Source organism: Ixodes scapularis, unplaced genomic scaffold (assembly GCF_016920785.2).
Source record: "Ixodes scapularis isolate PalLabHiFi unplaced genomic scaffold, ASM1692078v2 PGA_scaffold39__5_contigs__length_11793443, whole genome shotgun sequence".
NCBI classification, from domain to species: domain Eukaryota; kingdom Metazoa; phylum Arthropoda; class Arachnida; order Ixodida; family Ixodidae; genus Ixodes; species Ixodes scapularis.
Window position 1 is genome coordinate 7,117,756 of NW_024609867.1, and position 72,089 is coordinate 7,189,844.

General features: G+C 46.3%; 1 long non-coding RNA gene and 2 pseudogenes across 1 annotated transcript; 2 read left to right on the forward strand and 1 right to left on the reverse strand.

Moving 5' to 3' along the window:
* Positions 1–9,754: 9,754 nt before the first annotated feature.
* Positions 9,755–18,187, reverse strand: LOC120842015. The gene is made up of 3 exons (XR_005715867.3): positions 18,058–18,187; positions 14,337–14,565; positions 9,755–10,756 (listed from the first exon to the last, which is right to left on the reverse strand). It is a non-coding gene; the product is annotated as an uncharacterized LOC120842015 (long non-coding RNA).
* Positions 18,188–20,198: 2,011 nt separating this feature from the next.
* On the forward strand, positions 20,199–28,911 carry LOC120842014 (annotated as a pseudogene).
* Positions 28,912–37,534: 8,623 nt separating this feature from the next.
* Positions 37,535–38,026, forward strand: LOC120842025 (annotated as a pseudogene).
* Positions 38,027–72,089: the final 34,063 nt, after the last annotated feature.

Consider the following 72,089-nt stretch of genomic DNA (forward strand, 5'->3'; position numbering starts at 1 on the left):
GGGCCGTATTGGCATCACGAGCTGCAAGGAGATGACGAAACCGCTGATCATCTGTGAACGTCTCCGCCTTTCTTTCCGAGTTCCTCCTCTCGACGGGAAAACGCAGCGCATACGCTCTTGCGACAGATCGCAGGAGTTGCTATTTGCACATCATTAACCGAGGGGTCACATTATGCTGCAGTGACCGTTTCTCTGCGTCACGCATTTCTGTTAGTTACGTGTTAACCCCTCCTCCCTTCTCCTACCTCCGTCCTGCTGCGTTCACACCACTTACCTCCGACAAAAGGTAAGAGACCGCCTTTACCACCCTCTTCCCGGCCAGGCGAGAAGCGCTTCCCCTGTTCCCTTCTCAGACGCAGCAGACACTAGCGCTCTCGCATAAAGAATGCGTTGCTACAAGGTAAAGTTCGCCGCGAGAGAGCAGCAACGAGGGAAATGTTACCTCCCAGAGGGTGCACGTGTTTGTACGCTGCAATTGGCTGTAGAAAGGCGCAAACGAGAGCGGTAATTGGTTTCCTCGCATGACACGTTATTCTTTGCGCATACGTGGCCGAGAACCCGCCCGGTACCGAGAGCGTTTTCCCGGCGACGCTTTTCGCCGGTCATAACGGTCTTGCTTCGCACAAGTCGAATGTTCGAAGGAGGCGTCCCAGCGCCGGAGCGTTCTTTATTGTTTTTTTCGGCTCAGCCTTTTTTTACGAAGTCAGCGAGAGCGCTGCATTGACTTCAGTCGAAGATTCAAGTCGTGTGCACCGTATGCAGGTAGGAAAATGTTGTGCCCGTGCGACACTTGGCTTCGGTTATTACGTCCCTGGGAAGGCGACCCCCGTCTTCTCTAGCCAAAAGGGGTGGCGGACATGTTTGCATGTTTGAAGGCGTCGAACGTTCGATGAAATTATTGTGTGGCGAGAACGCACACGAGGTTTAGACCATCGAAGTTCATAAACAACAAGGAGTAGAATGACTGTCGCTTGCACTAACGGATATTTAAAAGATTGACAGATGCTAACCAGTGGCGTAGCCAGGAGCTTTTCCAGGTGTATGTGTGTGCGGGTGGAGGAAGGGGGAGAGCGGCGGCCCAGCGATCCTGGAGCCGTGCGGCCGGGCGACAAGACGCCGTGTGAATCGAGGGTCGCGTACGTTTAGTACGGGAGGGGGTAGGAGGTTTTCTCTTTTGGTGGCCGTTGGTGTGTCGCGTCTGACGTTAAATTGAGGATCTGATAAAATATTTATTAATCTCATAATATTTTGTTTCGCAGAGCAGGGGTCGATTAGGGATTCATTAGCGGCACCGGCTAACTTGCGTGATTAATTTTTAACGTTTTTGATATTTACAAAAGTCAGTGTTAAACACTGATTTTTAATTTCAAGGTATTTCTGTTGCATGTAATTTAACGAGGTTCAATCAATATTTTGGTAAAACGTCACTATACCTTGAAATATCAAATATAAATGTATGAGCTAATTATTCGTGCGCTTGACAAACAATAATAGCAGTATATTACGGAATAAGGTCATTAAGCTGTTACCGGCAGCGATCAATTATAACGTCTTGGGACCTTGTTTTCGTGTGATCAGGCATTTATAAAATGTTTGTCACTCAGTAGACGAGGTAAATGGCTCAAGTTTGCATTATTTGAAGTTGATTGGATATATTCCTCTCTTCCTGCGTCAACGCTATAGGGTGATTTCGTCGAGGGTACTGGATGCCTGATAATCTTGGGCTCATCTCGTGACAGTTCCTAACACTGTTTACTGCTGGTAAGCGTAGTCCGATATTTTCTTTTGATTTTCTTGTTCCCATTTGTCACTTAAAATGGTACTCTTGATTTTTATGCTTACTTTCTTTGTGTGCTGTTCGTTCATTTCCGCGAGAAAATTTATTGTATACTTTGAGCAAATAAATTAGAGTAAGACATACACGGCGCTTGCGTATGTTCTTTTTCTGTGTTTTCGTCCTTGTGTGATGTTCTTCTCATGGTCTAAATGAAACATAAATTCAATTTTAATCTGGCAAATGACTCCAGCAAAAAATATTTACATATTTGCCGAAGTTCGGCATTTCGGCAGTTAGAAATTATTCGTGCGCTTCGGAAACATTAATAGTATTATATTACGGAATAAGGTCATTACGTTATTTCCGGCAGGTGGTAGGGAGACTAGCAGTTACATTGCTGTCGTGGCATTTTTTTGCGTGTGATCAAGAATTTCTAAAAGTCTGATCATTCAGTAGGCGTGTCAGATGGCTCAAGTTTGCATTACTTGAAGTTGATTGAATATATTTATTTCGTCTTGCGTCAGCATTGTAGGGTGATTTCGTCGAGGGTACGGAACGCCTGCTACCTTGGACTCATCACGCGACAGTTCTTAACACTGTTTACTGCAGGTAAGCGTAGTCAGATATTTTATTTTGATTTTTTGTTCACATTTAGCCACTTTAAATGAGGCTCTTGATTTTTATACTTTCTTTGTGTGCGCGGTATTCGTTCATTTTGCAGAGAAAATTGAGGGTGTAGTTCGAGTAAATGAATTAGATTAAGACACACAAGGCGCTTGAGTGTGTCTTTTTCGGTGTTTTTTTTGTGTCTTTGTCCTTTTGTACTGCTCTTCTCATGCCTAAATATACCATGCATTGAATTTTAATCTGGCAAATCTCTTCGGCAAAACTATGTACATGCTTGCCGAAGTTCGGCAGTTAGAATTGGCGATCGTGGGAGCTGGCTATGGCGCTAAGTAGCTACTGCGGCGAAGCGCTCTGTTGTGTATCTTTTTCCCCTGTTCTTGTCTTAAAGCGCAACCATGTTTTCTCATGTACAATACCAACTCGCCGAACAATCAGCCCTTGTCAATACTACCCTGCTACAGTAGTTTTAGCCCTTTGACTGAGATTTGTTAGACACCTAAATAAATCGGGGTGACAAATTTAAACATGACCGGTGAATACAAAGTGCTTGCTAACCTACGATTACCACCCGCCATATGATAATTTTAGTCAATGTTGTTAGTCAACAGTTAAACTGGTCCCGTCTGGTAAGTATGGTTGATGCTTTTCAATGCTGAAATCAGTGGCCCATCAAATGCTCCAAATGCGTCTGAGAAAAATCTAATATTTCTTCACAGTTTCTTTAAATTTGGGATGATAGGTTTCAATTTCATATCACATGATTTCCACATTTTGTTTTGGTTCCAGGCATACAGTGAAATCTACCCGGTGGCTGTCAGCTCAAGCATAATTAATCCTGACGTGCTTAGCTATGTGGCAGTGAAGAATACTTCGAAGCCGCGTCGTCTGATGATGCAGTCCTGGTTGTCTTCTGCGTCTATTTCATCTTTACCTTTGAGTACCATCACTAGTTCAGTCGCAGATTCATTGCACTAGAGTTCTTGATTGCTCTGAAACACTCAAATGTGGAGTCACTTGCACCACGTACCTTTCTATCCTAAAGAAAAAAAAAAACCCAAAATAATTTGCTTTTTTAATGCTTTCTTATGCATATTTAGAATTTGTTTTTATGACTTCCTCAAGGAAGTTTATTTTTTTTATAAATTTCCTCAAGGAAGTTTATAAAATGGAAGTTTATAAGAAAGGGTTGATAGTCCAGCAGTGTGTTTCTTTCTCTCTTCGTCGCTTTTCCTAACGTTCAGCTGGTAATCAGTCAGCATGGATAACCAACCGGCTCAGCTACAGGCCATCACCACTGCTTCTTGCGTTGTGCAGCAACGGCATACTTAATTTATTTTAGTATACTTCATACTCGGTGCCTGAAAGCATTTGAGGGTGGTGATTAATTGTTTACAGTGATTTGCGCTTGCGAGGTTTAAAAACATATGGTTTTTGAAGGCTTGCAGGGTTTAAATACAAGATGGTCAAAAATCATTTTCGCCATTCATTTGAATTGGGTTAGATCCCTTTGGCACTCGCGGTAGTTTGTTGCGGCTCACTAGCAGCAGGAGATACGAGCCCTTTCTTCTTTCAACATTAGAAAAGCAAATTCCGGAGTCTGCTTTCCTCCACTCCAGCATGCATTCCACTACTGTCGATATGACAGGCATATGACAGTGCTGTCCTTGAGTTGGAACGCACTAGTCGTTGCTAGTCATGTCTTGGTTTGTATTGCTTTTTGCAATATGTATGATACTGAATCTATGTTATATTACAATGCATTTATTTTGATTCTGGCTTGTATAGGGCTCAACCATTTGTGTTCACTCCGATGAAGCTTCGCTATTCCAAGCAGTGTTCCAAGCATTCGTTGATATTTGCTGGATAGACACTGATTGATTATGCATTTTTTTATAATTTTCTTGACTGCCGCGAACTTGAGCCCCGAAAGGGCTGCTCCAAGCGACTTTATTTCGCTTAGTGGTTTCATCTTAGAACTTTTATAAGATGTCTTGTCATGCCATTGATTTTTATGCCATTTTGTTTGTGACAACCACAATAAAACATTGTCATTTCCTTTCAGAAATAGTACGGTATTCATCTATTATAAAGCCACCCCTTGAAGCATGTACTATCACATTCACAAAAGGCCATAGTACCTTACTTTAAAGGGTAAAAGTGGTTCCATAAAGTCTACATTTAACCTGTATTGAGGTGGTGAATTGGGCCAGTTGGTTGATGTTATACATGATGGAGAAAACAGCTCAGAAAGTGCGGACTACGAAGAACAAACACGACAGGACAGCACTGTCCTGTCATGTTTGTTCTTCGTAGTGCGCGTTTTCTGAGTTTTTCACATCGTTTACATTTAACCCGAAATCGGATCATAGTTCCCTTCATTAGGGAGTAAGGGTTGAAACTAGGGGCGTGCACTATTGCCCCCAATACTTTGCAACTGTTCCCTTTATATGGAGCTAAAACCAGCTCCTATAGCGGGTGCTGTTTCCTCCAAAAGGAGGTAAAAGCAGCCCCCTCAACTATCTCGTCTTACCCATCTGAAATGGGTTGAAGTTTCCCACTAAAGGGGGCAAAAGCTGACCTTCAAAGGATTAACTTTTAACCCCAAAAGGAACTAAGCTTTCCTCCAAAAGGAGGAAATTTTGCACCCTAGCCCAGGGGTAAGTTTGCACCCTCGTTGTAAAAGGTAACGTTACCTCCAAAAGGGGTTCCCCTGTGTGAATGTCAGTTGCCGCCTTAAGGAGGATAGTACAGTACCCCTTTTGGGCGAACTCACGTAACGCTAAACGACAAGATGCGGAAAAAGGAAACATAGAGCGGCCCTCACCGGCAGAGATGTTTGACGTAGAGCGGGTGACATCACTGGACCTACCAGTTAATGTTGTGCAGATATAAGTTAAGTTGAACATCCTCCCTCCTCTTTCCACTTTAGCAGAGCAAACCCTGGAGAAGACACGACCTTCTCTCCAGCGTTTGCTCTGCTAAAGCGGAAAGAGTTGGGAGGAGCTTCCAGTTTATTCTTAAGCGCTCACCAACTGTAGCGAATGCCGCCGCAGGAGGTGGCCGCCATTGAAGTGTAAACGCTACCTGTGATTTGAGGCGGACCTCCTCCTCAATCTAGGCTCTTCATACGTATCGCGTTACTAAGTCCCTTGCGCGTCGCTCTGCCCTTCCCGAAGGCCAGGTGATACTAACGCGGCACCAGTTTGGCTCCGATAGCTTCAAGCGACCGCTGAAATCCATCTGAAGTTGAAACAGACTATATGACATGTCCGTCACTCCACTGTAGGCTTGTTTTTCTCGTCAGGGCGTGCTGTAGCGTCCACGTCATGCGATCGCAAAAGTGGTGTCTCTGCTAGCACCCGGGGGACTCCACCATTTAACACGAAGCGGAGTCCTAACATTCTATCATGCACGATACGAGGGTTTAACCTAGCGTCTGGCAGCGTCTCTTGGCGTCTGCAGACGGGCACAAGCATAGGGTTTGAAACATGAAGGTAAGAACTACAGTAGGTGACATACCGGCTCCAGCCAGCCAAAAGAGAAAATCCCGAGTGAAGCCGGAAGAAGCCGCGTCGGTGGGAAAGCTCCCAATATTGCCCAAGGGTGTTCTTTCCGTCCAATAGCATCTTTTAGCTTTGTTTGGTTTTGGACATCTTTGGGGGCCGTGTCCGTCCTAACCGGAACTCCCCTCCGGCTTCACCTCCGGTGGTGTGATGTCACTTCCAGAAGCTTTCTAGCATCATGGTTTGAAAGGACGCAACGGGATGCAAAACTAGAACGCGACTTCGAGATATCCGATTTTGCTCACCTGGGGAGCTGCTCAAACCTCGTAAGCTTAACACAACGGGTTTATACTCAAATTCTTCCTGCCTCTCGCGCAGGACTACATGTTCTTCGAGAGTACTCCCACAAGCAAGGGCGACGCGCCTGGAATGTTGGATTAGAAACGCCTGGCGATGCATCCTCCTCTACATGTCGCCCCAGCATTCTGAAGACAAAATTCGAGCGTCTACATCGCGGGCATCCAGTTTGATAAAGAAATATATATATATTAAATATTTGAAGGTTGATACAACGTTTTTTGTACTTTTATTACATACCGCTAAGAATTAATCCCTGATGTTAACCCGGAAAACACGTGTTAGTGTTCATATCCGCGCAATGGCTGTCGAAGAAAGTGGTGCCGAACTAGCAGCGTTCACCCCCTCAACTTGCAACCAGACCGAAAAAAAGGCCACGGGATATTGTGCCGATTCTATGCCGTCAATGTTCTTCACAGACGCGCACTGAGGTCGGCAAAGCGCAGGGAACGTGGTAAATAGCATACAATCGAGAGTTTTAGTAGACCGCTATCTGGAGCTACGCTTTGCTAGCGGGATTTTGAGTCGTCACCTCGAAGCATAGATTGAGCACGCGCCAGCCAGGCCTGCAAAAATGGCACACGAGCGACTAACTGTATGCTTGTCGAGGTATTGAAGGTCACGAGCCCAGATCGAGTCCTGTATGACTAGGCTTTTTATATAGTCACACTGGGGACTACCTGCAAGCGAAAACATCAACACTACAATACCTGTATGAGTACGTCATCTGGCTTTAACAGGATGCTGAACCGAAATCTGGATTCCACAATACACAGTAGCAGAATCCTGCAGCGGGACGCTACAAACACCAAAACATCACTCATACAGCAATATCTCGAACGGATGACCGCATTTTTCTAAAACAAGGAGGCGCATTTCACAGATATGTTAGACGTGGTTTCTCCGAGAACAGTCGAGAAGGAGATAAAACGTCCTCGCGTCGTCTCCGCCTCACCGCCTCGGGGTGGCAAAGCGAAGATAGGAGGAAACGGGATATGTTGACGTCACGTATCTTGTTGGCCTCATTCAATCTCGGTCTTTTTTTTTTTTTTTCTTCCAAAAACGCCGCCGTTCATTCGGGATATTGCCTTCCAAGTGGTGCTGTAGAAACTGTAGCGTCCCGCCTACCGCTCCTGCATTGTTTTCTGAAATTTAAAGTTTGGTTCACCATCCGTTTAACGAGGAAGAGACTAAAAGAAAAGTCGGTTTTATCTTCGAAATTTTGCCGCGAGAAAGGTTCTCGATCAGTGGCGTTGGGTTGCAGCATATTTAAGCTTTACTCAGTCTTGGGTAAGTTACTTTTACAAATTAATTTGTTACAGTCGCAGATAATTTATGGAAACCTAGTCAAGTTAAAGTTACAGCTATTTAAAAGTAAAAGTACCGCGTTACAGTTGCAGTTACTTCGTCATAGTAAGTTTCTTACCTCGAAAAAACTTTCGTTTTTTTTTTAAATTTTACTATCAAGACATTGATGACAACATATAATGCCTACAATTTATATTTATCTGAAACTCTCAAACACTCCTTTAACGTTTTGCGATATAAATGATTACCATCCCACGACTTTGTTGAATCAAAGCGTGTGTTTGATTCTATTCAAGATGGTGTAGCTAATAAATTATTTATTCATGTTGTAAGGCTGCACCAACTGCCTTTCAAATATCACTCAATTGTCCCCTTTTGATGCTGAACCCATCCTTGCTCAAGAGGCGCTCAATGGGTGCGCTGGACGGATGTGCAGTATTTAGGCGTAAAAAACTTTTCTAATAGTGTTAAAGTCGTTGAAGCTGGAGAGCGTTGTCAAGTATTCAGCCGTCTATTGTTCCGTCTTCATGCCTGACGGTTGTGTTCAGAAATAAAAGAGACCATAAAACGATTTCTCAACCTTTTCTTTCTAAGCTTTCCTCAACTCACAAACCGCGCAGCGTATCACACAGCTAGAGAAGACGGGAAGGAGGAACTCCCCTTTTGCTCGAACCCTTGTTTGCGTACCCGGACGCGTATAGACCTTTCCAACAAACCCCTTCTGCGAGCTGTCATCTTTTCTTACTGGACTGTTAAATGCCTTCTGAGCACGCGCAATAGCGCCTCTTGCGAAAAAATCGTACGCCGCGCCTGCGTAACAGTCCAGTGACTCAACATTTTTCGCCTGGGCGATAAGCGATGGAAAGGTCTATAAGCAAACCATATCCCGTACAGTGCCTGGCCACGCCCCCTTCGGCGCGACGCGAAAGCGGCCATTTCATTGGTTTTGAAAATGTCACGTGACATGACGTCACTTCCGCGCCGTTTGAACGCATCTGAGCTGTCTGAGCGCGTTTTCGTCTTGTCAAGATGGCGTCCGCCGCTGCGCTGGTGGGTGAGACGCGCGTTACGCTGCGCCGCTGTAAACACTTCGTTTCACGCGCGTGCCTAGATGACTCGAATGCTTTCAACTTAGCGATGTGAACTCGTTTTTCGGTAAGATGAACGCCCAGGACTGCACGCCGAGATGATGCCACCGCATACGCGCCGCTGCCGAAGTCGCCCCTACGAGTACGACCACTACGATCGTCGAAGTTCGCCGCTGCACCGATGACTCGAATGCTTTCAACTGAGCGATGTGAACTCGTTTTTCGGTAAGATGAACGCCCAGGACTGCACGCCGAGATAATGCCACCGCATACGCGCCGCTGCCGAAGTCGCCCCTACGAGTACGACCACTACGATCGTCGAAGTTCGCCGCTGCACCGATGACTCGAATGCTTTCAACTGAGCGATGTGAACTCGTTTTTCGGTAAGATGAACGCCCAGGACTGCACGCCGAGATAATGCCACCGCATACGCGCCGCTGCCGAAGTCGCCCCTACGAGTACGACCACTACGATCGTCGAAGTTCGCCGCTGCACCGATGACTCGAATGCTTTCAACTGAGCGATGTGAACTCATTTTTCGGTAAGATGAACGCCCAGGACTGCGCGCCGAGATAATGCCACCGCATACGCGCCGCTGCCGAAGTCGCCCCCTACGATCGTCGAAGTTCGCCGCTGCACCGTAGCACCAAACGCTAGCAACTAATGCTTTCACCTCGGCGATGTGAACTCGTTTTTTGGTAAGATGAACGCCCAGGACTGCATGCCGACATAATGCTACAGCATACGCGCCGCTGTCGAAATCGCCCCTACGAGTACGACCCATAACGATCCTTGGAGTTCGCCGCTGCACCGTAGCACCAAATGCTAGCAACTCTTGCGGAGGACGGCTCGCGGACGCAGTGCTTCTTGTACGTGGACATGTTCTCGTTCCGCAAACGCGCCTAATCGTGACACGGGTGCGCTGTGCGCCTGATGTCTACGCGCGTTCCAGTGCGAATTCGGAAAGCGATGGAGGTGTCGTTCTATCACCATCAAAGTACGCGGGCCCCTGAGAATGATTGACACCTTCAGTAAATGTACCACAGTAGGTTGTAGTTGCGCATCTCACTTTACTGCTTTCCATGTTCCTCATGAGAGTAGGCACACATAACATTGCTCTGATCACTCTTCCTACCCGTGAGGTTGAAGTTACTGTGGAGGAAAATGTCAGTTGTCCAGCACCACGAAGACTTCTACGGCGAGGGGGAACAAGCCATGAAGAGGGAATAAGAGCACATACCTCACACACAAGTGAAGCTTTTATTTCAAAACAGGAAACGCTTTCAAGATTAAATGTAGAACAGTACAGTATATAGTAGTGGTTTGAAGGTCCCCATGCTCCAGGCACGTTTTCACATATCAAACACTTTTCAAACTACAGGGTGCAATCGAGAAAAGTAAACCCTTACTTTTGGCCTGCATAGACAAACTATGTATCGCCGAATGCCGAAACTCCACGCGAATGTAACCTTGGCGATCTCAGCAAGATGCCAAAGTTTCAGAAAGTAGCGTCATCGAATTGAATATTTATGCATGATTACCGGAAATTTTCAATGTGAGAATGGAGGCTCGCAGAGCTCGCGATTACATGGAGATGAATGGGAGATGCTACTGGGACGCGACCCCATTTTCCTATTGAGATTTTCAGAAAATCCCTAGTAACTTTCAAATTCAATGACGTCACATTCTGAAACTTTGGCATCTTGCTCAGACTGCTAGGGTTACATTCTGGCGGAGTTTCAGCGTTCTGCTATGCATAGTCTTTTTATGCGGGCCGAAAAGGAGGGTTTACTTTTCTCGATCGGACCCTGTAGCGCAGCAGCATAATATTCTGCGCCTTACTAAGTGCGTCGAAGGGTAACCTCCTCAACTGGCCCATTATGGGGTGAGAGTATGTCCTCAGACATCTACGGGTTTTCAATGATTATGGAAGTAATCAAGTGGAAACTGCACTGCTTCAAATGTGAGCATAGCCCAGTCACGTCGGTCTTGTTCATTACACGGTCCAGCTCATCCCCACGGCATTGATTAATCTCTAGGTATGTCGGATTGTGTTCCTTCATGACGTCCAGCCACCGCAAGTGGGGCTCTTGTGCCTGCATAAAAGACATTGAAACCACCAAGTTACGTCTAGTCCAATTTGGACCTACGAGAAGTCCACGGCTGTAAGGCCATGCAGCAGCCACTGAGGACTCTCCTCTACATTTTTTTTCTTCATGGTTGCACTTCGCAGTATTCATGCATGGCTTCTTAAGATTACTGTTAAGTAGCACGACTGATTCCAGCCACTTAGAGCTGTTATTCTGCTAAGGCCACAGGCAAAATTAGTCCTGCCAATCGTAGACTGTGAGCAACAGGTGAGGTGAGCAATACCCATATGCTTCACATTAAAATTGGGCTTGTCTCGGCACATTTGGCCATGTTGAAACTGTCATGCCGTAGCCCTGATCGTCACATGTGTGCCAAGTCATTGAATAAACAGTTTTATTTCTCTACTATGCTAAGTTAAATTCAAAGGACCTCGGTTATTATCCCAGTTAACACTGCGCAAACTTTGTAGGAACAAACGGTCCTGCAGTCGTCCATTTCTGCTTCGTGCAGCCTTTCAGGTAAACAGCGAACTAAAAAAATTAATGTGCAATTCGCATCAGATAGAAATATGCACGGCTTTAAATGGCTTGGCTGCACTTTTGCCAAATAAAAGTGCACGCTTCGCAGCCCAGAACATTGCATAAGTGTCTCTGTCACAGGTGGCAACTGCACTTTGAGAAACTTGGCTTCCTTAGATGCCAACATCAAGTGACCCTCTGGCCCTTCTCGATATGGTTGTGGGCAGCTGTCAGCCAGCTCCACTCTGCCCGTGATAGTGGCCTGGGAGGCACCTTGTTGCGGGCCATGACTCCTGCAGCACTGCCCTCTCCACAATAGGGTTGTTGATCGTGAAGACCTGTAGTGCCTGGCAAAAAATATTATGCTGCCCACCATTGGAGCAACGAAGAACTGAACTACCATACCGAGTGTACCGAAACATGTCTTCCACACATAGAAATGTTATCAGGAGGCACAAAGACGAGGCAGAAAAGTGTGCGCGGTCATTGGTCGAAACAGTGAATAAAGGCATGTCATCGTGTCTCGGTGGTAAACAAAAGCCTGAGGTGCGTGAAGAGCTGACTGACTTGCTGCATATTCCTTCTCTATACACAGAGATATTATCCTTACATTTGCTCGAGACAACAGGCTGCCGACATCCATTTATGTACAAGATACCAACCTACAGGAATTGATATCTTGCATTTCTGTACCACAAACATGTTTCTTCCTGGAACATTTCACTTTTATTATCTCGGCTGCTCACACTGCTGGCAAGTGCGCCTTCACTGAGTGCATACAACAAAGACATGTGTTTTTTTTGTTTTTTTGTTTGAAGCAGCATTGAAATTATAGTAATAGTCTTCATTGGCTTAGGAAAGCCGTGGCACCATGGAAAGGCAACAGCCCGTACCATGAAGGCCCGCGGTGCCGCGTCTAATGAAAATGATTATGTGATGAGTATGTACAAGATCCGAGATAACTCTTATATGCTTCTCACATGACAACTTTATCAGCAGTGCGTCTTGGACAATGGCCTCCAAGGTTTGCAAGTTTGTAGCGTAGAGGGGCGTCCATGTCGATGGATGCCCCTCTACACAAACAGAAAGCTGCAAAATTTGTCCTTTAAAGGCCGATGCGCAACCTTGACGTTCTGCAGGGGCTATAATCCTTTTAGAGTCCTCCTCTCTTAAACTGCGAGGGGGAGCTGCATTGTGTGAAGGTCGAAGGTGGAGAGGATATAGGAAAGGAGGGGGTCCGAAAAAGTGCAAGCTGTACGTCGGCCTGCTGACGTACAGCTTGCACTTTCCACTTTTCCGAACGAGCTTTAAGCTCGTTCCTTTTTGCCGCAAGAAAAAAAAAAAGTCCTAGTACTGTAAGTTGATGATGAGATCATGATACATTGAAATACAAAACAATGGAGCGCGTAGCTTTCGGCACATGCTGCGCCAACTGGAGGTCGCCTAGGAACTCACACAAATGCTCAGTTGCAGTGAGGGCGCGTGTCCTGCTCCAATATGTTCGACCCTCGCTCGGCACATGCTGAAGTTTCGGTTCTAAGCCGGCATTGCGCAGCTGGAAGCCCTCGCTTAGCTCGTACCAATTAAGATTAAGGACCAAAGCGACACAGGGCAGTCGTGCCTCGGCTTGATTCTGGAGAATGAGCGGCGAGCTTTCCACTTTCAAGTCGATTCAAAACAAGCAGAAGAGAGCATAGGAATGAGGGTGCTGGGACAGAGGTGCGAAAAGGAAATGGGAGAGAACGTGAGGAACTGTTTGTTAGATGACGCCGCCCGCCCGAGGGTATCTGAGACGACTGTCAAGGGCCTCCACAGTCGTCCCAGCCACGCCTTGAAAGCCTATTTCTTGCATACCGTGAGTCCCGACGGGGAAGAAGAGCGATGCACAGGAGGAAGACGACGAAAAGAATAGAAAAAGAGAAAACACTAAAAGAGGACATGCATCGAGGAAGGCGAAGCTGCCTGCGTTTTGTACAGAATGCAGGCAGAAAGGGCACCCTGGCAAGCCTATCTTCAGAACAATTTGGTTCAGGCCACATGCGTTGTTGTCTCTCCACCTGTCTCGGTGGCTTATTTTTACAAAGTGTTTGGCACCCACTTTCGCGACTTTTCGGGGTTGGGGGTTGTGGAGGCGCCGCTTAGAAAACAGTGAATTTTACCAACCTACGAAATCAGGACATTTGACACTTTTCTCAATCTCTTGCAGGACGCGGGACAACGACTTCTAATGCGGGACGGGCGGTCACCCTAAGTAGCTGGAAGCGTAAACGAGAAACATTAGTTTATTTCTGCATCCAAAGCCCCCATGCAAAATAAAGTTCAAATAATGTAGTTGACCCAACTCAGTTGCTTCAACCTTGTAAGAAGTGGCACGCTAGCTTTATTCGTACAGAAGCGAAGAATGGTTTTGGCTAACTCGCCGTTTCTTGGCTAATGATGCTGAGTGTATCATTTCTGAGGCAAACTAACACCTTCACCATGACCGAATAGGGCATATTGCTATGAAATATAGCTAAAGTGGCCGTCATTTATCTGCAGTAAACAAGCCAAGAGAAATAAACACTGCGGGAGTGTTTCAACGCCCCGCACCCAAGCAGCGTGCTGCTGCTGTGGCTACCGGCTAGCTTGCTCACGCCGCACTAGCCAAGGACCGACAATAATGTCAACAGGGCCTCCGCTTCAAGTGCAATGCTGGCGCAGCGCCGAACCTTTGGATGTGCAAGCGAGAGTTGAGCACATTAGTGCATGAAGCCTCGCATCCACTGCGCATTTTTGTGATTTCGCCGGCAAACGCCTAGTGACACAGCATATACTGAAAGCCACGCGCTCCGTTGTTCGTATTTCAATGTATCAGGATAGCACAAACTACTAGTTAGAGCAAGACTTGGTTGTCAGAGATGGAACGGCATTGCGCACAGGTATGGTCATCTATCACATGAATCGAGAAATTAGTTGCGCTCTGCGGGGGCCAAACATTTTACTACTGTCGTTGAGGTTAGAGTGTAGTGTCTGGCAAGTAGAGAGAAGGGGACAAGTGGGTATGGCTCTCGCATTCTGTGCCACTTACGAATTGACTCCCCAAACAAGAGCAGATGGGTTTCGCTGAGAAGTTTGAAAGCTACCGAGTACCCCTCGACGCTCTGTTCACTGTCCATGAGGACAGCGCCAGCCATCATTGCTACTGTGGCGGTGCGCTCAGTTCTGTCGCAAGAGGATGTCCAGGGCCTGCCACATGATAGGGGTCACCACCACAACTGCCGAGCCGGTTTCCCAGCAGCTCACCGTGATGCCGGTCCCTGAAAATCATTGTGTAAAATGAGGCGAGGCTCGATCTAATCACTTTTTTCAAGCAACTGTAACATTAGAATTCGCCAATAATTTGTCCGTTACGACTGTACTATAGCTATTTGCAAGCTAGAAAAAAAGGTGGCGGCTTCCCGCAAGGGGTGTGATGTGCATAAATCTAAAATGGAAATCTTAGCTGGGGTCCTCTATAATGACACATTTCTAGTAGAAACTGCTAAAGACTGCACAGGAACAGCCCCTCTATTTCATGAGGCAACGCGGTAAAATGCGGTGGCCAGCCATGTGACACTAGAAATGGATCGTGGCACTGTAGCAACTTCTAGTACACTTGGAGCCACTGTACTAAGAGTCGACAGAACTGCTAAATTGCGCCGTCCCGAGGACAGATGGTTTAAGGCCTCAACGTCGTGACGGATTTTTGCTGGGCGTCTATGGGCCCACACACTTTTTTGGACATAATTAGAGTTTAAAAAAAAAAACAAAAAAAAAAAACCTTGAAGGTGCCTGAGTGTTTTACAGAATTAATGAAATAGCATCTCTCATTGCCCATCATTTTTGTTTTGATATGTGAAGTATTTTTTTACTGCAAAAATAACCTAATTTCGCCATTTTGACTTGTCTGGTAACAATGACTGTGGTCATCCGTCCCGTTTGCCCCTGCATAAACTTCTCGGCTACGAAGCAGCGACGCGATGACAGTAGTGGACATTCGTCTGTGCACTTTGCTTATGTATTCCTTTAGGCAGTGTCCCCATGGGTGATTCTTTGTGGCAGTTACGATGTTCCGCTCGAAATGTCTGTGGGAATAAAAGGGTGTGAATGCAATAGCAGCTTCATACTTTCGTGGTGCTACACTTTCTCAAGTTGAACATTGTGTTCTTTCGTTAATGTTCTCCCTTGAGAGGACATCCCACCACACTCATTCCAACATATGCCTGAGCTTATAATAAATGTGCCTGGAGATTTTTAGCTGGATGTCAGGTGACTAACAACTCAAGTTCATGATCGAGCACGTATGCAGGCAGGCATACGAGCAGAAGAATGTTAAGCATAGCTAAAAGATGAGGTTTCAGACGGTTACTATATCGCTATCAAGAAAAAAGCATCCCGCGCACTAAAAGGCATTTTTCACTCGTACAGGAATAAGACTAGTAATCGAAGTTTCCAGCTACTTTGTTTTTTAAGTATTGTTGCAATCGAAGTTCGTAGCAAGAATCGCTAATTTTTGTACCTGGCTGCTAGTCCTTGAATTCGCCGCTTTTATTTTTTTTTTCACGGTCTCCACTAGTTTTACTGGTTCTCTTGAACTATCGTAGCATGCGGCTGCCGCCAGTAAAACCGAACAGCGCCGTTCCTGTTTTCCTCACTCGCATCACACGACTTCGACGTACGCTTCGACAACATCCATGTTTGTTTACTTTTCGCGAAAAACGCAGCCCACCAAATGCTGGCAACATTGCCATTGCGCATGCAGAAGAACGAGTGATTCGGTTGTTTTACAGCGATAGCTGTTATGGGCTCTTCCCCCCCTTTGGAATGATGGCGTAGGGTGTAGGGCGTAGGGCATTCGGTATCCGTCGTCGATATTGAGGATTGCTCCAAAACATTTTGTTACATTTCGCCGCTGTCAGGAATCGACCCTGGGTCTGCTGCGTGTGAGGCAAGCGCTTTGCCCCTGCACTACTGGCTCCATGGCACACTGCATCAGTAAAGTGTGTGTGGTGAGCACACATGTGCATATGAGTCTCGTGCACCGCCCGGCTACCTCCGTTTTCCAGGGAACGCAGCGGAACACAATCGTCCATGCACGCGAGATGCGTTAAATGGAAGGCAGGTCATGCCTATCATCGACAGTACACGCTCATGACGAAAATACAAAGAAGTAGCTTGAAACAAAACAGCGCCGTAGCACAGACAAAGCTATGAGCTCAAGCCCCAAGCAAACAATAAAAAGAGAAGACCAAAATGGCTAGATGTCAAAACCCTAAGCGAAGTGCACATAAAGGCGCCCTAGTGAGGTGCTAGTGCAGCTGGTATTGGGTGTTTTCATTGGCATAATTTAGTCCACCATTTTATTGTTATTAGCTGTCGGGCGCGTGCCAAATAGAAGCATTTCGATGATGCCTAAGACTATCAAATCCGTAAAGCACAGAAACTTATACCTGCCATTGTGTTACCATTGAACAACGAAATGGCCGATTGACATCACGTGAAAACAACCAACGCCTATTTGGTGCGTTAACCTGCTTAGCCCGGTGGAAACTGTCCTACCCAAATGAGCCACGCCGCGATTCGCAAAAGCGTCAGAAATGAGTTGGAAAAATTTGCGAACTTGGAGTTGCTTGTGAAATAGCCACAGACGTGTACTTATGCAACGCACATTTGATAAATCTGTGTTCCGTCGAAGGGTAGCTTCACTACTCGTGGATCCAGATGAGCAAACGGCGCAAAGCATTCTGAATGCGAACCTGATCATTGAGGGTCTTGTGCTAGCTTGCACTAGCTCGCACTTCAGCATCAAAATCTTTAGTCGCGTGGCGGACAACGCATAAAGCCGAAGGTTGGGGGCCTAAATCCGGACTTCGTATTTGTAAACAGGTTAGTGCCCATGGTGCCACACAGTGGACCACCCCTCGCAACTCACTTTACATATCACAAAGTGTACTGAGCGTTCCCAAAAAGGGTACGTGCAAATGTAGTCATGCCACAGGGTTCACACAGATTATTCACTTAATCGGTCAACACAGGCGTATTAGAGGTGTTGACGCGGATGCGCCAACAAATAACGACGAGAAACAGTCGACTGAATAGCGCGGCGTCATTAACGTTATGCACATAGGGTAACGTTAATTCTTCACAGGAACTGCACCACACCAGAGATCGATTCATCGTAGCTGCGGGAGGGGAAAGAGCCTGATTGCGCTACAAGTGTCTATAGGGTGTTTTCATAAGACTTAAGTCTGTCATTTTGTTAATAGAAGTCGGCGTAATGAGATCTGGAAGCTTCTGCGCACTACGCATCTGAGGGCATGAAATGAATTCTTAGAATGATCGCCTTCGGCACAAGCCATAAAACTCATCACAACAAAATGGCGAACAAAAACACGTAGGTGAATACACCTCATACTCCGAAGATGTATTCAAACAAAAACTACGTCTTTGCCATTTGCTTGTGACTGTGAGAGTGCAGCGGGGGCGCGGCCGTGAGCAACAAGCTCGGACGTTTACAAAATATAGCGTCTACCTGTTAGTCAGGGAAGCATGTCGTTTTTGGCACGACACACGGCATCTCACACTGTTAAGATGCAAAAAAAGTTCTATCGAACCGAACAAGAGGTGTTCAATCCCGATTTGTATTGAGCTGACCAAACATGTTCGTGTCACACTGACGCGACTACGCCGATCAATAAGGACAAACATAAAGGCAGATTGAACAGCGACGTTAATGAACAGTCAAGAAAATCGGCTGTCATAGCCCATACCGATATTTCCAACGTGTTGAACCTCGGCAGCAGCGAACTTCGAGACTCCAAACTTCTCCTGCCATCTGCACTGCATCTGCCTCCGCCATTTGCCGCCATCCGCCATTCAGGGCGCCGCCGCGCCGCGTCGGCCGCGCCATCACGCGGCTGACGCGGCGATAAGACAATAACTCGAACAGAAAATTAAAAAAAAAGTTATAGGGAAATCGCTATCACTAATTAGGAATTATTTTGAGCATTTCTGTGACAAATTAAGAACGTTAATTATTAGGCTTCAAAGTTTTCTTACTTCCCACCCATCCAACCGACTCAATGAATGTTACTGGTGTAGGAAACGAAACCGAAACCAAGAGCGGCGTCAGAAAAGCCGGATGTCAATCAGCGTGGGGATTAGCCTACCACGCCTACCCTCTCCCTTTCTTTTCCTTGATCCTTTTCACCTTTCAACCCTTTTTTTTTTCCCCTGTTGCAACCTGTTGTTTCAAGCTCGACATCGAAGCCAGTGGTGTGTTGGTTGAATCATCGTGCTCTTGTTTGAATCGCCGTGCTTTCGTCCACGATTTGACTTTTGCTTGCCAGCGTGGAGTTCACCAAGGTGCGGGTCACGGTGGTGCGGGTACACGTGTTGTGTGGGTACACGTGTTGTGTGTCACTGAATGAACCATCGGCGACGTGTTCTGCGAGACATTTGTAAGCTGGTTGAATCACCGTTACTTTTCCTCTCCAGTATCCTGACCGCTGCGCACTCGTGCACGAGTTGAATGTGCTTTGCATCACTGTTTTTTCGTTCCCCAGAGTGGTGAGCGTCGTGCTTTCATGCGCGAAACGAAAGTGCGACTTGTCTTCTGTGTATCACTGCTACTGAACCGCTGAATTTTTTTAACGATGGACGAGCCTCCTTCGCCGTTCGAGCGGCTGGAGGTAGTGAAGGACGACCTCGCGTCGACGGAAAAGGAATCAGTGTTTCGCGCGAACCTGAACAACGAAGCGGCCGTCGACGAATGGCTGGAGGCCTACAGTCTCCAAACAAACACTTCTTGGATCGTCCAAAAGGTCCAGAAGGAGGGACAACGGTACGTTCATGTCATTCATGCTTTCCGCGATTGAGGACCGCATCGATGATAATTGGAATGCGGCTCTCAACTAACTATATATCCTGAGTCTTTGGCCGTCTCGGCATGCTATTTAGGTTTTCTAAATTCAGAACAGTTATTGAGAAAACAGCGAATGGAAAACACATTCGAAATTTCCCGCGCAGCCGGGTGCCGTGACGTCACGGAGAGGCAGACGTGCAGGTCGAGAAAAAATAGAGCATGCTGCGGATTTGTTTGAACCTGCGTAGTCAGGGTGAAAATGAAATGGCATTTGTTTCACACCACCAAACTTCGTGTAATCAGTTGTCAATAGTCGTGAAATGGAGCGCATAGCCAATGAATGGAAAGCGGAGAAACTTTCCACTGTCGCAGAGCTTTATACACCCCCCCAGGTTGAGCCCGACCCCCCCCCCCACCCCCCCCCCAGAATTTTTTGTGCAAAGTACAGACAAGGCTACACCCCCTCCCCCCCCAACAAACCCCCAGGTTGAGCCCGACCCCCCCCCCCCCCCCCCCCCAGAATTTTTTGTGCAAAGCACAGACAAGGCTACACCTCCCTCCCCCACACACCCTCTACAGCCGCCCAAAAACTTGTGACCCCCCCCCCCCCCCTTGTTGAAAATTCTGGATAAACCCCTGCCAATGTGTATTTAAGTGGTGTACTCACCATACCCAAATTTCATTAGTGTAGGCTCTCGGCACTTTCCCATGCCATAGAGATATAGCGTTTTTCTTTTCCAGGATTTTAATCCGGGAACCTACTCATGAAATTTGAGTATGATAAATGCACCTCCTAAAGAGACCTTGAGAAGTTTCACTGCTATCCAATCATTGGCCTATTTATACGATCAATTTTACGCCTGAAGAGCGCCCGCGGACACCATTCGAAAAAAACACTCCTCCCACGTGCGAGCCAAATCTGTGAGCTATTCGAGTGAGCCAAATGAACCTCTCCACTTTAAAGCAGCTTTCCTCCTCAAGAATTAACGCTACCCTATCTGCATAGGGTGCTCCCCCTTATTTTGCTGCATTTGTGGTATTTTCAGAATGGTCTTCCACAAGGTCTTGCGCTGCCAGCACCACCCTCGCAACAAGGTGTCCGAGCGCCGCAACGCTGTGTGCATGGCCAGACTCGACGTAAAGATAAAAAAGTTGAGCAAGGGCTCAAGACAGAACGACCCGTACCTGCGCAGGGACGTTCCCTTGGCTACTGTCATACGAATGGACACTCAACATTCGCATAATACACATTCAGCAGACGCTCTGCGCCTCCTTCGGGGCACACGTACCACGAGGCAGACGTTTGTGGGCTACTTTAGCGACGGGATGGCAGTCAGCGAGGCACGGAGGCTCCACGAGAGCAAACTCTGCATGGAGGAGAACGGTCCCGAGCTGCTGGCCAACGGCGCCCTCAACCCTCTGGCCAGAACCGTGCAACACTGGCACACTGTGTGGAGGAGCGCCTGCTTCGGTGGTGGCCCCATCGACGCTCTCTCCAAGCTGGAGGAGAAGGCACCCCTCTATGCTGCTCAAGGTATGCTACAAGTTATTACAGTGCCACGGCTTATTTTTGACATCACATGACCTACCAGTGTATCTTTCCACGTCACCTTGTGAAAAGAGAGGTATTGTTCATCTGTGAGCTTCAGCACTTGCCACTAGGCACATGCTATTAGAGAGCAACACCAGTTCACATTCACATTTCTCGGCTCTATGCACATCACATGTAGCTGTGGCAGTAACTACACATTTTTTTTTGCTGGGAATTTTAGGGGTACAGAGGTGAGTTGCATCGTAAAGCTCACTTGAGAAAAGTGATTAAAAAGAGCCGTGCCTCAATTTACTTAACAATTTCCAGGCACAAGTGTGACGGTCAGCCGGAGTGACACCAGCAGCTGTTGGGCAGTTCTGGTCGTGACCCCCATCATGCGGCGGGCCCAGGCACTGGAGGCAGCGAGGGACATTGTCTTTATAGACTCGACGTCCTCGTGTGACACCACCAAGTGCACCGTGACAGTGGTGCTGGTGGCGACAATGGCTGGCGCCGTCCCCTTAGCAGTCCTCCTGCACAACGAGCAAAGCACGGACGGGTACTCGGCAGCATTCAAGCTCCTCAGCGGGACCCATCCACTCTGCTTTGGGGGTCTATCCGTAAGTAGAAAATAATGTGGAAATTATAGCTTTTCTCCGTGGAAAAAAGCTGGTTGTCATTTACTGCACTTGTTTCTGCCTCAAGAACATTAGAACCCTAGTAAAAAGCTTCGGTGTCTGCAGATGCAACAAAATTTCCCCCTTATGTAAAAATTGGCGTTTCATAGTTTTTAATGTTTAATTTTCTCCAAATTCGAGTGTGTCGTTTCGGTGCCTCACTTTTAACTCCGAAATTCAGTGTTTTCGGTGTAAATTTTTGCGGTCAACCAGGAATTGTGGTTTATCAGGGCCCATGTTGTAAAAGCAAATGCATATTTTTCGCATTTCTAGAAAACACAACACAGCTTCATTCGCAACCCGGGATATAACAAACCAGTTTGCACTGTGCAAGAAATATGTGCAAAGCGTCAACATTCCGTTGACACGGATGCACATGTGTGCCAAGCATTCCACAAACTTCAGGAGGATACTGCTCCAGGCACAAATGCGAGCCAGCATTGCTGACAAAATTGTGCCGTGATGAAGCATGCAATAACTTTTGACGACACTGTTTCAGACAAAAAAATTAGAGGGACACTTGGCCTTAAGGGTGCGACGCGATAGCGCAAGGCCGGGTTGTCAGGGCAGGGGTGGAGGAGGGCGGGAGTGCAGAGGAGGCGGGGAAGGGAGGGCAGGGTGATGGGGCGGTTGGGGGACTGGAGGGGTTGTAGGGTGGTGGGGGAGGGAAGGTGTGGGGAGCTGCAGGGTCACACCACCCCCCACTGCTACTAAGAGAGGGCAGGGCATGGAAGTCAAGGGGATGGAGGTCAGGAGTCTGGGGAGTGGAGGGGTTGCAGGCGGGAGGGGAAGGAGAGGGGAGTAGTGGGGGAGAGAATGCGAGTTACGGGGGGTAAGGAGAGGGAAATCCCATCACTGATTCCCATTTAGCATCCGGGCCACGTGACCCGGGTTTTGAGGAACGGGGAAGGGCCCTCCCACGAGGTCACGCCAGGCGCCGTGACCCGGCTCACTCGACACAGGTCACTGACCGGTCACGCCAGTCCAGCCGGGCCACCTAGCATGACCCGGGTCACGCCAGGTGCCATGGCCTGGTTCATGTGACCCGTGTTCCGGGTCACGTGACCCACGAGGTCACGCTGGACGCTGCTGGACTACTACTACGCTGCCTTTTCCGCTAAACGGGAGCCTTACGCTAAGTGGCGGCCCATACTGCAAGTGAGATGACCGGCAGTAGCCGTCACCTCATAGACAGAAGGAGGGCAAGAGGGGGACAAGAGGAGAGCGAGAAGGAGGAGGGGAAGGAGGGTAGACAGAGGGAGGAGGAGGTCAAGAGTAAAGGTAGAAGACCACGAACACACAATAACGCAAGAGAGAGAGAAAACGGGAAGACCAGGACGGAGGGCAGGGGGGACTGAGGATGAGGTGGCTTTGAGTTTGTGAAGGAAGAAGACGATGGAGGGGATAAAGGTGGGGCGGACCAAGGAGGCGGGGAAGCTGGTTAGGGGACGGAGGAAAAAGGTGAGAGGAAAGGAAGAGTGGAGGGAAGAGGAGCCTGAGGAAAGAGAAGGGAGCAAGGTGCGGATGGGAACAATGAAGATGAGGAGGAGCGGCCAAGGGTTCAAGGTCAAAACCAAAGGTCAAAGCCATGAACGCAACCACATGACAGATAGAGGGGGAGGGAAGAGTTAAGCGAGGGAATTAAAACCACGAACACACAACCACATGACAGATAGAGGGGGAGGGAAGAAGAGTGAAGCGAAGGAATCAAAGGCCACAAACATGCAATCATAGGAGGAAGAAATGAGGGGAAGGAGGAGGTAGGGCACAGAGGGGAGATGGGATGAGTATGGGGTGGAGATAAAAGAGGCGAGGGAGGAGGGGAGGGGTCAGGTAGGAAGAAGGTCTAGTGTCAAAGGCCACCGTCACACGGACACATTCCGCCGACCACTCAAAGTGAAGGGCCCATATACGGCTACCGCGGTAAAACTATAGCACGAGGGGGTAGTGGTTTGACCGAGGGATCAAACATGAAGGCTTGGTCTAAGGTTATGAGAAGGTGATGGTAGCGCAGGTTGCACCAAATTCCTTTGTAGTGCAAATACTTCATATAAACCGTATGTGCGCTTCACTGAGATACATCAGTCTTGCCAGTTCTTTTCAATTGCACTCAGTGAAGGCACAATTGCCAGCAGTGTGAGCAGCTGACCTTAAGCCGAGGTGAAAAGAATGGAACGGAATGCCCCAGTTTATACAGTTGTTTATTAAAAAAAAACAATTGTTTATCAGTTTCTGTAAATTGTTGTGTTGAACATAAATTAATGCTATCAGCCGGTTGTCACAAGCAAGTATAGAACAGTTGCTATAGCTACAGAGAAGGGATATGCTACATGTAGGGACTAAAGCATTTACAAAGCATGACGGTTCACCTCTTTGTCTCTCTCCGATTGTGGGACGCATATCATCTTTTGCCAGGCACCCGAGGTCTTCATGACGGACAATTCGAGTGCGGAGAAGGCTGCTCTGCAGGAGACCTGGCCCACGGCAAGGCATCTCTTATGCCATTTTCATGTGGCGCAGGTGGAGTGGCGCTGGCTCACAGCTGCCCACAACGGTGTGCACAAGGACCAGAGGCGCTGCCTGATGTCAGCCTTCCATGAGGCAAGTCTTTTACTATGCAGTTGCCATTGTGACAGAGGCGCTTGTGCAACGTTCCGCAGTATGAAACTTGCACTAATGTGCAGCAAAAGTGCAGCCCAGTTATTTAGAGTAGGGCGACACACCTCTGCATGTTAATGGTCTTGTGGAAATCAGTCAGGCAAAAGTGTGCATGTAAAGCTGACAAATGTTTGTCAGATTTCTAACCGAAGTAACCTCAACGGTAATGGCCAACTGCAGGTCATGTATGCTGACACACAGGAGAAGCTGGAAGCAGCGACAGCCCAGCTGAGGCGCCAGCCACACCAGGCCTTCGTGGCACGGGTGGAGGCCTTCCTTGGAAGACAGGAGGAGTGGGTGTTGCTCTACCGTGCCAACACCACCACGCGGGGGCACAATACAAACAACTTCTCAGAGGCCACCATCCGTGTCCTGAAGGACATAGTTCTCAGCAGGGCAGAGGCATTCAATGCTGTGGCACTGGTGGATGCGGTGGCCATGGTGTGGGAGAAGTACTTCGAGAGTCGCATCCTCCGCCACGCCCACAGCCGTGTCGCAAGTCACCAGGTGGTATACAAGCGGCTGCTCTCCAGGATGCCACAAGGTGCAGCTGAGAGCATCCAACCTCTGGGCGACAAGCTCTATGCAGTGCCCAGCGCCACACGCCATGACGTGGTCTACGAGGTGGCCGCAGACGTCGGGGCGTGCAGCTGCCCAGTCGGGAAACAAGGGGCTTTCTGTAAACACCAAGCTCTGGTGCACGAAACCTTTGGTGGTTGGTTCCCCAATGCACCCCCTTTGACTACGGAGGACCGGCATCGATTGGGCAAGCTGGCCTTGGGTGACAAGTGCCCACCCTGGGAATTTTTTATGCCCTTTCGTGGAGAGCAGCAGTACCCAGGTGAAGAAGAGAGTCCCAGGTGCACCCCCGAAGCTCCCAAAGGCCCAGACAATGCAGAAGCCACTGACCTGCTAGAAGCCAATGACCAGCCAGAAGCTCCTCAAGCCTCCACATCGGCCCTGGCACCAATTGCAGCGCAAGACCCTGACCAAGCTCAGCGTGCTCAGGTATGTGCACTCTTTTATGTTCATGTCTTATCCAGCTCCTTTTCCCAAGCGAAGGGAGCACGATAAACTTGTATAACACAAGCTCCTTTTACAAGTCATACCGTGAGAGGCTCTAGTGCAGCAACTAGAATTTAAAGTGGTGCATATTTCCTAGCAAATACAAGCTGCACACTCATCTGTGATGCATGCTTTTTACCTGAGAGACTGTACCAAGTGGAAATTAACAAGTGCGCCACCATTTGTTCCTACAAGGTTATTGGCCCACCTTTGGCTGGGGTAACTACGAAGGTTCTCTGGTGCGACTTAGCAGTGATGTGGGGAGAAAATTGTTTATTTAAAGGCCAACGAATAAGCAGAGAGGAGAAAACTGCACCTCAATTTCTCCTTTCCACCCGAAAGAGAAGGATAGTCTTCCTCCTTGTGGTGTAAGTTACCTTCCAGACCCGCTCCTTTTGGGCAAAAAGGAATGGAGAAAAGGGCACAGGGGAAGGGTCATTTTCTTGGCTGCAAGGTACTCCATATATGTCAGCCTTTGACTACTTGGCACACATGTGCTTCTGCTCTAGTGGCCAAGCTCTCAGTGTTTCAGCACGGGCAAATCTGTTGAAACAAGCAAAATTGTAATTTCTCACATTTTATTTATTTACATTACTGTGAACCTTACGGTCAACACAGGAGAGAAAAATAAGTTGTACAAGCCAAGCAAAATGCATTCACACTCAAATGAGTACTTATGCACATGCATGGGTGCGGTCACACCCTGCACATCTGAAGATGTATTCCGCACACATACATTATTCAGTTAAAAATTTGCGCAATGATAATTTAAATGACTTGAGATTACAGCAGCTGACGACTTCGTTTGGCAGAGCGTTCCACTCTACTATTGTCCTACAAAAGAAAGAATACTTAAATACATCATTTTTGTATTGATACGGAGCAATCGCCCTGACGTTGCTAGTTCTTTGGGAACGAGACGTTGAAGGCCACAAGTAAAGCTGCGGATCTAGCTTTGTCATTCCAGTTATTATGGAAAAGAGTTCTTATAACCTTGATATTTTCCTTCGCTTTGCCAGCGAGTCAACCTGCGCCTCTTGTCTCATTGAAGAAACAGATTTTGTATGTTTATATCTGGAGAAGATAAATCGAAGCGCCAGATTTTGTATTCTTTCAATTTGTGATTCGTGGCATTTTCTATACGGGTCCCATACAGTGCTTGCATATTCTAACAATGGGCGAACATAACACATGTACGCAAGTTGTCGAACATCACTATTGGCATGCCTAAGTTGTCTTCTGAGGAATAACTTTTTGTAGGCTTTTGAACAGACGTAATCTACATGACTGTTGCATCGCATGGTAGAACTAAAAATAACACCCTAAATATTTAAATTCGTCCACCTTTCGCAGTTGCACGCCACCTATGTTATAGGAATGCTCTAAAATGTTTCGTTTGTTTGTAATGCTGCAGAGTACTGTTTTATCAAAGTTAATTACCATACCCCACCTTTCACACCACAAGTAAAGTTTTTCTAGAGAGGCATTAAGCAAGTCTTGGTCTTCGACTGTACGCACTTTTGAAAACAACATGCAGTCATCTGCAAATAGCTTTACAAAAGTGGACCTGTACCGGCCCTTGTGGCACACCTGAATACACTGCAAGGCGGGTAGAGCATGCATCACTGCAGTAGACATACTGTGTTCTGTTAGTTAGGTAAGACCGGACCCACGACACTATATTGCTGTTTAGACCCACAAGGTGAAGCTTTTCAATTAATTTGTTATGAGGCACGCGGTCGAACGCTTTTGAAATATCCATAAACACGACGACAACCTGACCCCGCTCATTTACAACAGATGACAACTCATGCGCACATTCAATTAATTGTGTGACCGTCGATAGACCCAGTCTAAAACCGTGCTGATGTTTGTATATTAAGTTGTTTTCTTCTAAGTACTGAGTGACATGATTTGAAATAATGTGTTCCAGCAGTTTGCAGCAAGTCGACGTTAATGATATAGGATGGTAATTTTGGACTGTCATTTTGTTTCCAGATTTGTGAATGAGTATAATTTTACCACATTTCCAGCAGTCTGCTGGAAATTTGGATTGTTGGAGAGAGGCTTGAAATATTATGAAAAGATATCGGGACACCCACTCAGCATACCTTTTCAGAAATGCATTTGAAATGTCGTCTGGCCCCGACGCCTTCTTTACATTAATATTCAAAAGCAATTTAAGTATAACACTTTCCGAGACAACGAAATCTGACATACGAGGTTCATCAGACCTGCTGACGTGGTCTACCGGCGGGTCACTCGAGACTGTAAAGACTGACTGAAAATACATGTTAAATTCCTCTGCCACTCTAATGGGACATGATACAACCTCATCGCTTACCATCACTTCTGTTATTACTTCTTTTTTCGACGAGAAAAACCGCCAGAATTTTTGCGGAGATTCCAGCAAGAAACGAGACAGCACATTGCCACAGTAATTTTCCCTAGCTTGGGAAATAAGATTCTTCAATTGTCGCCCCAAATTTGCAATGTCTGAGGAATTTTGTTTTGCTTTCCTTTTGCGCTTGATCTTTCGCTTGATTTGCAAAATTTCTCTTGTTACCCATGGGTGATGTTGTCGTGCTCTCACGTCCCTTGTCGGAACAAAGTGATATGTACGGTAGGAAACAATACTCTTAAATGTTTTCCATAATTCGGTAACATCACTTAACTGACTAAAATGGTCAAAATGTTCAACTAAATAATCGAGGATGGACACATCATCAGCATTTTGAAAATCTCTGACAGTACGTTCGTGACAAGCATTATCGGCAGCTGTTGTGTGTAGTTCTAAGTCAAGAAACACGATTTTATGATCTGACACTCCGTCGAGCACATGTGCTTTATCCACTATGTTGCTAACAAAAAGTAAGTCCAGAATTGATTGGCTCGTATCTGTTACTCTTGTCGGCCTGTCCACTAACTGTTGAAGATTAAAACTGAGTGCTATATCTAACAAAAGCTCGGAGGACGCGATTTCATTTTTACCTAGTTTTTGCTTTGCCCAGTCAATATCAGCATGATTGAAGTCTCCAGTCAAAATAATTTTAGTTTTGTCATTGAAGCGCAACGCCATGTAATCATACAATTCTTCTAAAAACCACGCGGCGGTGTTTGGCGGCCTATATACAGTACTAACAACAAACACGTTGCCGTGAACTTTAATCTTACACCATAACACCTCCCTGTTGACAACACAATCTAATGGTACCAGGTCCACCGAACGTTTTGCGATAATAGCCACGCCGCCGCCCCTCGACCCTCGGTCTTTCTTAATCATTCTGTAACAAGGTGGAATAACTTCATTATCACCAATACCACTGTGAAGCCATGTTTCCGTGATGACAACCACGTGGGGGTCATGAGTTAGCAAGATTGTTTCCAAATCATCTACTTTATTCACAATACTAGACAAAGTATAATAATGTGCTGTCCTCAATGCGTTTTGTGCAGGCTCGAGAGGAAGTCTACAGGCGCCTGGAGTCCCGCATGCGACGACTGCACGCCATGAACGAGGAAAACCCAGCATACATTGAGCTTTTAGATGCCCTTGGTGACCGGATGGATCGTGTAACGAATGGGAACGACGCATATGGATTCATGCTTACGTTGAAGGCAGCTGCAGGAGTACGACAGCGTCGGGGACGTCGGATACGGTACAGCCCACAAGCCTTGCCAGACGTCGGCCAGGACTGACAAGGGGTTCAAAGAGGGTGCCGGCTGGACGCCCATCAGGCCAACCATCTGCCAAGAGGCCCAGAAAGAGGGCCCACTCCCTGCAGATGAGCATACGTCACAATGTGCCAAGTGCAAGACTGCACTAAAGGTCTTGGTGCCTGCCACCTCGTCGGGATCAGGTAGGTTTCGTTGAGCCCCATCCTTAGAAACAGTGGTGTAACAATGTTGATTCAGCTCTGACATGACTGGCAAGCTGCAATTGTGTAAGCACTTTGTTTGTCTGCAGGGTCACCGTGTGGACATGGGATGAATTCTTCAGCATCCCATCACGGTATTGGAACAAGACTCACATTTCGGCAGTTTCGCTGTCCCTGCAACGTAAAACTTGCTTTGTGCTGTAACTGAAAGCAAGACGTAGGCATTTTTCTTATTTTTTGCAAGCCTCTGTAACCTCCCAGGTTGAGCTGGATTTCATAATGTGATTCAAGAGTGTTTAACCACTTAACTGCCAATGACGAGATATCTTATCATGCTGACTTCTGGCCGCAACTGCCGATGACGAGATAACCCGTCATAAGACTCTGTCATGAGGAAAATACATTCCACAATTTTTTGGGGGGACAAAACATCAGTTTTCTTGATTATCAATGTCCCAAGCATATTTTATAACATTTCTAGCTTGTTTTGGTGTTAATCTACCAAAAGCAGAGCAATGTCAGTGATTGGAGAGCAATGCCATGCACTTTAAAAATGGGAACCATCATACATGGTTTGCTGTTGTCACACGCCTGAAAAATAAGCGAAACATCGTTCCTCCGACCGATTCAAAGTCCAGCGGCGATGAATGGCTTCCGTCAAATAGGAGGTAAGATCATCTGGACTTGACTGAGTGACCCAGTGATGAAAGTGTAATTGACAGTGAGAACTTCCTCATGGCGCAAGATTGGGTTTGCATCCGCATTGATAATGCACGTCCCTCTTCACCCATATTTTGTTTTACTGCATGCCCTGGAGTGCCTCGACATTCGACAGACTATAATTCTGTAAATGATCAAGTCTAATCAAAATCACTTTGCATAAACTCTCTTTGTACGGGGCTTGTACAAGTGATATACGTGTGTTTTCACCAATCTAAAAGCACTGTACAAATTTTAAAGAGGTCTTTGACTACCGGTTTGGAAGATGACGTGTCACTTATGCACGAGTGTTTGTCAAATGTTTTATTTTTAATCAATTTTAATAAACCAATGACCGGTAATCTCTAATGACTGTGATCTTATGCCACCCCCTTTCATGAGTGCCTGTAGATTGGGACCTTGTGTTTTACATTGCTCCTTCTGCTCTAAGATTGCTGAGCATGATTTCTCATCTAACATGGAAGTTTTTTTTTAATTTCTCATGTATCGTTTCATTATTTTGCGGTCTGAATTATTCCATGCTCGGGTTTGTCACCATGGTGTGGAACTGTCTTGCATCATCTGACATAGAGAAATTAATCTGTGCGAAATATGTACATGGCACATTCCTTACAAAATTACCTCTTCCAAGGAAGGTATTGCTGTACCTACATTTCACAATTTCCCTCCAAGAACTCTATCAAGTCAAAGTGTTGCACGCAATGTACTAGTATTAATACAATATTTTCCGGATTATGGTCCCAAAGACCTAATTTCAGCATGAAATATTTGTCAGTGGATAGCCCGCACCTACAGCCCTTCTCACCTGTATAGTAAGCAAGGACAGATTTTAGCTTTCAAAAGGGTTTTTCATTGACAGCCTACATATGATGCATAGTCCATACACATGAGAAGTGCAGAGACAAGCCAGGCATTGTTCATGCACCACTCGCGGACTGATCACGGCTATTCCTGAGGGTCAAGGATGACCTACACTGTCTGCCTAGGGGCAGCTACCTTTCATGTCGCCCACAGAGGTGTTGAGAGCAAAGACAACACATTTCCTGTTTAAGGCGGCGGTCCCACGCCTGCAGTCTTTAATGATAGCTTTTAACATTTTATTTTTTGGGGGTACTTAGGAAATAGCTACAGAGCTGTCGCTTTGCAGGTATGTTTCTAACATCGGTGGGTAAACTCCAGCGATACCTTATTGACATAACTAACTTACGTGATCAGAAAATTAGAAATTTAGAAATCGCTTACCGCTTCCAAGATTTCTCCTTTAATAATAAAGTTTGGATTACCATTTTTTCTACTCGCATTCTACTCGATATTAATCCTAAGTGTGCTACTAAAGGAGAACTTGGAAGCGGTAAGCGATTTCTAAATTTCTAGTTTTCTGATCACATAAATTAGATATGTCAATAAAGCTTGGTTGTAATTTACCCACCGATATTAGAAAAATGCCTGCAAAACGACAGCTCTTTAGCTACTAGGCACTGTAAAAAATAAAATGTTAGACACCAAGAGTAAAGACGGCAGCCGTGGGACCACTGCCTTAATCAGATCATGTAAATATGTAGATGGTCAAATTGGTAGCAGATTTGTAGTACAAATTTTATGACTTTTCATGTACCTAAATGTTTCAGTATACATGCTTGTTTATTCTAGTTATTTTAAGGACATTTTGTAAATTTCTTTTTTACATGATTTTATAATTAAGTATGTTTTGTTTAAATATGAAGATGTTCCTGTATGTAATACAAAGGTGTCGTCATCATCTGGCCAAAGGGACAGAATTTCATTATTACTGTAAAGGCAATGGCACACTTTTTGGAAACCAGCACTATACCACTCTGTTGAAACAGTTTCATGTTGTGAAATAAAATTCTTCCTTGTATTCAAAGTAACTGCACTTGTTCCCTCACTTCATGGCGAAGACTGTGTCACAGTAGCAGTCATCGTAGTGCACGACAGTATTCATTTTCCTACACAGTAATTTTACTCTCACCAGGTAGGAAGTGCGTGTACCAGAAGAGCGTATGACAGTATTCATTTTCCTCCACAGTAATTTTACTCTCACCAGGTAGGAAGCGCGTGTACCAGAAGAGCGATGAAAGGAGGAGGGAGATGAAAGAGTGATAAATGCCTACACAGAACGTTAACCTCCTCTCCGGGAGCAAAGCTCGCATAGAAAAGCAACGTTAGGTGCGTGCCTGTTACGCGTGAGCAACCTGGAAAACTGAATTGAGATGGCACAACTCCACCTACTTTGACACTTGTACTGGTGGTGCTAGAACACCTCCACCGCTTTCCGAAATCGCACTCTGAGCATTAAGAGTAGCAAAGGCGCGTACGCAGGCATACAGTAAGCCGCGGTCGCGGTCAGGCGCGCATTTGCGGAACGAGAACATGTCCACGTACAAGAAGCACTGCGTCCGCGAGCCGTCCTCCGCAAGAGTTGCTAGCATTTGGTGCTACGGTGCAGCGGCGAACTCCAAGGATCGTTATGGGTCGTACTCGTAGGGGCGATTTCGACAGCGGCGCGTATGCTGTAGCATTATGTCGGCATGCAGTCCTGGGCGTTCATCTTACCAAAAAACGAGTTCACATCGCCGAGGTGAAAGCATTAGTTGCTAGCGTTTGGTGCTACGGTGCAGCGGCGAACTTCGACGATCGTAGTGGTCGTACTCGTAGGGGCGACTTCGGCAGCGGCGCGTATGCGGTGGCATTATCTCGGCGTGCAGTCCTGGGCGTTCATCTTACCGAAAAACGAGTTCACATCGCTCAGTTGAAAGCATTCGAGTCATCGGTGCAGCGGCGAACTTCGACGATCGTAGTGGTCGTACTCGTAGGGGCGACTTCGGCAGCGGCGCGTATGCGGTGGCATTATCTCGGCGTGCAGTCCTGGGCGTTCATCTTACCGAAAAACGAGTTCACATCGCTAAGTTGAAAGCATTCGAGTCATCTAGGCACGCGCGTGAAACGAAGTGTTTACAGCGGCGCAGCGTAACGCGCGTCTCACCCACCAGCGCAGCGGCGGACGCCATCTTGACAAGACGAAAACGCGCTCAGACAGCTCAGATGCGTTCAAACGGCGCGGAAGTGACGTCATGTCACGTGACATTTTCAAAACCAATGAAATGGCCGCTTTCGCGTCGCGCCGAAGGGGGCGTGGCCAGGCACTGTACGGGATATGGTTTGCTTATACGCTACCCGGACACCGCCATTCTCCCCCTAGAAGATTAGCCCGTCGCTCAAAACTCGGACAGAAGTGGCTTTCCTCACCTCGTTCATCCCTAAGTTGACAGTGCTGTGGAAGCTACGCGTTGTTTGCCCAACCACACTTTTTCACGCGATCACGCTCCCGCACACATATGCAAGCGCAAAGAATGGGGTCAGTTGAAGAAAGGGAGGCGGCTGATTGGTACGCAAAGCGCGTAGCTCCTCTCGCACTGTCAGCTTGGGGGCGAATGGAATAAGTGGGGTCGAGTGTCGTGTGACGTACGTTGGTAAGTGGGGTCGAGTGTCGTGTGACGTACGTTGGGTCCAGGTGACGTGCTCTGTGTGCCACAGACGTACACATTAAAAAGGCAGAGGAGGGCTTTCGAAGTGACGGAGGTACAAAATAGTCCGCTGTTCATAAATTTTCGAAACTAAAATCAGGCTTTCGTCGTCCTAACTTTTTTTCATTTAGCCAACTAAACGAAGTGCTCTTAGCAAAATCCAAATCTAAATTAATTTATTCCAGCCCAGACTTTAGTTTGTGTATTTTTAAATTCGAAATTCACCCCGAGGTGCTTGTAAAGGTGCCTCCCGGATACGTATACTTTTTTGCAGTGTTTGCAGCAAGGAGCAAAGTTATCGCCACTATATTCAACAAGGTCAAAGTGCAGTCCACAGCCGGACCAGTGTAACACATTCCGTTCGTCACGCACGACAGCCTCTCCTTTGAGAGATAATGGTTAATCACCTTTCAACTTTTTTCCTCCATTCTTGTGGCTCTATATTTTCCCTTTCTCGGCAGATACCGATGAACAGACGGGTTTATTAGAATAGGGAGTTTTGGGAGATTGTTTTCACCGTCCCGTCCCGCACCGCACTCCGCAACCCGCTATGATACCCTCAACTCCACAGTCAAAGCCATCGGCGCGCAGACGCAATAGCGGCTTCTTCCTTTCCAGGACGTAGCGGAGGAAGAAACGCTCTCTACGAAAACTCTCTAATAATAGGAAGGGGACCAACACTGGCTAAACCATATAGAATTGAATAAACTGGAAAAGACCGTTCGTATCAGACAAGGTAAAGAAAGGATTGAAGTAAAGTAACACAAAATCGTGTGGGCATCCGTTCCGCTTTTATTTTATTATCTCCTATGCAACGCAGGACAAAGGACTCGATCGTGAATCATGCGCTCAAGGCCCCTGGGAAGGGACAAGTCGACCAGTAGAAACATCGACTGTGGCCCCGGTCAGACAATGTCTACTGGCGGCGACTCGCTTTCGCAAAGAAATCTATCGCCGCGCCTGCTGCGGCATCGTCGACAGAGGCTTTCTTTCGGTGTGAAACACTTCACCGTTGAAGGTCTATGCGTCGCGGGTTTCCGCGAGGTGGCTCTGTTGCTTGGCGGGAGAGAAATGGGTGTTCGATGAGGCCGGGTAGGGAGAAGACAGCGCGAGAGAGCCATGCACAAAAACGTCGAAATAAAGCAACTGGTAAATGCGCTTTTTCGCGCGATAAGAAATAAATAACAGAAGTAGTACAAAATCTCCCCTCTCCTGTCCTATTGCGACATTTCAGTAAATAAGCAGTGCTCTATCGTGTCGGGTTTAGTACACACCATGCAGTTAACAGACCATGGAACAAATATTACTCTACTTTCAAGCCAACTTTGAACGGGCAAGTTAGAGTGTGTAATTAAAAAAAAAAAGAACGACTTCGTTGACGGTAGTACAGTCAGCTTCACTATCTTAAGACCATCATAACCATCATAGGGATTGACGGGAAAGTGTTTTTGATAAGTTTGGACACGAAAAAAACTGTCTAATATTGCCCTTGAAAGTCTTTGCTTTTAACATCAAACGAATACTCTAATAAGAAGAGTGTGCGTAGGCAGCCGAACGTGTCCCCCACCTCCCTTAAAAAGTCCCACGATTTTTCAGGGAAGGTAATATCACTTGAGACAATTAAATGGTTTAAACTACCGGCTAATCTTAACTGGAGAACAATGGTGAGGTAGGGATGGTTAGCATTTTTAAAGAAAGGAAAGCGAGATGCAAATTGCCGTAAAAATAAATGGCAAAGACTCAAGCCACGTTCCTCAAGGGGAAGGAAGAGGTTGCCTTTATTATGAGGTTTCCATGACGAACGCAAAATGCATTTAGCGAAGATTTTGTGATATTTGTTGATATTTGTGAGAGTACAATGCATCACTTGTAGCACTTACATCAGTTTGAACACAATAAATACGTTGCATAGGCTTTCTCTAGTGAACATGAAGCTGCCCTAGTGAAAAAGCCATTTGTATGAGAATTTTCTTGCGACCGATAAACACATATGAATCATACGAGATATATAGGAACAGATAAGAACCGTATTAGAATCTTCTGACAAGTTTGTTTCTATCGTTCTTAAGTGTTTTTATATATCTTATATAGTTCTGATATGGTTCTTACATAGTTCTTAAACATCTTGTATGATTTTTATGTGTTTATTGGACACAGAAAGTTTTCATGCAAATGAGATTTTTCAATAGGGTGTCGCGTCCTTTCCATGCTTTGACTTCCTTCTTCAATAAGGTTGTCAGTGGAGTCAAATATGTTGTGCTGCTTCGGATATGCGAAAGAAGAACTTCAAGAAATTGAAGTGAGCCCCGATCCCAGGCTATACCAGGAAAGTAACTTTGCGTGGGGGCCAACGAAACATACCAACACCCATTACACCTTGTGGGATTTACTGACACTCCGGCAATATTGCAGAATTGTTCAGTTACGTGAATCGATAGTTTTAAGCATTTTTTATGGGGCATATAACAGCAACTACTCATCAGCGCAAGAGAGAACCTTCACCTCCAGATTGTTTACTAGAAAACCCCGGATTGTCTGGATTCAAATTATTCTTAGTCACGAAGTTTCAGGGCACAAGGCAAAAAAAAAAAAAAGAGGTAATAAGAGACAACCCTGTCGAACAGAAGCCTTTATAGTTATTTTGTCAGAGAGGGTGCTGTTTACTAATATCCTCGTTGAGCTAATTTTGTAGCATAGGGTAACACCATCTAAAACCATAGGCACCTACGTCAATGTGTTGTAAGTTTGCAAGCAGATATGTGTGGCTTACATAATCGAATACCTTTGCCAAATCAATCTGTACTAAGGCAACCTGACCGTTTGGGTTTAAGAGACATTCAAGCACCGAGCGCACAACGTGGATATTCGTTTGGGTAGTCCTGCCACGTATACCGCATGTTCGTTTTCACCAACAATGTCTCCAATACCAATAACACTTCAATATTCAAAAAGAATTCCAAGACAAATCGTTTTGAAGTCATACAAAATAGAGGTGTCATTTCTACCGACTCTATCTCATGGGATAGTTATGTTAACTACCTCATTTCTACGCTGTCACAAATAGTAGGTGTGATAAGCCGCCACCGGTATATGTTAACAGTAAGGGTAAAATTATTAATACATGATTCGTCATTTTACTCCCACCTAAATTATTGTAATTTAGTCTGGGGTACAAAACTTCTACGAATCTTAAAAAAATACACTTGTTGCAAAAAAAAAATGTTAAGGGCTACAGAAGACGTTCAATTTGACTCCCACAAGGCTAGATTATTTAAGAGGTTTCGCGTTATGAATATAGACGCTCTCTTTAGCTACAGAATTGTCACTAGTCTTAGACTAGAACAAATTAGGGGCACAAACGTTTTGCTAAACCTTGAACAGCTCTCTGAAAATATTCACGCGTATTCTACCCGTCGTGCAGAATGTTGGTAGGTGGTCTCTGCAAGAACAAACTATGACACACAAACGCTCACACATACTGTCCCAAAAATACTTAACTTACTTGACGATGAAGGATTAAAATTCACTGCATTGTCCCTTAAAGAAATTTGACTAATTTTGTCCACAAATGAGTCTGAGTATGAACCAAACTTTTGGGATCTTATAACTTCTGTCTGCAAAGAGGTCACATTTCTGTTGTAGCCGATGATAAAATATATAGTCTGAAACACGCTTTGTTAAATTGCGGTAATCATCATTTCTGAGCGTTCTTTTTTTTTTTTAGTTGCTGCTACTGTGCTTTGTAGGCGGTCAAGGACTTGTCAAACTGTGCCATACAGCTTTTTTTCCTTGATCACCACCATCAACGTTCGATGGAAATAAACTTATTATTATTATTATTATTATTATTATTATTATTATATTACAAGCTGAAGTCTGTTATTAAGGACTTTTGCAAAAATCTTGTAGTCAACATTGGAAAGAGGAAATTGGCCTATAGTTAACGACCTTTTCGGAAAACCGCTGTCTTTGGTTTTAGGTATTATAACAGTATAACATTCGTACTTATAAATTATTAAGGAAATACACACAAAATAGAATATGGTATATCTCAAACGTCTTAATTTTCGCTAACGGTTGGCATCTGGATGTGACCTCTAGCGCTACCTTTGGGTGGAGAATGAGCGTTTGGCTATGCTTAGTTCAATTTAGCGACAAAAAAAAAACACTGAATTTTTTCTTGTGACACCTTGCACTTATTGGTGCTACTATGTCGAGGTGGGGTCCGCCGAGCGTTCGACTGGTGCCAGCAGCGCTTGAACACGTCGTCGGTATCTGAAAGCACTGCAACGCTGCGAAGGCGTAGTCAATGAATTTTGGCGCACGACTTCCTGTTGCTACGAGAAAAAAAAAAAAAAAAATATCCGATTCTTGCCGCGTCGGTACCAACTTCGGTCGGGGATAATCCGGTTGCACGCTTGAACGTGCTTTATTTCTTCTTGCATTAAAAGGAGAGACTTCTACATTGTTGCGGTACGTTGTAATGGGCGCCTGACGGTGGCCCCGCGTCCGCGCGTTGGGGGGTTTCGGGCGACCTACTACGAAAAGATTACCTGGTTGATCCTGCCAGTAGTCACATGCTTGTCTCAAAGGTTAAGCCTTGCATGTCTAACTACATGCCGAAACAAGGCGAAATCGCGAATGGCTCATTGAATCAGTCATGGTTCCTTAGGTCGTTTTTTCCTACCTGTATTCTATAGCTGATACACGCAGTGAGGCTGAAGCCCCACGGGGCGACGGGTGCTTTATTAGACCAATATCAATCGGGCATCGCTCCAGTTTGTGTGATGACTCTGGATAGCATTGTGCTGATCGCCCGGCCACGAGCCGGCGACGTTTCTTTCAAGTGTCTGCCTTATCAACTGTCGATGGTAGTTAATGCGCCTATTATGGTTGTTACGAGTAACGGAGAATCAGGTTTCGATTCCGGTGAGGAAGCCCAAGAAATGGCTGCCACATCCGAGGACGGCAGCAGGCGCACAAATTACCCATCCCGGCACGAAGAGGAAGTGACAAAAAATAACAAAACGGGACTCTTTTGAGGCCCCGTAATTGAAATGAGTAAAGTCTGGATCCTTTAACAGGGATCCATGGGAGGGTAAGTCTGGTGCCACCAGCCGCGGTAATTCTAGCTCCAATAGCCTATACCAAAGTTTCAACGGTTAAAAAGCTTGTAGTTGGATCTCAGTTACAAGCGGGAAGTGCGTGGACACCACGTTACGGCCCGTGCTGAACATCATGCCTGTCGTGGCTTAATTCCCTTCATCAGGTGCCTCTCTTTGGCCGGCGCGTTCACTTTGAAAAAATAAGAGTGTTCAATGCAGGCAATTCAACACGAATAACAGTGCAGGAAATTATAGAACAAGATCCTGTTACTGTTTTGTAGGTTTTCGGAATACAGGATGAAGAATTAAGAAGGACAGGGGGGGCATTCGTATTGCGGCGCTAAGGGTGAAATTCTTGAACCGTCGCAAGACGAACTACTGCGAAAACATTTGCCAAGAATATTTTCATTGATCACCAACGAAAATTTCAGGTTCGAAGGCGATCAAATACCGCCCTACAGTTCTAACCATAAACGATGCCAACCAGCGATCTGCCTGATTTACTCAACTGACTCGGCGGGCAGCTTCCGGGAAATCAAAGTATTTGGGTTCCGGAAGAAGTATGATTGCAAAGCTGAAACTTAAAGAAATTAACGGAAGGGCACCACCAAGGGCACCACCACCACCACTTAATTTGACTCAACACAGCAAAGCATACGCGGCCCAGACTCTGGGCAGATTGACAGACTGAGAGCTCTTTCTTAATTCGGTGGATGGTGGTGCATGTCCGTTCCTAGTTGGTGGAGCGATTTGTCTGGCTAATTCCGATAACGAACGAGACGTTAGCCTATTAAAAAGGTGCGTGGTTCTCTGCACCCTGCAACTTTTGTAGTGGGACAAGCGGCTCCTAGCCGCACGAAACAGAGCATTAACAGGTCTGTGATGCCGTTAGATGTCCGGGGCCGAACGCGCTCTACACTGAAGGAAGCAGCGTGTTTTATCCCTGTCTGTAAAGACTGGGCAACCTGTGGAACCTCCTTCGTGATCGGGATAGGGGCTTGCAATTGTTCCCCTTGAACGAGGAATTTCTATTCAGCGCGAGTCATAGGATTGATTACGTTCCTGCCCTTTGTACACACAGCCTGTCGCTACTACCGATTGAATGATTTAGTGAGGTCTTCGGACCGATACACGGAGAGGCCTTTCGGTTGCGCCGGTGTGTTGGAAAGATGGCTGGATAATTTAGAGGAAGAAAAAGTCGTAACAAGGATTTCGCAGGTGAACCTGCGGAAGGATCATTACCGAAATTTTGCATCGTTTGGAGTCGTTTTCCCCCTTGGACGAAGATGCACTTTTTCGATGACCAATTCTCTCGAACTGACCCGACCAAGCTTGGACGCCGTCGGGACGGCACAAACAACTGTGGTTTGGATATGCCTTTTTCTTTTGGTGGCGTCGGGGGAGGTAGCAGAGGGCTGCCCGGCGGGAGCCCTCTACTACCTCAGTTTAGGGGAAATTCAAGTGCACCGGGACAATCGGCGGGTTACGAAAGGCGCATCAACCCCATTCTCTTCTTGAGGATCGCCCTTATTAAAAAAATAGACGTTTGAGAGGAGGCAGGAAAAGTATTTTTCGCTTTCGAGATGGCATATGGGATGTGCCGGGCGCAATACAAAAATTCTGTTTTGTCGTAAGGATTAAAAAAACAAAAACAAAAAAAATTGCACGACTCTCAGCGGTGGATCACTCATTTCTCACGTCGATGAACCCAGCCAGCTGCGAGACTTGGTGTGAATCAGAACACACTGAGCACTAGCTCTTTGAACGCCAATTGCGGCCTCTGGCCTTCCCGTGGCTTCATCTGTGTGAGGGTCGGATAATATATCAAAAGAGGTGAATTTTTTCGACCTCGTTTTGACTGTGTCAGATAGTGGGTGGCATGCGGCCTATATAGGGTGGTCCAAGTGACCAGGCTCGACCTAAAATGGACCGTAAAGATCGACGCCTCCACTTAGCAATCTAAGCCTTTCATCAAAGATGTATTTAACAGGTCGTTTTTTTTGTTGTGAGTGTACAACGCGTAGCTTTCTTTCTCCAAAAAGTAAGGCCAAGAAACTCGCCAGGGCTTACGGCGGGTAGCGACGCAGACGACAGGGTTCAGCACCGGGGTCTCTTATCATCATCAGCAGCATCATCATAATGCCTTTATTTGTGCCAATTAACAACCAACAGATGTCTACAATGTGACACAGTGAAAAAAAAATTGCAAAACTGTAAAACATGCTCAACTCATAAAACTAGCATGCAACTAGCGGCGCTTGAAGACCCACCTCCGGTTGACGATGTCCCAGTCCAGATTTACTGATCTCATACTCTTTACGTTCACCAAGAGAGAACTGCCGCACTCGATCTAGTCCAAGTCATGAGGGAATTCGTCTCCAGAACCACGGAAAGAAATGTCACATTTGGAAGCGTATGACATTCAAGGATCTCAAGCAATGCAAAAAAACTATATATACTATGTTCTTTTTTTTTTTTTTTCGTTTGATGAATTTTTTTATCTTTCGGATTATTGCATGCGCGGTGGATTTATATGAGCAATAAATTCCTGGGTGTGCTTTTTCCACCCTTGGAATCGCCTCTTGTCGTCTTGTCGTCTTTAATCACTAAACTCGAAACCCCAAAGACCAAAAAAACTGAGAGTGTGTTCTCCTGTTGTCATCATCATCATCATCATCATCATAATGCCTTTATTTGAGCCAATTAACTACCAAGAAAGGTCTACGATGTGGCACAGTGAAAAAAATTTCACACCTGTAAAACTTGCTTAACTGATAAAACTAGCATGCAACAAAACACGACAGTACATTTTTAGCGACGGGAAACAATCTCATCTAATTGTCTACTGAGATTTACGTAGCTATCAAAAATATCAAACTTTTCATGCCCAAAATTGTTTACACTTGTCTTCATTCTTGTTGTTGGTGATGTCATGCGTTGATTGTGGGGATAAAAAGTGAGAGCTGTCCTATTTGAGCGAGTCGGTACGTTAAAGTTCACTGTGAACAAAAGTGTTGAGTCAATGTCCCCGTGAACTATTTTATACAAGAAGGCAACATCGCGCAATAATCTTCTGAGGGATAGACATTGTAGGCCAAATTTGTCGAGCAGGAGTTCATAGTTGTAAAAATGCCTTCGGCCAAGGTATTTGTCATAGATTATGCGCACAAAACGTCTCTTAACTGACTCTATTTTAGCTGCATCATGTAGTGACAGTGAATTCCACACCATAGAGCCAAAGTCTAGTCTCGATCTGATAATAGAACAAAATAAACGAAGGAAACAAGCATAGTTCGCAAACTTTCTAGTTAATCCTAGCAATCTAAATGCAGAACAGGCAATATGGGCGACATGGCAGCCAAAGGATAGAGTAGTGTCAAAGTGCACTCCGAGATCACGAAGCGATGATACTCTAAAAATGCACTTATCATCAATTGAGTATCAATAGTGTATAATTTAACGTTTTTTACTGAAGGCATGACCTTAGTTTTTTTCTGGATGTTCGTTTGATAGATGGCGCTACCTCCTTATCGCGACGGCTCGCGACCACCGTAGTTTAATAAAAATATCATAATCTTTTTGAAATCTACTTTCGGTCTAAAAATTAATGGAACCAATAAAAGCAAAACTTCATGTTAAAAAAATGCGCCTGCATAGCACCGGCGGTTTTGCTGCCAACGAACTTCGTCTGCGTGTCGTCTGTTTTTTTTTTTTTCGCTGGTCGGCTGCAGCTTCGGACGCTGCTCCCGACGCCATCTCTCAATACGAACGCCAAACAGACCCTGCTACTAAACCCCAGTCGTCTGCATCGCTGCCCGCCGTAGACCCTCGCAAGTTTATTTGCCTTCATTTTTACAGAAAAAGAACTACGCTTTGTAATTTTACAAGAAAAAAAACGACCTCTGATATAGGCCTTTCACGAAAAGTTTAGATTGCTACGTGCAGGTGACGATTTTCACGGTCCATTTTAGATCGAGCCTGGTGACTTGGACCACCCTATACTTCCTTGCGTTGTGTTTTTTTTTTTTTGTGTGTGTGTTAGGAGCAACTACGTACAAAGAGAGCAAATGCACGAGTGTGCGATGCACGCGTGTGCTGACGACGATGATGTCCTCCTTCGGTTTCTCAAACACTGCATAGAAAACAAATCTTGAGGAGGCCGTTTGTGGATATCTCAATAATCTTTCGCACGCTGAACGGCGCTGGGACGTCGGTGCGTTGAAAACGGCTTTTAAACGGTTTTTTCGAAAGGCTCTTTGTTTTCTCTTGGCGTGGATGTTGTTAAAATCCCTGGATGAACTAGCGCGTTGAAACGCGGCGTCCGCAAGGGATCTTCTGGAATTGATTTGAACACTGGTTGTACTTTTTTGCCAAGAGAACGAGAAAAACGTTTCTGGGAGGAAAGTTTTTGCGTCGTCGCCTCCCGTCAGTCTAAGAACTTCGCATCCTTGATGAATACTGAAACCATCCAGTAAGGGAATGCCGGTGGACTGTGAGCTTTCTTTTTTGTCAAATCGAAAGCGATGCAAAGCTTGTGTACAACTCTTTTTCGGCATCCTTTTTTGTTTGTAGGGAAAGGAAAGGAAGTTTTGTTGGAAAGCGCAAAGATAAATGTTTTCGACCTCACATTAGGCGAGGCAACCCGCTGAATTTAAGCATATCATTAAGCGGAGGAAGAGAAAATACTAGAAATCCCCTTACTAGCGGCGAGCGGAACGGAACCTATCCCAGCTCCGAATCCCTCGTCCTTGCCGGCGATCGGGAAATGTGGGGTATGGGATGTAACGTTCCGGAGAGTTTTGCTGTGGTGCAAGTGCCCCTAACAGGGGCTTGACCCAGAGTGGGAGCCAGGCCCGTCTCCGTCACTGCTCTCTCGCAATGAAACCTCTCGTGAGTCGGGTTGCTTGAGAGTGCAGCCTTAATTGGGTGGTAAACTCCATCTAAGGCTAAATACGTCGGAGAAACCGATAGTTAAAAATCACATTAAGGAAACGTCTAAAAGAACTGTGAAGAGAGAGTTCAAGACAACGTAAAACCGCTTAGAGTAAAATGGGTAAGCCCTCGAAACTCGAGGGCGGAGAGATTCAGTCTCGGTGTGACGTGGAGCGGTGTCAGCGTCTTCCTTTACGGGCTCTCCTTCTGGGGGCCCGTTCCGGCTGCCCGCGCGGTACGGCGCACTCTGGAACGCATTTTCTACCGTCGGTAGGACGCCGCGACGGGCACGGGTACGCTTCAAGAACGATTTTGAGTTCGGCCGCTGGAGGTGACCGGCAACGGCCCTTGTTTGGCTCTCGTGGGAGTTATACCTGGCCGGTAATCGAGTATGTCACCTTGCCCAGGCATCGTGGGCTACTTCCATTGGGGAGGCCCGAAACGATGCCCTCCGGATGCGGAGCGGGAGCCCGGCTGGGTCAACGGGTCCGCCGAAATACGCGAGGTATTTGCGTGACGTTCGGAGTGCGGAACGGAACCGGCGAGGCGGGTTCTTTCCTCGGAGGTTTGGCGTCATGGTTGGCGGCGAGTAGGTCGGAAATCCATCCGACCCGTCTTGAAACACGAACCAAGGGGTCTAACATGAGCACGAGTCAATTTGTCTCTCAATACCCAGAAGCACAGTAAAACGTGAAGGCGCGGTCTCGTGCCGGGCCGAGTTGCAATCACGGGCTGCCCAGGGGTCCGATGAAGGGAGCAGCAACGGTATGGTGCCTGGAACGCGTCTCCGAGTGGTGTGTTTTCCGCGGCCAAAAAAGTGGTCCCTCCATTTCCGCCTGATGAGGTCATAAACGTATCATGCTGTCGCCTATTGCGACCCTGGCGGCGTCCCATCAGTTGTGGTATAAGTGTCAGACGCCTGTTCTGCTGCAGGTCGCTTTCCACTGTGTTAGTTCACGGAAGATAGAGCAGCCGGAAGTTGGGACGCCTAAAGGGACGCCTAAAGGGACGCCGTGACGACAGCGACACTCGCGTTCGCTCGTGCTTTTCGCCAGCATTTCTACGGCCAACCGCCAGGATCGCGACAGGCAACATCATGACGCTCGCGTCATTTGTTGCCACTTTGGGACCACTTTTGATGTATGGGCGGGATACACTCTTAAAAAAAAAGGTGCGCAAAGGGACCAATCGCCATCTTTCATCCCCGCTACCCTAGCGCCCTCTATTCAGAAGCGGTAACTCGAGCAGTTCGTCCCGCGGGCATTTCGTTGCTCCCGCTGGCGTTGATCCCCTAACGAATACTTTAGTCCCCTCGTCAATAATGGCTGCCGCAAGCCTTCGATGAAGTGGACGAAGCATCACTCGAGTAGCTATTTTGGAAAGAAGCCTTGGCAAAACAAGATTCTGGCCCCGGGATTTAGAAATTGTGACTAGACGCGCATATTCGGTGAATGTTTCCGGCCGCGAAAAACATGAGAACGGAATCGACGGAATCCGAGCGACGCGGAGGCGCCGGAGACGAGGCTACCTACTCTCCGACTGCCGCGCGCGCGCCCGAGTTTGAACTGGAGGTGACGGTTGACCCAGTTGACCTGTGGCGGTGCGGTGGAAGCCTCGTCGGATGCAGTCGGAGTGGCAACCGAGTGGACGGTGAGTTTTGATTGCTTTGGCTACTTGTTGAGCAGCAGAAACGTTATAGTCATTTCAGAACGTACTTCATAAAGTCGCAGGGTTACCCTGTACGATAGGCGCTCGCTCTTTGACGCGGTCGGGCTCGTACTCGTCCATGTTAGCGTGCAAACGAGGCCTAGCACTTCAAAACTATAGACCCGGCGGCAATCAGTTCATCAAACAAACGATGTAACACCGGCAGATGGTTTCGTCGACGCAGCAGCGTTTTAATGCCACTTAGGTTCATCGAAAAGTACCCGTGTTCGTTTCATCGACCAACCTTGCGACGCTTCATCGGAAGCGTCTTTCCGCACATATCGCCTCGGTCGGCGACCAAGGCGATGCGAGCTTGACGAAACCGTTGCGGTTCGCATGAGGCCTGGTGCGAGTTCGCGCCTCGAGAGTAAAGTTTCGCGCTTACGCTCTTAGGCGAAATGTATGGTCGTATCCGATATGCGTAAATAAACATGTTCTCGATCAATATTAAAGTGTCTCCGAGCGGAGCGAAGGGTTTCAGTGCGTAGTGCGGACGGTTTGAAAGCGGCGATCGCCAATTCATTTGTGGCGTATCAGAGTCGCCTGGGCAAGTCCGCTTTAGTTGAGGTAGGTTTGCGGCGAACGAAATTAAACCAATAATGCAATCCCCGTGGTGAACGAAACAAAACAAAGTCGACGAAACGTTGTAGGAGCACGTATCGACGAAATTGAGCGGTGCCGCGAAGTCGTGCACGCGCGCGTTTAGTGAAGCATTATTTTATGTTTTTACTTTCTCTGTGGGTTTCCCAGTGTCTTTCGGCCCTCTATGTTTCGGCCGATGCTGGTCGGCTCCGCGGCATAGTTTATAGTTTCAACCATGGTCGGGAATCACCAAATTGGAATTGAACTTGAACGCTGTAACGATACTAATGTTTATAGAGCCCAGCGTAGAGGTGTTTTGTCTTGTAATACTTCTGCTTTTGAGATCCTCACTTCGGAGTTTGCTTTCGCCCTGTGTAACTTGTGCTCGTGGCTTCGAAATGTGTGTTGTATTCTTCAAAGCTGCTCTTGCGATCTTCGTTCAAAAGTTTTCTTTTTTTTTTATGCTTGTTATTGATAGCTGTGTTTCCTTTGGGCTCTGAGCATTTTCATTGCTTTGGACTCTGAGCATTTTCAAACAGTCTGGTTAGGACACGCGTGTCGAAAAATAAATTTTACGCGAATAAACAACAACAAAAAGATTTAGAGTAATATTTATTTATTTATTCATTTATTTTTAAATTAATAGAAAATTAATCTCGCGCCGTCAATATTGCTAAAACATGTTTTTGCTCAAAGTTTATTTTTTTTTGCACTTGTGTCCCTTACAAACTGTTTAAAAAAATATTTCCTTTTTTTTTTCAGGGGCCCTTTAGGGTGCAATTTTCTCGTCTTGAGTGTCGTTCAATTTCGCATTACTTAATTCTGTTTATGACAGACGCTATGCTTTATGACAGTATTTTACATAAAGCATAGGGTTATACCACATAGCATCGTCATTTTGGAACAGAAGCAGCCGTAAACAAAAATAGAAACAAGTCACGTAAAAATAAATTTGCACATGCCATGAACAGTTGTCATCACGACAGAAAATGTTGCTATAGCTTCATATAAAGTACACTTTAATTTTTGAGTTGGCCTAACACCTCCTAAATACGAATACCTTAGCACTTGGTTTTCTTTGTCAATTATCATATTTCAGTGCAGGGTATATAGTGGACAGTGCTATGTTAGCATTGGCCTAGAACTCGTGTTCAGTTGGTGAGAATGCGTGTTCCAGCTGAATGCAAATGCAGCACTTTTTCCAGTCAGCCTTGCGATGACCTATGAGAGGGGGTAGAATCCAGCAACACTAAAGCCTTGCGATCTAGGAAGCATTGAACTAACTGAGTAATCTCTGATTATTGAGCTCCTTAAACTATTGACTTTGCACTTGTAGGCTTCTTTGTCTCTTGAATGTCATTAAAAAAATAATTTTGATGTAGCAAAAAAAAAATTCGACCACAGGTGGAGAACAGACATATGGAAAAGGGTTGATTTATGAGGTTTAGGGCGAAAACGAGCTGGTGCTAGTTAATTAAGGCTTTGTCTGCCTGTCCTTTCTTTTTCGAAATCTCTGACTGTTTTTACTATGTTCAAGGTTGGTTTACTTCGTTCCTTCTAATTTTCAGAAGCTGCAAGCATCCTCGCCCACGACTGATGATTGAAATTTCATAGCCGGCCACATGGACGGAATGAGAACAGAAAGGAAGGGAGCGACTACGTATATGGAGATGGTGAAAGATGCCATGGAGAGGACTTTTTGGGCAAAGAGGGTACATCAGCATACACCCTACAATCTTCAACACCGTAGACGACTATGAGCTAATAGCAAAAGCCGTTCGTCTTTTGCTATTAATTTCCTTCCAAGGGCTCAGCTTACGGGTTGGCAGAAACTTCGGGCTCTCGGGACAAGTATTTCATTACCTGACCCTGCCCTCATGCACATGAGTATCTGCAGAAAGCATGGTCACCAGTTTTATGATCGACAGCTGGCTGGATCTGAGAGCATACTCAATGTGATAACAAGGTTTAAAATGGCACTGCCCTGCCATCCTGTTGGAAGCTTTCAAGAGAGCAAGCACACTGTCCTTGCCCTGTGGTACTCAATTCAGTGGAGATTATTCAAGTTCAACATGCCTTTAAAAAAAATTCTCCTCATAGGGCACTTCTTGCTTGCCTTTTTTATAGCAGCATTATAAGAAAATACTTGCGTTTTAGTTATATCTGTGGAGGGCTAGAAAACCGAGCAAATAGCTTTATATTTTGGTAGGTTCCTCCCGCTGAGCGAGATTAGGTGCAGCTGAGATGTATCTGATCGTAACTGGCCAACCAAAAACACTGCACATTCTGAATTAGTTGGCTTATGTGGAAAATTGGGGTACTTCATACTTGTTTTTATTCCTTTGTTTGTTTTAAAGTATTAACAGCACTTCTCAAAGCACGGGCAAAGCTAAATGTGATCACAAGCACAATGAGATGTGCTTGGAACGAATTACTTTCAGAAAACTAATAACAGCATCATAGTCTTATTAACTGGCGCTTCCTCCATGGCAAAGGCAAGCACACGAGTCTTTTATTATCCCACTGACATCTTTGCAATTACGATTCTGTTTCTCATAATAAATTGGGAATCCTTTTTTTTATCTCCTGCTTTTCTACGAGGTAGTTTACGATTTATTGGCTCACTAAAGATCATCGATTTTTATTTCAGATTTTTGCTGAGTTTACTCGCATCACAAGCATCGATGCCGAGCAACTCTCTTTTTAAATTGCCTCAGAAAACCTGGCGACCGTCCTTGAACTGACAGAGGGCAAGACAAAGCCGGACATTTTCTACCAGACTGTTGAAAGGATGGATGATGTTAAAGAATCGGGGAAACAAGGTACACCTGCTTTACAATTTAGCCTTCATTGACTGTTAGCGGAAGTCCCAATCCAGCTAGCTTTCTATTGCAACCGAATTGGTGCCGACTCAGTTCATGTGATAGGTGGGTGCAAACTATGTAAATTAAATTCGAGATATCTAACAGTTATCTGTACGGCATCTGAAATTCCAAATGCTTCTGTACATTAATTTTAAATTGTGAGTGACCGTCTGGGGATGAGTAACATTAAAAAAATGGGGTAATGGCTGTATTTAAAAAGAAACATAAATTTGCATTACTGATGTGATGCTTAAATAGAGCCTTCATATTTTGTGTTGAATTGCCGTGACACTTGGCACTGAGCACAATTGAAAGGATTAGTTTAAAAAACAATCTACTAGCATGGGTGATTATTCTGTTATTAACTGCGTGCATATGAGGAAACAAAATCAGGCCCTTATTTCTCACCTGGTAGGATTTGACTGCATGGTATTACTGTTTCACCCTATGTCCGGATGCAGCGGATGCTAAGAGCAATCCCATTTAATCGTGCTCTTTGAACATAGCACATAACACATGTCGCCGCGCCCACTCTCTAAGGACACATGACACCCGCACAGCTTTGGATTTGCTCTGATGGCTCGCAGCATCCGCTGCGCCCTGACTAAGGTGATACAGAGTATAGTGTAGATGGTGGTTGGACAAAAAAATTCTGAAGTGTCTGTGCTATGTGGTATGAAAATATTTTAAAGGGATACTTAACGAAATTTCAAATATACCCGTCCTGTTCAGATATAGGCTGATTATGATCAACAATATCCGTAAATGACAATCTCACGTTTGTATTTTGAGCCTGAAGGCTGAATTTTTCGTTATAAACGAAATACCTTTCTGGCTTTAATGCAAGGCATTAGATGCATCCGTGTTAAGAGCCTTTTCACATACATCAACATCATCATTTCGATATCGCAGTGCTCCCGAAACTTACTGTTGACCGGAGATGGTCCATCTTTTGCGTTGTTTGTGCTACTCCTTTGCTCACCAGTCGAACAACGTGGTGAAGTTTGGGTACCCGATGATGACCTAGCCTGGAGAAGATATTCCAGCTGCTCCAATGACCAATTTAGCTTTGATATGCCAAGAGCAATATTAGGGTAACTGGTGTGGAGTGTTAGCTTTAGGGAGTAGTATATACTGAACCTGTTTCAGGTAGTCTATCAGTTACCTGTATCAGCTTATCATCAGTTACTTGTATCTGCTCTAAGGGCAGGCCTCTCTTTTTGTTAGAAAGCCTTCGATTTTATGATTTGTTTTAATTCCCAACCTTTGTTTCAGACGTGCCCCGCAGTCTATTCCACCGCGGTGTGTCCCAGGACCTCGACAAAGCGCTGCAGTGTGCTTTTTGTAAATCTGGCTTATGAGACAGAGGACCCTCTGGAAGCTGTGGCACTTAGTTTCTGCCTGGCATGGGTTTTCGACCTTCAGTACCTCGTTAAATATTTTTGCACATTTGTTTGCTTAGAGAGACTTGTAGGTCTCAAACATTCAAAGCTGGGCTGCATGGGTACAAGGCTGCTGACCAGCCTAAATTAAAAAAAAAAAAAGTTTTTTTCCACACATGTTGTTAAAAGCATGTTGTTCTGGGCTTATGTAATGCATTGAAGGAATGCATTCGCATTTAAGTGAACATTATTTTTGCTTTCTTGAGCACATGCATTCCTGAATGCATTCCCATGGCAAATTTTTTGTTCTGTTTTATTTTTTTTTATTTATAAATATAGGGTGACCCAAGTCACCGGGCTCGATCAAAAATGGACCGTAAAAATCGTCGCCTTCACGTCGTAGACCATGGCAAGTTTATTCGCCTTATTATTTGCAGAAAAAGAGCTACGCTTTGTAATTAAAAAAACGACCTGTGAAATACACCTATGACGAAAAATTTAGATCGCTACTTACAGGCGTCAATTTTTACGGTCCATTTTAGGTCGAGCCTGGGGACTTGAGTCATCTTATATACTAGTAATTTCGTGAGCAGATATGTTCCTACAGGCCAAAAACCTTTCCCAGGTCTTTTCTTTTTTTTTTAAATTTATAAATATACTAGTAATTTTACTGCCTCACATTTTATGATTGGGAGCTTTTTTTACTAAGGTGTTTGATTTTTTATAGTCATTTTCATTAAAAAAGGGAACAAACGACATTAAAAAGAGCTGTCTTTTGTTAGCTTTTTTTTCTCTACAAGTTTTCTTATTTTTGAATGGATATTAGGGTGTCTACAATATGTTTTAGTGCTGTGAAACGAGCCAGAACAATCAGATCCTGCATGTAGTAAGCTCAATTAAGATTTCACCAAATGTGAATTTTTCCTGCAGAAATTTCAAAGCTTAGCTCCCTTCATATGAAAAATAAGACCAACAAACTGGCCAGTGTCAATAGCAGTCATGTCTGCAGATGATAGAGTTAGCGATGGTTGTAACTCCCGGTAGGCACGACTAGCAGATGAAATCGCCTTCTGCTTCCCTTGCTTAGAACAAAATGACGTCGCAGTTTACAAGCATTACTAACGCTGCAAGCATGTCCACCGTAGGCCCTGGCAAGTTCGTCTGATTTTTCACAGGAAGGAGGCGAAATTCCTTACAATTTCAACAGGTAACATGCACATTCAGTGAATGCTTTAACTTTTAATGTGCAGGCATGAATTTTTCGGGCTCGTTCAGCAGCACTAAGAACCATTGTAGATTCCTATATATATGCTAGTCATGTAAAACTTCGGCAAGTTCTTCAGTGCCAAGATGGCAGTATTTTCTTGTATACTTTCTTGTGATGTGCAATTGTTTTCATTTACAGTGTTGTGTAGTTCTAGAATAAATATATTTCCACAATGAAAGTGCTAGTTTTTTTTTCTACAGATAGCTGGTGCAACGTGTTTCGTAAAATGGTGATATTAGCTGTAAAAAAACCTGCCTGAAAGTTCTACGAGTGTTGTCCGCATATCCAGTCTTCGCAGCTTCTTTCACAACAAAGGCTTGCTTTTTCCAAATAAAGGTGTGCGACTTTTCATATGTACTGCAATATTTAGCTGTGAATGGGAGTAAAAGGTCTGAGGTATTGAATACCTCCCTGCTCTGAAAAGACACTTTGTGCAACTTTTCAGAAGATATACCTTTTCAAACAAGTTGCACAATCTGCCTTTTCTGAATAGGAAGCTGTTCAATGCCGCAAACCTTTCACTCCTATTCACAGCTAAAGGGTCTCATTACTAGTAATCTCGGCTCTAAAAGTGTCAAAATTCGTTCACAAAAGGACGAAAATTACCCTCTTAATACTATAAAATTAATCCCTAAAAGGGTCAAAATTGATCCTCAAAGGCACGAAAGTTACTCCCCCGTCACTATAAATATCATCCCTTTAAGTGGCAAAATTAATCCCCAAAGGGACGAACTTTAGTCCCCAATAAAAAAAAAGTTAGTCCCCCAATCACCACTGTTGATCCCCAAAGGGATCAAAGTTACTCCCCCAATTATAAACACGACGGCGCTCAAGGGACCATAATTAATCCCCTGAAGAGTTAAGCTTAGTCCCTGATGCCCTGCTGTAGGGATCAAAAGCACTCCTCTTAACGGTTCAAAACTTTGACCTGAAGGGATCAATGGAAAGGGACTAAAAGAAAAGGCAGGGACGAAACCGGGGTTTTGCCGTTTTTGGGGGATCACTCTCAGTGACATCGATTTAGTCCCCAAAAAGGACGAAGTACTACTCCTTTTTTTTTAAGAGTGTAGGACGCTGAACCCACAAGTCCAAGACGCGATTCAGGCACCATAGCAACGGCCCGCCCCACACTCTGACGTCTTGGGGGCGGCGCTAGAGCGCACACGTCAACGTTACTAAAACACTCAGTTGGGAAACTCGCCGTCGAAACCTGGGCCGCTGGCGTCCACCGAGACCAAGCTAAATGCGACAACAGCGCCACTCTTTATCATTTGTCCGTACTGTGGTCACCTTGAGCTTTTTGAAAGCCTGTTTTTTGCGTAAAAACAAACGGAAAAGACTTTTTTTGTATGAAATTTATTGGAGTTTAGTACCAAATGATGGGCGCGTGATGTTTTTATCATCTTTAGTTCGCCAGGTTTTGCGGAACAATTAATATTGTTTTTATAAAACCATGCCTCAGCGGGCCTTTCAGGTAGCGCGTCCCGACCTAGGTGCATTTTAACTTCAGTTGTTGAACGCAGCGCGTCCGCGTTGAACTACTGAAGTAGTTCAACGCGTTAGTTCAACCCCCGTCAAAGCCAAAAATAGAAGTCACGTGCAGTTTCTGGAGTGGCCGCTGCGGGAGAAATGGTGGCGTTGTGTTCGTCATTAGCTCGGTGCTCAGAGACAGATTGGGGCCACATTTTTAGGGCTGTCTCTATGGGAGTTTCCCAACTGAGTGTTTTAGTAACGTTGGCACACGTGGACACCTGAAAGATGGAGAACTATGCCCGGGTAGGACTAGGCTGGATAAAACTCCGGTTGAGGTTCGATGCGCTTCTGACGTGCAAATCGATCGTCCGTCCCAGGTATAGGGGCGAAAGACCAATGGAACCGTCTAGTAGCTGGTTCCCTCCGAAGTTTCTTTCAGGATAGCTGACGCTTGTTGCCGAGAAAAGTCACACCTGGTTAAGTGAATGATTACAGGCATTCGGTTCGAAACGACCTCAACCTATTCTCAAACTTTCAATGGGTGTGTTGGAGGCCTTCTGGTCTGAGGCCTTCGGAAGCGATGAGAGTCACAAGTGGGCCACTTTTGGTAGGCAGACCTGGCGCGGTTGGGTAAAGCAAATGCCGGGGTAAGGCGCCCGATGCGGGACGCTCAGATATCCCATGAAGGGCGTTGGTTGCTTAAGACAGCAGAGCCGAGGCCATGGAAATCGGAACACGCTGAGGAGTGTCTAACAACTCACCTGCCCCAACAACTAGCCCCGAAAACAGATGGCGCTCTAGTGCCGAGTTTATCCCCTGCCGGTGCCGGCAGATAAACGCAAACACGATGGTAAGCTGCAGCGAGTAGGAGGACCGCTGCGGTGAGCTTTCAAGATGTCGGGCGTGAGCCCGCCTGGAGCCGCCGCTGGTGCAGATCGCGGTGGTAGTAACAAATACTCGAGAACCTTGAGGACTGAAGTGGAGCAGGGTTCCATATGAGCAGCAGTTCAACATAGGTAAGTTGGTCCTAAGAGAAAGGCGAAGGTTTGTCCGAAGCGGGAGCACTTTTTTGCCGTGGAGAGAGCCCCGTAGTGACCGAAAGGGAATCGGGTTAATAAATTCGAAACCGGACACTGAGATTGGTCCTTCGGGGCCGAGTGCGGTAACGCAAACCAGCTCGGGGACGCCGATGCGAGCCCGGGAAGAGTTTTCTTTTCTTTGTAAGGAGATCGAGTCCCTGAAATGGGTTCGCCCCGAGAGAGGGATGGTGACTCCGTAGAGTAGTGCGGCTTTTGCGCTCTCCGGTGCGCTCGCTTTGGCCCTTGAAAATCCGAGTGAGGGAGTGTGATTTTCGTGCCGGACCGTACCCATATCCACAGCAGTCTCCAAGGTGAAGAGGCTCTAGTACATGAACCAATGTAGGTAAGGGAAGTCGGCACAACTAATCCGTAACTTTGGGATAAGGATTGGCTTTGAGAACTGAGCCGGTCGGGCCGGGCACCTGAAGCAGGAACGGCAATGCACTGGGACTGGGAGGGGATCGCTGTTCACGCGGCGCGGCCAAGCCCGGACCAGGGTAAAGCCCTTCCTGCAGAAAGCCTCAGCTGCGCGGCGACTGAGGGCTTAGTGCGGGAAGCACTATGCTTCAGCCGGCAAAAAAAAAAAAAAAAAACAAAAAAAAAAAAACAAAACAGTCAACTCAGAGCTGGCACGGACCGGGGGAGTCCGACTGCCTAATTAAAAAAAAATCATTGCAATGGTCACTGGTCGCTGTTGACACAATGTGATTTCTGCCCAGTGCTCTGAATGTTAACGTGAAGAGATTCATCAAAGCTTCGGGGAAACGGCGGGAGTAACTACGACTCTCTTTCCTCCTGTGGCTCGCACGCCTTGGTTTTCGGGGTGAGAGCAGATTGTTACTTGCTAAGCGGAGAGTCTAACGCCCACCTGCTCGTGGTAACTGCCGCTAGGTGGGTGGTGCTTAAGACGGTGCAAGCCTGGATCGTCCGTCTTCAACGGGAGCTGTAGCATCTCTTGGTGTTCGGTTTGCCAGCCCGTTCGCCTGTAATAACTTGGCCCAAAACACAAAGAAAAATGCAAAGCATCAGCCCACAGGCTGGTGCTCTAAGTCCTACCCGATCGAGTGCTTCGGGCGCTGGCGGCGCTGCTGACGACGACGTTGCTACGCAGCCATCGTTTGGCTGGACAGAATGCGGAGCCTGCTTCGGTACCCTGCGTGGACTTCAGATCCATCCGGGAAAAAAGAAGCATTGCCACCATGACCGTTCAGTCCGTCTCCCCCCAAGGAGACAGGGGGCCCAGCCGTGCCCAAAACCCGCCGGCCACTGCCGATGACTGCCGGCCAGCACGTGTGGGTGACTGCCAGCCATAACCTGATGGCCCTTCCCGGCCCCTGCTGGTCCCTCCGGCCCCCGCTGGTGGCTGCGGGTCACCACCTACCGGCTCCTGTCGAGCTCTACCTGCTGGCCCCTGCCGGTCCAGCCGGCCCCCACTGGCGACTACCGGCCACGACCCGCTGGCCCCTGCTTGCCCCTGCCCGTCCTCCTGGCCCCTTCTAGTGATGGCCGGCCGCCACCTGCCAGTACCGGCTGTCCCAGCCCCCAGCCCCTACTGGTTCCTGGTGGGGCTACCAGATTTTTTGGAACTCTCCAACCGTCACCTGTTGGATCCTCCGCTGGCGTCTCCCGGCCAATGAGTGTTCGCCCGCCTGCCGGAGTCTGCGTACCTTCAACTGCTGGAACAGCTGTCGCGGTCTGCCGGCCACCATCTGCCAGAACCCGGCGAAGTGGATGCCACTACACGTGCCAGAGTGGTTCCGAGCATTCCCAAGAACCATCAGGCTTTTTCAGCACCTAAGATAAGCCCACCCAGTCGTCAACATTGCTACCATCGACACACCCAGGACCAATGCGCGAGGGGACCCGAGAAGACCTACTTGATAGCCAGTCTACACTCTGGGATACCTAGCGACTGCGGCAACATGAACCAGACCCTGTGCTCCCTCCTACCCCGGGCTTCGCTGCGCACCTACGAGGCTGTGAAGGCCCATCGTCGGCCAGTGGCCTACAGGGCCCGGATTCGCGCGGCGCCCTCTGACTGCAGCGCCAACACTGAGGCGCCGGGAGCTAGGCCAAGAGCCTGGGGAGGTCCAGCAGCTCTGGAGAGCCTGGAGAGCGCCCATGAATGTCGCTTGGGAGGTCCACCGGCCTCATTAGAGCCGTCAACGAAAAAACAAAACAAGGCTGCCTTGCGAACCCTGATCGCACGGGCTCCACCTGCGGTATTCGAGGGTCCATGGCTATGCGACATTGCGAGGAAGGCGACCAAGAAGGTCGACATATTACTCCTTCTGGATCGCTACATCAGGCAGGTGTTCACCATCGCCGAACCTCGTGTGGGGTGGAGGAATGCACCACCCTGCCAACGCCACGATAGTAGGCGAAAGCGGAAGGGGCGGGAGTACGGCGAGACACAGGGCTTGTTTTCCAGGGGGCAATCTAGCTGTGCCAGCGAGGTGCTGGATGGCCATGCCTCGTCTACCGTTCAGGATCCGGCGGGGTTCCTGGCTACCTGAAGGGACATCATGACTGGCCCCTTTCCTGCGGCTCCCCCTGGGGCCCTCCCATAACATCTGGTGGAGGCTGACCTCTTCTTCCCGCAATCGGCGAGTGACATCAACAATGCGATGATACCAGTCGCATCAGCCGCTGGTCCTGATGGCTTCATAGCCCGCTTGCTGAAGTCTGTGCCTCCGTTCTTGCTGAGGGTCCTGGTGAACCTCCTGGTGTTAGCGACGCGACCCCTGTCGCATTATGGGAGGCTCGAACAAGCCTCATCTCAAAGACCACAGACGCTATGGAGCCTTCCCAGTTTCGGCCCATCACGGTGGCTTCGGTCCTGTAACGCCTGGCGCATTGTATCCTGGCCAAGCCTGCGGTGGTGGTGGTGCCGCTAAATAATCAGGAGCGGGTCTTTCAGCTTGTGATCTGCTGCGCTGAAAACATCTGGCTTCTGTCGGCTGCAATCTGCGAGGCCAGGCACAGTCTCCAACCACTTTACATGGTCAGCGTCCTATTTACCAAGGCATTCGACCGGGTGTCCAAGGAGGCCATCTTGAGGGGAGCAAGGCGGGCTGGGTTTTCAGGTGAATTCGTGAGGTATATCAAGGACCTGTACGCCAGATCCAGAACCATCCTCCAGTTCCAGGGAGAGAAACTTGGTTCGCATTCCTCGACGGGCGTTTGTCAGGGAGATCCCCTCTCGCCAGTCCTGTTCAACCTGCCGTTGGCCGAATACCTCACGAACGTCGATCATAACATCGCCTTTGTTGGTGGAGACCTACGGTTCGATGCCATAGCCTTTGCGGACGACCTGGTCGTCTTTGCATGAACACGTCAGGGGCTTCAACTATGCCTCACCCAGATCCAGTACTTCTTCAGGCCTCGTGTCCTGCAGGTTAACATCAAGAAAAACTTCACACTCTCCATGCAGCCTTCTGGGTGGAAGAAGCTCAAGATCTCCACGCACAGCATCTTTACTGTGGCTTGTATACACCTTCCGACATGAGAGGTCATCGCCTTGTAACGTTACCTGGGCATCACCTTTTCGCCTCAAAGGACCAAGGACACGGGGCTCCGCAGCCAGCTGCAGGAGCTGCTGACGCGAGTGAGCAAGGTTCCACTTCGGCCCCAGCAGAGGCTGGTGATACTGAGGTTTCACCTCCATTCACGGCTCTACCATCGGCTGGTCCTGGCGCCCTGGACTGATGCCCTGCCGAAGAAGATGGACGTCATCGTCAGGCGCTCCGTGCGGCACTGGATGAACTTGCCCCGTAACACTACCCTGGCCTTCTTTCATGCCCCAGTCACTGAAGGAGGTCTCGGGATCACATCGCTGCGAACCTCAACTCCATCAATGTTGCTCCGGCGTCTGAGCACCCTGTCTCTCAGCGACCACTCAGGCTGCGAGGCAGCGCTCCAAACCCCGTTGCTCACTAGCCTGCAGAGGAGAGCGGCAGCTGCCACCAACTACCAGGGCAGAGATCTCACGACCAAGGTGGAGGTCCATCGGATGTGGGCAATGCTGCTTCACCGGAGCTGCGATGGGAAAGCACTTAAGGAGTCCAGGAAGGTCCCGGCGGCTTACCGGTAGCTTACAGACGGCACCCGTTTTCTCTCAGGGCGGCAATTTATCAATCTCCTCAAGCTAAAGGTCAACGTGCTTTCCACCTTGGAAATTACAAGCCGAGGGCGTGACCGGGATATCAGCTGCCGCGCTGGGTGCCAGGCGCCGGAGTCTCTCGGCCACGTGCTCTAGGCCTGTCGTCTTGGCCACCGTGGACGGGTCAAGCGGCATGACAATGTTGCAGGTCGTTTGGCGCAACTGCAGTGGACGGTCCTGTAGGAGTCACCGTGGCTGGGTCAAGCGGCGTGACAATGTTGCAGGGGTCGCTTGGCGCAACTGCAGTGGCATGTCCTTTACGCCGTCTCCGGGACCGTGATGAAGCCTGACCTTCTTGCATGGAAGGATGCAGACTGCGTGGTCCTGGATGCCCAGATTGTTAGGACCCCCTGGGACTGGACTTCCACCATGCCCAGAAGAAGACTATCTGCAGCGTGCCGGGCCTCCTTACCCTTTTTTGGGGAGACCGAGTGAGGAGCATGGCCGTGTGAACCATCACCCTCAACTTCCGGGGGGACCTTCCACCGCCGGGACTTTCCTGTGGAAAGCCTCAGCTGCGCGGCGTCTGAGGGCTTCATGCCCGAAGTGCACGAAGCCCTCAGCCTGCAAGAAAGAGCGCTCGTTTCGTCAATGGTTGGACACCGGTGCCAGCCGAACCTCTCCCTCGAGTGCCTTCGTCTTACCCCTGCAGGGGGTAAAACATCACGTGTTCAGACATACAACGCCACTCTCCTCCGTGAAACGAGCGCGCTCCGCGCTTTCCCCAGAGAAAGAGCGTAAGACGGCACGACAAAAAAGCAGATATTTAAAGAAAAAACAGACTCATTTGCCGCAACGGGTTAAGATATTTCCGAGAGTTTGGTTCTGATTTGCCGCAGGCTGATGCCAGGGCTGCAGCGTTCGATTTGTTATGTTCTCCGCGTGACCCGTCTACTGCGTCTCACACTCCAACAGAATTTTAGAAAGTCGCATGTACACTGCACTCGCAGAACATCGCGCCTACAAGTAAGGAATCCACGGACCGCTCATGGACTTACCTCGCACGACAGATGGCCTCTCCTCCCGTCATCCAGTCCCTTCAGGTGTACACAACTTCTCCACAATAAAACGTTTCAATCTGTGTTTCCACTGCCCTTCGCATCCAGTATATAAAAATGTATTTAAATAACGCTCAAAATATTCAAGTTATTCCAACGGATGGAAAGCCTAGGTGCTCCAGTCGCGAACCAATGATCGTGGCGTTTGTGTACAACATCTGATAAACTTCACATTCGTCGCTCTGGCGAATCACTGGAGATTACACGAGGGCAGGTTTTACGTCGCTACCGGTTAGAGAAGGCGCGGAAATGTTAGAGGGTCGACGGGGCTTTTCCGGCGCACAGAAAAGGTGCGTTTTTTTCGGTCGCTGGCTGTCGGTCGGCCAGCGAGCAAACGATTCGGGTCATTGTTCCCATCACTGCCTGCAGTGTGTTTATTTTTATAGTTCGGAATGCGTAAACGAAGCTATACTTTTGTTGCTACTAGCCTCATGTGGACGTTCAGTATTCTGCGGTCAAGCAAGGACAACGCGATAATTATGTTCTTTAAACAAGCAAACCTATTTTTGCACGCACACCTTTGCATGTGGTTGTCATGGGAGCAACAAACGAGTTTACAGCTCCTATTGGTGATGATATATTTCAGTAGCTTTCTCTGTCTTATGGTTCCTATTTCTTACGTCAGAACTGGGACTATCCATTATCAGTGACAACTTCGATGGCGTGCGTAAAATCAGGGTGTAAGCTAGTAGCCATCGCACACGTAAACCCGCAATGTCCAAATTGGCACTCTGACATACTTCTTATTTCTCTTAATTGGAGTAGAAATAATCTTATTAAACACATCATAGCGGGCGTTTGCCAATCTGTAAAGGCCAAGCACAGCGAGGCATTTGGTCACTCACGTCCCCAACAGTCGCTGACAGGACGGGAACAGCAGGGCTTCTATCGAAGCCCGATCTGCAAACTGCGCTTGTGACCTTCCGCATAGCCACCTTCATACTCACAAAGCCTGGCAGTTGGACGACGGAGCCATAGAGTTCCCGGTTGCAGATTTGGAGCGCGAAGATCTGGTAGCTCGGAGCATTAGGGAGCCATTTCTCGGAGAACCGAGACGTCAGCGGACAGATTTTGCAGTGGCGAAAGCCCGAAGCATGCTTGTTCGCTTGAGAGAAGTGTGTTTTGTCGTCTCGCCGCAGCGGGACGCCAGTCATGTGGGTCTCCTCTCGCCCGTCGTCTACCGCCCCACCTTTTCGATTTCGGCGGTCGCTGCTCGTGACGATTTGGCAGGCTTCGTTAGAATGTACGGCTTGCACTGACGTCACCTGACATACTTTTGACCACCATGTAAAAGAAGCATAAGGAAGCTGTTTTTGTAAGAATTTTGAGTGACTGATTCATCTTCTATAATCCTCTGGGAGGAAAATAGCGGCGCCTGCAAATCCGCAAGGCACAGGTCATCGGAGCGCTCTTTGAATGTCGTCACGTGCAAGCCATGTATAAAGGAGACTACGCAGTGCGACGAACTTTGGCCGCGGGCAAACAGTGAAAAATTGTGAGACACCTAAGCGTTATCGAAGGAAGGAAGCTCACGCTGTAGATAGGACAACTGGAAGACTTCCCGGCCGTTCTAATTTTTTCAGCGACTATGGAAACCAAAATAGTAGTGCTGATTTTGCATTGACACCTATACTTCACTCAAAATTTAGCAGAGACTGATACGAACGCCACAAGCACGAGAACTCGAGCTCGCTGCTTTTTAAGCGTTCTTCCGCAGAGCAAGCGCTCGCGCTAGAAATGCATGTCTCAAAGCCAGGAGCAAGGGCTAGCTCGCGCTTGTAGCTCTGGCTGCAGTCTCAGCTTAATGTTGAACGGAGTATAAGGAAGGTGAACGCAAGGCACAAATTGGACTCGAGTGTTGTAGAACATTCAGTGCCGAGTCTTCGTTACCTAGGAGCTGTTAAGAAAGCACGCTATAGTGACTGTCATGATGGGAACCGCAGAGCATTCCGTTCTAATGTCTCATGCACCATTCTCGAGAAGTGAAAGACCTCCCTGCTTTTTCAATTCCGTCGGTCACTATAATCGACTTCATGAACCCCTTCGAAAATCAAGCTCTCTTATATCTATCCGAAAATAGTGTACAGTGGCGTGCGCAAAAGACACTATAAAAATGGCCAGCCTATCAATTGTATGTAGCCTCTTGGAAGTCAGTATTATATCAGTTACAAACTCGCTAGCTTGTTGGTGTTTACTTTTATTTTTGTGCACGCCACTATGCAGTCTTCGACCGTAAGATGGCGGAATTTTCCAAGAGGTCTGTATGAGTTAAAGCTGAAGCTCGGGCGATTTGGTACAGACGTAAGGACTTAAAAGAACGCGAAGGACGAGGGACCTGATGAAGAAGGACCCAGAGAGAGCACTGATTTATAACTAAATTTTTATTGATCCTAACAGCGGAATACATTATAGGGCAGTCAAGAAAAATAAATAAAAAGATACACCCTGAAAAGCACAGATCGTTAAGAAAGCGCGAAATGAGGAGCCATACAAAGTATGCGAACAAAACAAGCAAATCAGGAAACAAAAAATTTTTTTTTTTTTTTTGTTCCGAGCTGCGCAAGCTTATATTGCGCTGTTACGATCAATACAATTTAGTCGTAAGTGAGAACTCTGTTTGTGTCTTTCTTAATTCGGAGTCTCGTCCTTTGTGCAGACTTAAATATCATTTGTAAAAGCTTCCTCCTCCCGCTGACACTTCTGACTAAGGATTCATTTACACAGCAGCGTTCGTGACTTTGTGGTTTAGGTTTACGTTACTTGTAGAATTGACTACAAATTACCACGGCGGCTAGGTATATCACGGCTTGGCGTCCACGGTACTTTGAAGTCACTGCTCGACGGAAGTCATTGTGGCGTACTTGTGCAAAGTCAAGCACTACAGCATGAATGGTTTAAAGAACGTAATGTGAAGAAATCGCGTATTCGTTTTAATGTTCTTGGTGACATAGGTTTTGACAGTTTTGCAACGGTGTTGATTGTAGAAAATGGCGTGTTGCAACTACCATGCCCCGTTCCAGGGTTTCTATTTAGTCACGTACAATCAAGGCTGTTGCGCACTGCAAAAAGAAAAAGAGCTCTTTACGGAAACATTGCGACGCCGTACTTTGCATCAGTCAAGTCTCACTCCACGCGAAAGGACAAAGCGTGCACCGCCATACACCTGTTTACCATAAGATTTTCAGCCAAGGTTTCGTTCGGCTCCATTCTCAAAAGAAACAAATAGCAGACAAAAATGTGCGTCACCAATAGAAGGACTAAACACTGAAGCGACCACGGAGTTACTATCGGGCAGCCGATCCCGCAACAATGAACAGCAAGGACGGTGGCGCTAGGAAGGTTTATCCGGGTAGCTTGCAGGGTCAAGTCGGTAGCCAGTTCTTATCGCATCACCCGTATGAGACACGCTCAGGAACAGCTATTCTTCCTTTCACTGTAACTTGGCAAAGAGCGAGCGCTACGACCGCTTTGAGTTAATCAGAGCGATGGAGACGCACCACGCGACAGCTTTTACCAAACTATACACCAGCTCAAATCTGTTACGTCACGCAGCGGTGAAGTCGCGTAGGTCGCACTTTCGGTCTGGGGCTGTAAGAGGAAGTCGTAAAGCGGGACGCACATTGCTGTGTTGTTTTGTGAAAGAAACTAGACTAAAATCTGCCTTCCCATTAAAACGCCTCCACTGGGGCGGTACCAAAAGTTCCGGGAACGTTTGAAGATCAGTTGTTTGTGTGTTTTCTGCCTCTTCGGTTCGTCCGAGGAAGGGGATAGGTGCCGTGGGAAGGGAAAAACAGACACTGTCGGGCCACGATTTCTTGTGCGGAAAGCACTTTGGGTTGAATTGAAAGATACTTTTGGTCGCCAGATTTATTTTGCTTGTTCTGACATGAGCGAGGGTAAACCATCCAGTTGCCCGGACCACGCGCGGACCACGCTCAGCGAGTTTTATTATTAAAATTGCCTTCTTATTCTTCAAACTGTCGTCTGTTCCTTCAAACTCGTCCAAACTGTCCTCTGCACGTTAAAACGGCATCGACCGGTAGATCAAACGTGGCGATAAGAAGTAAGTGCCGGCTTCAAAAGACTTAAATTTGAAGGTTGTTTGGGGTAAGTATAGGCTTGGTGCAAACAGTAGAAACAAGGAGGTGTTGATCGATATTACCATTGGTCACCGCCGACTGTTATGCCTGATTAACCTGACCCATTTCTGCTTACGATTTTCAATATCGATGTCGAGCATCGCAGCCAGCGTGCACTCTTTTGCAGCCCAAGTGACATTGGCTGACTCAGGGGGGGGGGGGGGGGGTCTGGTTGTTTGGAGGGCATTCTCGACTCGGGAAATGAGTCGATATACTTGTCTCCCGAACGGCGACGATTTAGGCCGGTATTTATATGGCGGTCTACGCCGCATTTAGATGACAGCATGGTTCGGGCGGAGTGGGCGGCGGCAAGGGCGTGTGTGGCAGCTGCTCCGAACTGTTCTTCGGAAGGCAGCAATATCTACGGATTTCGGGACCTTGCAAAGCGCGGTTCTACTGCAAGTGCATAGGCTTGATGAGAGACGACTACGAGTTCTTCGTGGTCAATGGATCAAGTAAGTACAATTACCAAAGTTATACGAGGCGCAACGGCACTCAAGATATTATCATACGTGCTGTAGATCCTATCGCTGATTCACTCAACCTCACCAGTTTGGAATTCAAACTGGTCTGACGGTTGAAAACGGTGGCGCCTGTGGCTGCGTCAGAAAGTTAGTCGCGGATCTGTGGGAACATATTGACGTTATTGTAAAGCCAATTGCGTTTACAATGGCAGATAGCACGTCCTTCCAATTCTATCTCGCTATTAAGGGACACGGAACTGCTGCGTCGTTTGACCACCCAAGACGTCACACCGTCACTGGTTTCCCAACAAGCCCGTGGCACCGCAAGTTTCGCTGATGCCGCTCGCAAAGATTCGACTGGCCGCGTTGCTCTGCATGGCGCTCGCGATAAACCAGGCAGCCAGAACGTACATGCTCGTGGCAACGAACCTGTGCCGTCCAACTCGACCGCATCAGCCATCAATCGACCATTGCGCTAAACGACCGAGAATATTGCAGCAACGGATATCCTTGTTTAACGGAAGCGGGGGGTAAAGCCTTCTTCAGGATCGTGTACAAACAGTAAGCTGGCTTCGGTTCCAAGACCAAAAAGGCGTAAAGCACTGTTTATTTCGCGTCTCCACCGAACCACCGGTTGTTGTAATGTTGAGTTTGTGCTTGCTGCTATCTTCGAGAATAAAAATTTTACATGTACCAAATTGAAAGCCAAACGTGACAGCTACTTGTCGTTTTACATCTCTGTAAATAAGAAGGATTTTGGAAAAAAAGATCAATTCTGATGACGTTCGGGTCATGGATTCGTTATTCACACAATTTTTAAGGCCGTTAAGTGTTGATGAAGAAAGTTCAATTGCAACTCCGACTTAACAAAAAAAATTATCGTATCTTTTTTAAGTATTTCGTATTCTATGAAAACTTTCGTGGACTACGTATTAAGGCTAACACATGTTATAAGAATGTAGCTGTGTGTGATTTTTACACAATTTCATCCTTTGACTACTTTCCTCCAGCATATGTTATACATTGTAGAAATCTGAATGTCGGCGAACTTCGGGGGTGGTGCACATATTGCTGGTAAAAAAAAATATTTGCAGGTGGTACGGCGATTTGATCTTGAATTTAGCTATGAATCTCTCTGGCTGGAAATAACTTTTTCTGACTCCAACTTGCTCATTGGTACGTTTTACTTCCCGCGGAGACTTGATTTTTCACCAGATTTAGGAACTAATGAATCTTCTTCGTGGTCAACTAGATGAAGACAAATAGTGTAATCTTATTCTAGGAGCTTTAAATGCCCCCGATATAAGCTGGAACTTTAAGCACCCCTTCTCTACTTCTGGTTGTGTAACACCTAAGGTGAACACTCTGTTCTATTATGTCAACTATCTAGGATTGAAGCAGTTAAATAGCTTTCAGAACCCGGCGGAAAACGTACTGCAGCTCGCTGTTGCGAACGCCGACATTCATAACCTCGCACCTGCGTCTAAGCCCCTTGTTCCCCACGATGAGTGGCAGGCCTGCTTCATACAAGAGAGCTTCGTTCAACGCTTCCTACAGGAGAGCAAAGCATGCGATCTATGAATCGTCCGATTTCTATAGGATCCATGGCCTTTTTCACAATTTTAGATAGCTTTGATTTGGCAAATGTATATAAAACAAGTAATGTAAATTTTTCTGTTGAGTTACTTACTAGCTGTATTACGAACGTCATTAAAATGTTTGTTCCAAAAAAGTTTCGAAGTTCATCCCGCTATCCTCATTGGTTTCCGCGCGAGCTTAGATCCGAGCTTAAAAGAAAACTGCAATTTCATAGGAAATATAAGATCAAGCAAACACAGTTCTGGTATAATAAGTTTTCCAGGTCACGAGCGTTACCTAAGGTTTTAATCAAGCGGGACAAAGAATCTCATCAAGAGTCATTTGAACGCACGTTAAACCGCGATCCTAATTATTTCTGCCTGTGCATCAAAGATCGCATAACAACGGCGTCTTCTGCAGTAAGCCTGTGTAACACTTTGCTAAAGTGCTGAATGAACCAGCATTATCTGTCAAACGCATTCGCTGATTATTTTGAATCTACCCACTCTTAAAACCAAGCTGCGTTATGCACGCCAGATGATAGTAACAAGTATAATGATAGCCTCTCAGTTATGTCTTTTCAAAACACTCAAATCTAGATTGCGATAAAAAGACAAAAACCGAAGCTTTCGATTGATTTCGATGGCATCCCAAGTTTTATTGTTGATGGTTGTTCCTCAATTTTTACGCCGATATTGCCTCATATCTTCAACTTGTCTCTATCATTCTCTCTTTTCATATGCATTGGAAACATTTTATCATTGTGCCTGTTCACAAAGATGGCGAGACCATTGTCGTTAAGAATTACAGACCGGTATCCTTGCTCTGTCCTTTTTTGAATTTTTTTAATCGTTTTGTTTCAACAATTGCCAGAATGTTTAGATGTGAAATTAGCATTTCACAACATGGTTCCTTCTCTGGCAGGTGTGCAGAGACCACTTTAGTTGAACATGATTGTAAACCTGAGACTGGGGCAGAAAGAGAACACAACAGAAGGTAGTAAAAGAGGAGGCAACGTCTCAAACTCAGCTGCAAAGTTTATTTCGAACACGCTTTATATACCACTTTAGTGTCATTTTTAGTCTTTGTTTCGCCAATTGCCGATCAGCGTGCGAAGGTGGATGCCGTATACTTCGATTTGTCGAAGGCGTTTGACTTGGTAAATCATTGAATTGTTTTACATAAATTGGGAACGTATGAAGAAAATAACCAGCTTTGAAATATTTATTTAAAACAATCTGATATAAAGAAAAAAACTGCGTTCGAATATTAGGACGTCATTCTAGACCTTATGTGTCTTTTTCTGGTGTACCACAGGGCAAGTGTTTAGGCAATTGTCATCCATCTATGACTGTGAAATGCTACTCGAGGACGTTAATGCTGTAAACCATTGGTGTTAGAGCAATTTGTTAACACTAAATCCTAGAAAAACTATAGTTCTGCCCTTTTCTAAGCAGTTGGAAATCATCTTTTTTTTTACTATATCGAGAACCTACCTTTGCGTAGGGTTGTATGCACAAGAAATTTAGGAGTATATATTGATTCATCATTGCCATTCAAAAAACATGTTTCCAACATCACAAAAACTGCCTATCGGACGCTTGGTATCACTTCAAAAATAGCGCGTGAATTCCCTTCATCAGCTTGTATAGTCATTTTGTATTTTTCATCAATACGTAGCAAGCTTGAATTTAGTTCTGTTGTTAGGAATTGTATTGGTAGTGCAAACAAGGCAAAAATCGAAAACGTGCAGAGAGGTTTCTTTCGTATTAAAAAGACCGAAGGCTGAAATTTGAATTGAGAACGCAGCTCTGTTAGTGCAACCAGATGTTTCTTATGGGTATAACAGGCCTTCACGGCGATGTGGTTGTACTACACTAAGCTCGAGAAGACTTGAGCACGATATATAGTTGTTGTATAAAAGCGCTCATGGTCGCATTGATTGTTCAACCATCAGCTATTAATATGTATGTACCGCAGGTGCTTTTAGGAAAAATCCCACTTTCTAATTTTAATTTTAATTTCTCATTAAAAAGGCTCGAGGTATACCTAACCACTTTTTATTTGTTGTGATTGCGAAAGTACGCACGCCGCTCTTCGCTCCCTTCTTTAATCTGCGGCGTACAAAGCGCTGACCTTAGGCGTGGGACGTTGGACCCGCTGTCTCCCGGACACGCAGCGCCACCGGGTGAGCTATCGTTCAAACAGTCGTGTGCCTTGCGGCACGCGGAAGGAACAGAGAGCAGGGTAGTTCACAGCAGAAGGGACCCCTTGGTTTATTTTATGCCCCGTATATATTGCCCCGCGCCGTACAGGCGATTAGAGGGAAGCGAACGCGGTAATCAGTGATAACACAACAGTGTGATAACACACTCAGGATAGCACCACACAAACTGATGCGCAGAGGCCAATGGGAGCCTCGTCGATGAACGCCAGCCAATCGGACCGAAGTGTAAAATATGCTGTTGGCTCGCTTTGCGCGTGGTTTCATTAAGGTGGCGTTTTGCATGACTTCAAAGCTGACGATGTCAGCTCGCTCCATGAGACAGTTGATGCTTTCGCATTAAAAAAAAAACAACCTTTCCAGTCCCATGAACCGCATCCAACATTTTTGTAACACGTTCACTACATCCAGAATCGACATTTTTTTCAACTGAAGTGTTCAAGCGTTTAGCCGTTTAATGACAAATATTTAACTGTTACCCATTTCCTGTTCCCGCGTAATAGATATTATTTGTTGCAAGTGCCTCAGATTTGCTGTGTGTGCTCCTTTGTCCTATGTGCGTTATTACTTAGGCTACTCGTCGTTCATGCGCACGGAAAATAAAAAAAAACACACAAATATTGTGTCCAGCCCGGTAAATCAAAAATACTAAAGGGCCAATGCAAGCAGCTTTACAAAATGCTGAAGCTTCTCCATGAAGTGAATGCTCGTACCCTTAACTTTGAGGGTAGCCAGGATAGTGTGATGGCATCCATCAACGAGATAAAGAGCAACCAACAATGGACTGAAAAACAACTTATTGCAGTAAACACTAGACCAACAGTGGTTAAAAAAATAACCTAATGTCCGGCGAGTGCTTGAATGAACTGCTTGTAGCACAGGCGATCGCCGATTAAACACAGAACGAAGATACGCTCCTGCGCACTGGAGTAGATTAATTGAAGGAAAAGTCGAGACGGGACAACCTAATATTCCATAGAATCATTGGCACTTCATCTATGACATGGGCCCAACCCGAACAGAAAGTACGGGAGGTGCTCCATTGATAGGCTAACATGCAAGTTGCTGGAGATTGCATAGCACGGGCTCATAGAGTGTGAGGCTTTATAGCTGGAAGTTGTCACCAAATAGTTAATTTTGCGTATTACAGGCTTCGAGAAAACGTGCTGGTGGGTTGATCAAAATTAAAAAGCAGTAGTGTGTCTGTGAGCGAGGACGTTTCACCAGCTATGCGTCAGGCGCAAGAAATGGTGATTGAATTTGTGAAGGCTAGAAACCCGGACGAGCTTTAAGTTTGCGTTACAATAAAATTCTGCCTTCATAAAAATATATTTCGGTATTGCTCAGAATGACAGCGTGATTGAAGTTGCTGATCGTGGTGTACCAGGGGGCGCAATTGCTGATAATAGCGTGGCTGTTCAGTCAGTGCCTTCTGCTAGTTCTCCATAGCAAAAAATAAATAGGCGAAGTCGGCAACGTCCTCGTCAATTATTTGATAATGTTTCTATCTTCTCGCCAATATAAACGGTGTCCTGAACAAGCGTGATGAAATTGCGCGCTATTATCCACTCTTCTTCGTCTGGTATTGGGGTAGTAACTGAAACTCAGCTTTCGTTCCGAATCCATGACAGTGAGGTAGTTGCTTGCGAAAAAAAGATTTAATATTCAGATTAAAATAAACGAGAATATTAAATCATTTTATGTAAATATTGTTGCTGAGCTTGAGTTCATCCGTGTTTGGTTCCAAAGGGGAATACACAAGTTGCACTCTGTGCTTGTTATAGAGCACCTCACTATTCCTACGACTTTTTCAATGACTTTCATGATGCACCAAATATGGTTACTGCAAAATTGCCGGAATATTCAATTTCTTCAGTTCGTGCGCTGATTTCAATTTATTACTCTCCTCACTGGACCCACACGAGTTACAGCTACGTCAGCCAATATCCTTGATATTGTTATCACTGGTGCACAGGATCTTGCTTGTTTAGTATTTCATTTGCCAGGCATCAGTGATCAGAGTTCGGTATACATATCTCTTACGGTTCCTCAGCACAACTCCTCCAAAGTGACCTGACGCATTCAAGAATATAGCAAAACTAACTTTGAAGCTATTAGTGACCACTTAGCACTTTTTTTAGATGATTTTATAATTAACTTTTGTGAGCACACCATTCCAAAAACTGGATTTTATCAAGGACCAAGTGACGCTGTTCACTGGTAAATTCATTGCTCTCCGTTCGATAAGATCACGGAATCAATCACCCTGCTTTAATGTGACATTAAAAAGGTTCTCTAACAAAAAATAAATATTGTTTCGCTATGCCGATGCCACAGGCTGCTTGAAACCTTGGGAGGCTTATAGAACGCTTATGGTGTTTACAAATTTCCTATTCACGATGCGAAGCTTGTGTGTTTTAATCAGACTTCGCCAAATATGTTGTCTACTAACCCCAAGCAGCTTTGGGACATTATTGATGATAACAATTTGAACGAAATCTTTATCAGGGCGAATAATTTTGTTATACCTAGTGAAAACTGCGCTGAAGTTTTAAACGCGGCTTTTGTTAAATATTTTTTTAGTGTAAGTAACATGTCAGCTTGTTCACTACCTCAGTGCAAATTCATGCCTATAGTTGAAACATCTCGAATTTATACCCATTGGCATTGTTCGAATAATCGATAACCTAAATACATCAGCAAACGCTGGTGTCAATAATGTTGACTCCAATCGCTACATCTTGGTGTCTTCCCAGAAGAGTGGAAAGTTGGGAAGGCGTTTCCGTTGCAAAAAGGAGGTAAAAATATTTACCTAACAACTATAGGCCGATCTCAGTCACTACAGCATAGCATGTATAACACTTGAACATGCCATTTAATCTCAGCCCGTTAATATTTTGGAGTGTAGCATGTTTTTCAACGCGGCTTAACATGGAAACGGAAAATCAATTTCGTGCGCGACCCAGCTTCTATTATATACAAACGACTTGCACTCCGTTCTTAATAGGGGTCCCAGAACAACTGCGTATTTCGGGATGTCTCGAAGGCGTTCTATAAAATCTCGCACGAGTTGCTTTTGTGGAAATTAAAGAACCTTTACAATGGTGCTAACCTTATGACTTGAATCAAGTGTTTTCTTACTAACCGATTCCAGTTTGTTACCACCAATAACCATACGTCACCGCTCGCGTCAGTGACCTTTGGCGTGCCTCAGGGTTCTGTACAAAGCCAAATTCTGTTTTTAATCCTCAATAATGACCTGCCGAATAACATTTCTCCCTCATTCAATATTTTTGCATACAAATGCGTAATTCCCCGTGAAATTAATGATGATTCGACTGTCAGCAAGCTCCAGACAGACATTAAAGTTATTCTTCATTGGTGTGAAACGTGGCACATGGAGCTTAACATAACTAAGTGCGAAGTACGTAGGGTGTCTTGTAATCATTCAGTTTCTCCCTGCTACTCTCTTGGCAGCGTTGCTCTACTTTTTGTGTCGTCTTACTAGTATCTGTGCGTACACATAACATCAGATGCTTCCTGGAATATACATATTAGATACGTCATGAGTAATGATAATCGCATGCTTGGCTATTTAAAACGTAATTTTTGTTTAGCTCCTCATGCTTAACAGTAACTTGTTATAAAACACTTGTACGATCAAAGCATGAATAAGCGTTGTTTATCTGGAACAAGCCTTTTCAATTTTGTTTGCTCCCTAGAAGCTATTCGAAATCGTTCCGCACGTTTTATTCTCAGTAAATATCATCGCACTGCAAGTACCACCTCCATATTTGTCTAGTCTTGCCTCACGCCGAAAGGTAGCCCGTTTGTGTCTCTTCCACAAAATATTTCACACTAGCTCATTTTTCATTCAACGTCTCCTCACACCGACGTTCTATGTTTCATTCCGCCCTGATCATTCTCATAAAGTAAGTGTACAACCCTGCAGCACAAACACATTTCAACAATCTTTCATTCCCAAAACTTCATTAGTTTGGAAGCGCCTTCCCACCTTCATCGTCATAATCCAGGCAGGTGATTTGATTAAAACTCCTGTTACTAATTTATATTGTTTATAACTAAAATGTGTTTTGCCTTTAAAGGAGCGGTGCAACGATATTCAATTGGAATGTCTTTTACTTGGCACGAGCTTACTGGCACACCTGCGACTCAAGGATACTCACACGCAACGCCACTGGCCAAGAAACTCTTTTGTTGCGGTGTAATTTCAAGAACAAAAGCGATCATTTCCATTCAATCTCTCCTTTGCAAAATTTGATGACGTAACGCGGGGATCGCAATACACCCCATATTACGATATTTGAATGCTGTTCATAGATTGGACCCGAGCATTGCGTGGGCACTCGACTTGTGCTCGTGATAATTGCTAGCTCGAGAAGCATTCGGGTAGTGACCCGTGTCCAATCGCTGCAACGATGACAACAGCCGAGCCATTAGAATGTCTGGAACTCAGCGCGTGTCCTGCGCTTTGCCAACCCCAGCGCGTGGCTATGATCAACACCGGCGGCATATAATCGGCTCCAGATCACGTGGCCGCTTGTTCTGGCTGCGAGTTGAGAAGGTGAACGCTGCTCGTTTTTCTTAAATTTTTTTCTGGGACTTCTATTGCGTGGGGTGAAGAAGGAAACCGCGTTTAATAGGTCATTAACGTTAGGGATCCGTTTTAAGCGGTATTAGCGCGAAGTACAAAAATTGTTGCACCGCTCCTTTAAGTTATTCATTGCACATTTTTTGGTGACTACAACCCATCCCCCTCTGTAATGCCGTTAACCATGAGTGTATTGGAATAAATAAATAAGCGTTCCCAATATGATTTTTTTAGAG